The following is a 71453-nucleotide window of genomic DNA, read 5'->3' on the forward strand; positions in this document are numbered from 1 at the left end:
ATCTTATAAACAGTACATTTGCACAAGCCCACTGAATGAACAATGGGCTGTGAGGTCAGTTCTTTGGTCATTAATATGCAAATTGCCATGACCATTGATCAAAGACCATGAGTACAATTCAGAGAGAGTTGGGGAATGGCTGCAAACACCGCGTTTCCGTGGCCTTTAAACAACAAAACACGCTGCGCTAAAAATAAGTCGACCCCAAGGATCAGGTCCCCTACACAAACAGAGTAACAAAGTGTACGCTGTTAAGTGCCAGGAGGATTGCCATGATTTATACATCAGGGAAACCAAACAACCTCTGGCGAAGCTGATGGCACAACACAGAAGAGCTACCTCGTCAGGCCAGGACTCAGCAGTCTATTTACAGCTACAGGCCAGTGGACACTCTTTCAATGATGAGGATGTTCACATCCTGGACAGGAGGAACGCTGGTTTGAGCGCAGAGTCAAGGAGGCCATTTACGTGAAAAGGGAAAGACCATCTCTGAACCGAGGAGGGGGCCTAAGGGTACATCTTTCACCATCTTACAATGCTGTGGTTGCAGCCATTCCCCAACTCTCTGTGAACAGTGACCGTTGATCAGTGATCAATGATCTTTGATCAGTGTTGAAGACTAAAGAAATCAGTCATGGTTGAAAACACTACATCCAGATGATGGATGTATGGATGATTGATCATGCATCAAGACAGATCAGGCTGTAAAACTCTAAATTTCAGTGTCACATAACAGTCCTGATAGCTCTTATGCTGAATAGCGAGCTTTCTGCTCATGCTAATGTTGGTTAGCAAAAGCTCACATTTGAAACTGAACTGTACCGCGACCATCAAAGAGATTAGAGTGATACGCGTCACCACTTCAACACGTAGTGATCGAGTTTCTAACAACTACCTATTAAACACTGAAGTCAGCTGACCCAAACCTTCACCATGCCTCTCAGATGGGCCGAGGGCTTGAATGGACCAAACCAAAATATAACTACTATATTAAAATGAGAGTATTTAGAGCCACCTTTGGCTGTACATATGCCTTTATTTTTAGGGGCTCAAATGTAATTGGACACATTAATCTAATAAAAAGCAGCTCAGTCAGATTAATGTCCGGTGACTTAACTCTGTCACTCCACAACTTACGACTCCTGGGTTGTTTTTCTAGAATATTTTAGGCTTATTTGTTCTGTGAAGCAACGTCTATGCCGTTTACTACAGCATGCATTACAGAATTCCTCCTGATGCTGATGAAATGTTTAAACTCTCTGTATTTTCCTGCCTCGTGGTAAAGTGCTCTTCATTTCTGTATTTTATAATTTACTGTATTTTATAAACACAGAAAGGATCCCGTGATCATCCACCACAGTTCCATGGATAATCCAGGGTTTTATAAGTCACAGAGCTCACCACTGTTTCTTTCAAATTTTTATTCATTTACTTTTATTATTTTGTAGTTGTTTTGGCCTCCTGGGGCATTTTACAATTTCTTTCTTTCTGAAGTCTGCTGATGTCCTGTTTTGCTTGGACAAAGTTCAGAGAAAGTTCAGTTCTCAGATTAATTTGATGGGTCATTTACAGTTTTTAGGACAGTTAACCTGTAAATTTCTTAATCATTTCCCGTCTGGTTTCTGCTCTATTAAATTAAGACAAATTTGAATGTCTCTTTTTAAAATGTTCAGGTCTTCGGTTACCTTTGAGCCATAAGCTGCATTGTCCCATTCTGTGTACAAGACAGCTAAAGGGAATCCACGAGCGCGTGCGACACCTGCGCTAAAGCTGCAGGGTTAAGCTGCTCTGCGTACGTAACTGTTGAATAGCTGGAACTCCCTTAAGTCTTCCTCTAATCCCCGAGTGTCTTCAAATAACATTTTAATGAAGTGTGTGAGAAGGCCAGGAGGTTGGAAGCAGCTTTGTCAAAGACTCCAGAAACAGATTTTGTGTTCCTTTTTCTTTTTTATGAGTCACACATGAAGCATAACAAAATAACATTAAAATCACCAACAAAGAGACACGTTGCACTGCAAAAAATGCAAATCTGTGAGCAGACTTTACAGCTAATCTGTTGTTGTGCAGGTGGATTATAATGCTGCAGCAGATGGACAGTCTTTCAATCTCACGCCCTGGATCATCATATGTCACTCACACTGGACGCAATAGCCCCCCTGATACATTTCAGACAGATTTTACTTAAATAAAAAAAACAGAAAAAACAACAAAAATACTTTATATCAACATGCTATACCAACATGTCGTGTTTTTTGTACTTATCTAATATGTATCTCACTGAAGATCAGGCACACAGAGACAATAAGTGCTGATCTTCTCCTCTAAATCACTTCCTCTTTGGATTCCCTGCGTGAGGTTGTCAGCTTTTCTCATTTTGTGACAATAGTCTTAAGCCATGTGGTGTAATACTGACAAATCCTTTAACGTGTTACAGACAGTTTCATTACTGCTGCTCGCTTCACAGTCACTGAAGGTCTGCTGGTAATGACACGGGATATGAGATGTGCAGTTTGTACATGCTGCGTTCCTCGCAGCCATCTCCTTCTGTCAAAGTCATGTGTTATGCACACTCAGGCGTGTAGTCAAGGTCCATGTCACAATCAGAACTCCCCCGGGATTTCCTTGCTTGTTTCTGGGCAGTTGGGGAAACCCGGAGAGCCGTGACTCGGTGGGCTGTGAGAGTGTGGGAAGAATGACGGGATGTAGGGGATGGCGGCCAGCAGCAGCGGACTGGTCTGGGGGCTTTCGTCGCGAGATAGAGGAATGACCACATCGTCCTGGTCCCACACGTGGAAGGCATTGTGAGCGAACGGATGCGCCGAGGGGGGATGGCTGCCCATGCGTTGGGGATCATCCTCGTCTTTGTCTTCATCTCCAGATGGACCGAGCACACACTCTAAAGAAGGAAGACACGGCTTAGCAAAGGAGTATTCACAACAAACTGAAAGCTGTGAAAAAGCAGGAAAATTGACCAAAGGTGATGCATTAATGGCAAAAACTGACAGATAACTGAGGTTTTTGTTAAAAAGAAAGCTTGAATTCCTGAACAGTCTGGCTGAAAGTGATGTACAAGTGGTTCAGTTTAAGCCTTTGTAGTACTAAAGCTAAACTAAAGCTACCAAGCACTGACTGTCCCCATTTTATTGGCATGTTTATTAACATATAGAGCAAAAATAACCTCTGCTTTGAGTGCAGATGAACTCATTTGGATCACAGTGGTGTTAAAAGTACATGCATCAGTACTCAGTGTATCCTCACTGCTGCTGTATCCCTGTTATTGTACTCTCAGAGCTGTAATCCAAACAGATGAGTACCAAACAGAAGACCCAGGTGCCAGAACTGGCCACCAATTTTAGACTTGTAACTGTTTTTTCTCTGGTTGTACAGCTTTTACTACTGATGAAGTTCTCCCCTATTGCCATTCATTCTCCACCACAGTAATAAAGATGAATAATTAAAAACACAAAGTTCCTGTTTTTTCACAATCTACTGTTGAAATGTAGTATTTTACACTGGGCTCACAATTTTAAAAAAGACATTCTGTCAATTAACAAATAAAGTTCAGTTTTATAATTTCAGCACAGTCTGCACAATGAGCTAACAGAACCATTTCTGTAATTTTACATATTTGGTTCTTACAATTTAAGCCCAGAGCAGCATTTCTTTATCATGTGGATAAAAAGTGAGCTGTAAAATTGCACTTCTTTCATTAAAATATCTCAAGCATTAAATGCGTAGTTGAACTTCTTTACACTGACACAAATGGAAGTTTCACAGGTCAATTCAGATCAAAATGGGCTGCATACACGGCCCACGGTGTAAAAGGAGTTTGATTTGCCTGCTCTGGGTGACTGGCACGTACCTGTTATGTCAATGGCCAGATCCTTGATGAGGTGTCCAATGATGGCATAGGCAACTCCAACTACTACCAGAGCGGCCATGAGCAGATACAGCACCGCCTTTGGTAAAGGGATGAGCTCCTTCACCGGGGGTTTGTACTGCCGGTACAGAGGGTCGTCTACCGACGCTGAGTAAGGGTAAGCGTGTGCTTCGTGGGTGGAGTTGAAATCGGTGAAATTATAACCATTCATGGTTACAGGAACAGGTGATGACACGTGTGGGCTTTTTCCTCACTTCTTATAATCAGACCATACTCCACACACGAGGGTGATATTTCTTACACGAAGACATTACGCAAAAATTATAATAATAAAATCAATTTGCCGTTAATATGAAGGTTAAGAAAATAAAAGAAATATGAAGGGCAAAATGAGTCCTGATAAGTTTGCATCTCACTTCTTTACTTCATCCCTTGTTCTCAGACACCAAATCCATCCAGTCCTTCAGCGGTAAAGAGCGCTCCTGGCTTGGGGTTCTTATGTAAGGTGCGGTGGGTGCTGCTGCCTCCTGCTCTGTCCTTGGTGCTGAAATGAAACATGCGTCCCGCCGGCAGCTGTAAACTGTCAGGTCCGCCCACTTTAGCCCACTCACCCTCACCCTGCTGGAAACTGTCGGCTCACGGCAGGCTTAAGCAGCGCTACCGAGAAGTCCCCTGAAAGGAAACTAGTCCTTTCTACCGCGTAGAGATGCTATTTTTGCTCATGTACGCAGCTCGGGACGTCCCCGGAGGTGGCAATGTCAGTGTGTCTTTCAGTTAAACTGAATAAATTGCGGGTTTGTAGACGGGACACGGGGGTGAGCTGAACCTTATTAGCACCTTTGGGTGGACTTGAAGGTAACTGTGGGCAAAGACACTTCTTTGCAGCATATCCACTTTCACAGTCTCAAATGATCACACAAACACATTTTAAAAATGCGTTACAGCCCACTGCCATACTGCTGCAGCAGTCACAGTTACTGGTTATGGTCAAAATGTAAATATGCTATGTATTTTTTTTTTAAATATTAAAAAAAAAATGCTAATTATAAATATTAAAAAAATATATATATATATTTTCAAGTGTAAAATCCTGCAGACGTTAATAGGAGAAATGAGACTTTTGCATTCTTTTGCATTTCACAATAATGATGATCACTGTTTAAAAACAACAACAACCCAGACCTTCTTCTAAAATAAAATAAATGCATAATCATAGAGTCAGAGAGGTATTCTCCGAGCACATGAGAGTTTTTCTTGTGTCCAACATCTCGTCCAAACCCAGCTGGCTATTATTTTTGTCAGAGCAGCCAAGGATATAACAAAGATTCACCTTACACTCAGGTTGTGTCATCATTATAGTGATATATTTTATTTTTCCATGTAAAAGTCTGGTTGAAAATGGACTTAAACTCCATAGTAGTCAGTTTTGACAATTTCAGCTCCTCGTTCCAGGAGTAAGATCATACAAGGGGGCAGCATTATTTAAAAGCCTTTTTTTCTTCTTAATTTGATCCTGACTCTGGGGACAAACACTTGTAAAAATACTGTGAGATCAAATGTTTCGTCACCTGCAGAGAGAAGCACGATTACTTCCTTAAATACATTAATATTGATTTTTTCTTGCAACAGAGCACGGATCCATGGATTGATGCCTGTGTGCTACAGACCTGCGGCAAAAAACATGCACACCACATGCATGGACACACCTCCAAGATGCACACTTGAGCATTTATTATGCGTTAAAGTTACTCTGCATTAGACAACAATCTCAATCTCAATCTAAGTATGTCTAATTACTGCCAGCTATGCCGAAACTGGACATTTATGGGCACATTTAGTAGATCAGCACTACAAATTGTAAGCCAGGTGTTTCTGGTAACAGCCATTATTTTAGTCCTGGAAATTATTGATACATTCAAAGTACTGATCCCAGCCAATATTTCTGGAAACACATCACAACTTAATGGGGAAAAGCCATGTTTATCTACACTGATCCAGACTGGGTAAAGTGTTAGGAAGGAAAGGATGCCAGATCATTGGATGGAAATGAAAATGGTCATCTTACAGAGGGCTGCATTCAAACACACCCTGGAAATCAAAGTGAACAAATGATGTGGCAAGCTAGTGCATTTTGCAAAAATTTCATTGCAGCAACATTGAATGGTACTCTAGTTTGTATGGCCCCATGTGCTGATATGCATGCCTGACAACATCTGGGAATGTTCCTGATGTCACGGGGACTCTCTACCCAGACATTAACATCAGTGTCCTGATGGAGGTCATTTGTAGCTCTTGCAGTGCTCTTCCTGTTTGTCCTTGCACAAAGGAGCAGATAGCAATCCTACTGATGGGTTAAGGACCGCCTGGATGTCCTAGAGTAACTGTGTGTCTCCTGGAATCTCCTCCTTGCTCTTGAGGCTGTGCTGGGAGACTCAGGAAACCTTCTGGAAATGACATGTATTAATGTGCCATTAAAACACCCTCTGGCTATGGCCCAATCAGTAATCATAACTCTAATACCTCAGTTAACAGCATTTGATTGGCATTTAAATTTCTATCTTCAAGCGAGAATAGAAATAGAAATGCTTTACATTGAGAAAATCGTTCACCATAGATGTAGTGATGAGACAAGCAGGCATGTTATTAGTAAAGGTGTGTTTGGAGATATTGGGTGTTAACACCCTGATTTACCAAAGTTCACACTGCAAGTGCTCGATATTTCTGTGTCAGGGCTGTTAGAGTTCACCCGTCTCACCTAATATACCTAACATACAATGCAAAGTATGGTAGAGCCTGCTGCTATCACACGTAGGATTAAGAAGTCCAAAAAATGTGTAGCTTTTAAGTCTTTGAGTTAAATTAAAGATGGGCTTTAACCTGCCGTCCAAAAATTGTACTGCTCATACCGACAAACTAATCCGGTATTTGGATGTGGTCAGAGAATTGTCGTGTTTTTCCCTACTAAATGTGTAAAAACTCTGCCATTTGAGTCCCATCATGGCGATGACTCATTTTGACAGAGCTGCTAACTCTCTGGGGTTATAATCCAGATGATTATTTGAGATGAAAAGCCTCCTAATTATCAAGTATTAGACCGCCATGGCTGCTGCTAATGCCTGGATGAGGAAATATGAGCAGTCCTCTAATTTCCCATAACAAGAGAACCATCATGTCAGCCTCCATCATTCCTGACAGAAAGAACCCTGAAGACAGAGTCCATGCTGGGTACAATTAGTCACATATCCATACCCAAAAGGATGAAAGGCAATTGGATGAGGAAAAAAAGCAATTTCCTTATGTAAGCACCATGTAAAACATGCCTGGGCATCATGTAAGGCTGGGGATTTGTCAGCTCTTTAATTCCCTCCACTTCAAAGTGGCAGCGACAGACATGCGATGGAGCTGAAGAGGATGGAGGTCTTTGTCTGTACAGTGGCTTGCACAACCCAACATCCCTCATGGCCTTATGGATTAAAAAGAAAAAAGATTATCTGAAGCACCGACAACATTTTGTCCTGGATATGAAGTGAGGTAGACATGAAGAGACAAAACAGTACAGACAAAAGAGCGGATGCCTGTGCACAAGCAGGACACTGTTGTGTGCTGTTGATATGTCACAGCTGAAGCAAACGTAGTGTAAGGACTATTTATCATTTATTACTATCATTAAAGTGGAGTTAAATTTGTCTGAATCTGTTGAAAATTATTATATTTCTGGGCTGATGTGACCCCTTCAGCACATCACTGCTGTTTTTTTGTAGCTTTAACACATAATAATCTCCTGAACATTTCATATGATTGTTGGGTTATCTTTAGTGTAGGGCCTACCTTACAATATAAAGCGCCTCGAGGCGACTGTTGTTGTGCTTTGGATCTGTATAAATAAAACTGAATTGGATTGAATCTGCAGAAGACATAACTTATAGACATTACAGTCCTGTTTTATCTTTTGTCAAACACATTAAGAGTATATTAACACAGGGACAGTTACAGAGAAGATACTTAGATTGGGGGATTTAAATAGAAAACTGTTTTATAGTATTGCTATTTACTGTATCACAGCTGATTCTATTCTTGACCAACAGAAAAAAAAGACTCTTTAATGTTAGAATTCACAAAACATAGCTGTGTGTAGTGATTTTAACAGACTGTAGTGGTAGACAAAGGAAAAGCACCAAGCTGCTCAGTGGAAACTTATTGAAAAAACACAAAGCTGGGAATGGGAATAATAGAGGCTCAAGTTGGAGGCTCAGTATACAGTAGCAGATATTTCCCCGTCGCAGAGTTATGCAGGAGGGAAAAAAAATAATGGCATTCTTAGATTTTTGTGAGCAGTTTGAAGCCACATGACAGATTGGCAGCCTCTCCAGGGTGTGCTCTGCCTCTTGCTAAAAGCCCCCCAGCAATCCTGGCTGGATAAGTGGTTAGAAAAAAGAAATGATAGAAGCATTACGGGACTACAAGTGCATTTGAGTATGTAACCCTGTGATTAAAATGATGAATAAATAAACCTTGTACCTTGAAGGTCATTACATTTTAAAAGGGTTGCCAGTTTTACAGTGAATCCATAAAGTATTCACAGCACTTCACTTTTCCACATTTTCTCAGGTTACAGCCTCATTCCAAACTGGATTCAATTCATTTTTTACCTCAAAATTCAGCACACAGTACCCCAGGCCTGACTGAGGATTGGTGTAAAAATGGTTGTCTTTCTGGAAGGTTCTCATCTCTGCACAGAGCAACACTGGAGCTCAGTCAGCGTGACCATCAGGTTCTTGGTCACATGACGGACTAAAGTCCTTCTACCCCGATTGCTCAGATTGGCCGGGTGTCCAGCTCTAGGAAGAGTCCTGAGCTCTTCCATTTACAGATGATCGAGGCCACTGTGCTTATACCCTTATACTCCAGATCTGTGCCTCAGTATATAAAAACAAAAACATGTGACTCTCACTAAACAAATGCAAGTGAACTGCTGTGAATACTTTCTGGATGCACTGTAAGGAAAAGCTCAGGGTCATCTGATCAAGCTCCGACTTTACGAAAAATGAAGGCTTTAAGTCTAATCCCAAAACCCTTAAGAGAGGGTGTCTGTCTCCCGAATCCAAAGTGGGATTTGGTTCCACAGAAGAGGGGCCTGAAAGCTGAAGGCTCTGCCTCCCATTCTACTTTCATGAACCACATTAGGAAACAGTCTGAGAGCAAAGTGCTCTGTTATGGTAGAAATAGATCCAATTCATCAAGACTTTATATTTAAAGACAACAATTTTCAATTCAATTCTGGATTAACAGGGAGCAAATGAAAAGAAACTAATATGGGAGAAATATGGTCTCTCTTTCTAGTCCTTGTCTTGCTGCAGTGTTTTGGATTAACTCAGGCTTTTAAGGAACTTATAGAGTGACCTGAAAATGAAGTACACTAGTCCAGCCTTGAAGTGATGAATGCAATAATTAGTTTTTCAGCATCAGCAAACAGTCCTACATATTTGTTTAACATTGTTACGACTGATGCCATGAGGTGTTGTTTATCATGTAAATCTTGTTATCTGATTATAGTTTTCACCTGTTTATCTTAGTTAGGGAGGTAAATTATTGTAATTAGGTTTGCTTACTTTGATGAGGTAAGTTTGATGGATATTTCAGATAGTTTCCCTTTGTTTGTTGTTTTGGTATAAAGTCCATCTGCACGTTACATCCAGCTCCATTTTTAGGGCTAATTACAATAGCCTGTTTTATCTGAATTTAGAAGCAGAAAAAGATTTTTATGCCTTTAAGACATTTCTGCAGTTTAACCATTTGCTGTGTATCACCTGGCTTCACTGATAGATAAACCTGCATAGCAACGAAAATGTATTCTGTGCCTTCTAATAACACTGCCCAAGGGAAGAGTCTATAATGTAAATGTAAACCCAGACACTGACAGCCATTAACCCTGATAACTGCAGCAAGTCGCCATACAAAAACATGAAATCAAAAGCTGATTAAAACAACCTTTAAGCTTATAATAAACCCTTTCAGTTTTTTCACGTCGAGTTGATCCAGTGAGCTCGACTGTTATTTTACGTTGCATTTCTGCTCACTGAAAAATAGGATCAGGCCAGGAGTCCTGACATTTTTGAGTCACACAGGTGCAGAGATCTGCTCCACATGTGCTGTGTCATCTGAGAAAGATTAAACTACAACAAAGTGAGACGAGGATTATCAGTGAAATCCGCACCCAACCCGAATAGGGCAGCAACATTCATTTAGATGAGGAAAAGGCAAAGACAGCTTGGATTTGAGAGGTGGCATTAAGCTCCTCGTGGACAGAAGAAAGAATCCTAAAGTCAGCTTAAACTGAACAACTTTTATTTCCTGTCAGACACACAAATTATTTTCACACTTTATGAAGTCTTGTATGTAACTTGTACGTTGTCTCTTAATCATGTACAAATATAACAATGCCTCACTTTTTTCTACTTTTATTTAGATAAAAAGTCTTGAAGTTGTCACCAAACCGAAAATACAAGCAGGGCAAAAAGATGTAGCCGGTCTCATCCAACCTGAACGTCACTTCCTGTACAGACATTTGTTTTTTTAACGTTTATTTAAGCGCTGATCAACAACTCTGACCTCTCGCGAATCATGCAAAGTTATGATCCATTAGTGTTAGATCCTGTAAAGTGCTACAAGTAATCACAGTATACTGTGTCTGACACACCAATTCAACATTTCAAATGCATGACACTTCACAAGCAAAACAGGCATTTATGTTTTGTAGCTTCATAACGACAGTTTTATCTTTTTAACCCAACTATAACGCCAGTGAGTCTGGATCTTGAGCTTAGTTGGAATTATTCAAAATACGTGTTTTTTTCAGTAAAACAATCAATCAAGTCGCTTCCTGTTGTGAAAAAATGTTCTTTAGGGTGTAAAAATATCTCTTCTGAAGTATTTACGCTCTACAAACCTTGATTGACATGTTCAAAACATGACATGTTTTTCCCTAAATAACGCACTCACGTATGCTTTTTACAATCAATTACGTCCATAAGCGATCTGAAGCCTGCTCGTGACTTCTAACGGTTTTGATGCAATTTGCATTTCTGACAGCTGTCTTGTTGTTTTGGGAAAACAGAAGAACTATTTGCCCACAGTGAAGGACTGCAATCCAGTGATGGCTCTGCCCAGGATCAGGGCATGGATGTCATGGGTACCTGGAGGAGGAGATAACGCAGGGGTTACTCATGTGGAGGTGGGGGCACAGATGGCTGCTGTTGGGGATTAATGCGCTCCTACAAAACGACTCACTTAGTGATGAGGCAATTTAGTTAAAATTGACTTTTTTTTGTGCATAGTCTGCTCAATCAAAACCAAACCTCGTAGCGCACTTAAACACATATTCAGACTGTCAAACAAGCCCTCACCTTCATAGGTGTTGACAGCCTCCAGGTTCATGACATGGCGGATGATGTGGTACTCGTCGGCTATCCCGTTTCCTCCCAGCATGTCTCTGGCCTGCCTGGCGATGTCCAGGGCTTTACCGCAGCTGTTCCTTTTCAGCATGGATATCATCTCTGGAGACGCTCTGTTAAGGAAGCAACAGATTTGTTAAGCATTGTTTTTCAATGAAGTGTGAATGAAGTTGTGTTTGTATCTTTTTGCTGTACCCAATACCTTCACATGACTACACTACAGACACCCAAAATGAGACTGAACCTTAGGTAATCAAATATTTATCATTTCGATGACATTCAGGCTCTACTCTTTTAGCTTTCAGCCCTTTATTGACTCACGACACTTCTGAGACGCACTGAGGGATGTTTTTCCCCTCGTCACCCTGACAGAAAGAGACCACAGCGACTATTTAGTTTGAAGGATGGCAAGAGGTGCTAAGAGTCTGCTGCATCCCATCTAATGCCCTTTAGTTAGAGGATAGAGGTGCTTTTACTTCTTCTCATCAATAAGTCTGCCCAGCTGCAGACAGGACTGCAGGCCGATGGCGATTTCTGTCAGCATGTCAGCCATTTTTTTCTGCATCAGCTGATTTCTTGCCAATGGTACTCCAAATTGGATTCTGTTGTGGAATAAAAAAAACCAAAAACAATGTTATTAAGAATAATTACCAAACTACATTAAGATAAGTAAATTAAATAGAGTTTAAAAACATGGATTAAAAAAAAAAATGTCATTCTTCATCTGACCTGTCGAGCGTGTACTGACGAGCTGCATGGAAACAGAACTCTGCAGCACCCAGAGCACCCCATGCGATACCGTAACGGGCGTTATTCAAGCAGCCAAAGGGACCCTACAACAACAAACAGTAGTCATGAGTGACAGAAACTATTCAATTAATAAGTTAGTGATCGCATAAAACAAAGGGATGAAATAACATTTTCTAAACATGCTACTATACCCACCCCCAGGCCGGATACTTTAGGCAGCAGATTCTCCTCAGGAACCTCCACCTCGTCCATGAGGATCATCCCGGTGGCCGAGGCTCTCAAGGAGAACTTCCCTTCGATCTTTGGTGTCGAGAGGCCCTTCATGCCGCGCTCCAAAATAAAGCCGCGAACCTTCCCGTCGTCGCATTTGGCCCAGACTACGGCTACATCTGCCACTGGGGAGTTGGTGATCCTGAAAGAGAAAGCAAATGAAACAATATCAAGACACATGACAACTTTTGTTTGTTTTTTTTATAAAGCACACAGAACACCTATATTTTATAGTATCATACTGTAGCTTTGTGGATGGTTCTTACCATAAGAAATCAACCAGTTTTGACCAATTACAAAAAAATGTCACGATTTTTTTTTTTTTTTTTTTTTTGGGGGGGGGGGGGGTAAATTTATTGTGTTACAAGATGTAAATTGCACATAAAGCTTTACAGAATTAAATTTTATTTTAACTGCTAAACAAAGATAGGATAGGTATGGCCCTGAAAACAATAAAAACGACCCTAGTAAACTTTAGTATTATACACTACACTGTTACTGTTTTAGTGTGAAGAGCTCCCCCGTGTGTACATCTAATGACACAACACACTAAGTAGGAAAATTCTTAGAGGTTACAAGAAGTGAAAGAAGATCAAAAAACAAACCCACACACACACACACACACACACACACACACACACACACACACACACACACACACACACACACACACACACACACACACACACACACACGCGGTGAAAACCGATTGTACCAGAACAAACAAGTCAACTCTGTTTATACTTTGCAATTTACAGAGAAAACATTCAGAATATTATGAATACAATCAACATGTCATATATTTACACTTCTTAGAAAAACATGATAAGGCAAAGATGGACACATAGGCATTAATGGGGTGCATCTCTCAAAATAACTTCCAAACGCATTATTAATCCTTCAAGCCCCTCCTGTCAAAGAGCCAATCATCTGCTTTCTTGCAGCCAGGCCAGCAAACACATGCACGTGGTTGAGAATTTGCACTGCATTTGTTCGGTGTTCTTGTGGGATGAGTCAGAGCTATCGTGTGAGCCCTGGCTGAATAAAACTGAGTAATACTGTAAATTATGCACATGTCGAACAAGTAATGTCGGTTTTGGAAAAAAAATTTATACCTTATTTTGGGTCAAAGTTACCACCAAACAACTTTTCAGTAGTTTGTATACAATTCTACCAGGATTTCTATGCGGGAACCACAAAACTGCACACTTCCAGTAATTTAAATATGTGGCGTGGGCTTGTTAACCCAAAATAACTGGCAAACGTATTTTTAATATGGCTGCTGTGTGGTTAGATGTGTCCTAGAAGGACTGTGACACTGCTTACCATGTCTTGGAGCCAGTCAGAGTGTAGGTGCGACTGGACGGATTGTATTTGGCTCTGGTTTCCATGCCTCCGGGGTCACTCCCATGGTTAGGCTCGGTCAGCCCAAAGCAACCCAGGATCTCTCCACGAGCTGGGGCAGAGGGGATCACACAGTCAGTAAGACGTATACCTGAGAGCTCATGAGGTCTGCATTGGAGTTTCACAGTTAAACCGTCAATATCAGAATTATTGTTGATAAAGTATTTTTACTCTTTTCCCTTCTTACCCAACTTGGGGAGGTACTTTTGTTTCTGCTCTTCTGTTCCATAGGCATTAATGGGGTGCATCACCAGAGATGACTGCACGCTCATGGCTGAACGATAGCCGCTGTCCACTCTCTCCACTTCTCTGGCGATCAAACCATAGGCCACGTAGCTTGTCCCAGCACAGCCGTAACCTTAGCATTCAACACAGGAAGAAGAGCAGCAGTGACAGTGCATAAAATGAGGACATATCTGTGTAGATTCTCAGTCATCCAGGTCATAGAAGCTTAAAGAGCTTGGAAAGAAAGCAAAATACAGTAACTCTCTTTCCAAACACTTTTTAGACATACAAAAAATAATGTTAAGTATTATATAAAAAGAGGAAAAAAGTGTAAAAGGCTAAAACGTTTGTTATTGAGACTTCCCAAAAGCAAACATTGCACACAACTTCAGTGTGCACAGGTCCACAGTCCATGCTGTGTCATTAATGTACAAAAAAAGAAAAGGAAGAAAAGCCTGTTTTGCAACTGAAGTACGATGAGAGTTTACAGCTTTTCATTAAAACCAACATGTGACTGGACTGACCTTTAATAGTTGGACCCAGGACACCCATCTCTCCCATCTCTGACACGATTTCTCTGTGGAACACTTGACATAAAAATGACAAAACCAGACATGATGTGCAGTTATGTAGCCAACACGTGTGTAATACAACACTAAATGAGCAATCTAATTGCATATACATGTGGGCAAATAAAAAGCCCTCTCTCACCTTCGTTTCTGTTCGCCATCAGGATTCGAGGCATGAGTTTCTCTTGACAGTAGGTCCGGAAGGAATCTCTGATCATGATCTCCTCCTCAGTTAACTGACCCTCCAGGTCCAGGGCATCACGCCAGTCGAACTGGACCTTCGCTATCAGGCATTTAGAGAAGCAATTTAATACTTAAAGTCTAAAAAAATGGTTCTGGGTTAAAGGTACAATTTACAAATGTTATTCAGAATTTTTTCTTAAAGTGAACACGTACGTGCTTTAGGCTTCTGCTCTGTTTTCTCTGCATCTGTGAAGGAACAACAACAACAACAAAAACACGCAACAGAAAAACATTAATACTATGAACTAAGGATTTGTGACTATTTAATATATCCTAACATACGATAAAATATTGTTTTTTCCCTCTATAAAAAAAGCAAATGGAAATGCAAGTGTCATTTCGAGAACACTATCTGAACTGAAGGTATTTATTTCGGTATCTAGCGCAGCTTCAAATTTAAAACCATTGTATTTCTACCTGTGGCTGTCAACTTTAAATGACAAATCTGAACATAATGCTGATCATAACGACACTGATGGCAGGATGTGACTGTAGGTGAGGAAACCACGTATACCTCAGTGGCGGATTTCACAGTACTAACCGTGTGTGATAGGTGCTGCAGTTCCCTGTGCTCTGGAAGCTGTGATGAGAGCACATCTGTGAGGGTTGACTAAGAGACGACACACAGCGCTTCTCAATGCCATGACGAAAACGGGTCTAGAAAATAAGAAGACCATTAAGATCCACGATTCTTTATCACTTAGGCTAGTCAGGCTAACTAGTGCTACATTAGGTAACTTCTGTAGCTAAAAGCTAACAGCGCTAGTTCACTACTAACTTGGGAATTAATGTGCTAATTTCCAAATAGCTAAAATAAAAATGTATTCTGTGTTGAGAATAACTGTTAATACTCCAATGACAGCCGTAAGACCAAGTTTTACCTGCGTCAAGTGGAACAACTTATCCTCGACCTAGCTCTTCTTAGGTTCCCTGGATGACTTTTACATGACTGGACGTAAACACATTCAGCTACGTCATCACGCAAAGGCCGTGACAAGTGTGGCATAATGCCTTAACCATACGCCTCTGACTGAACAGTACTCCACTATTCCCACATAGAATCAATCATCTTTCTAATGAAGGTTACACACATAATATCCGAGATCAAAAAGGTAACACTACAACCGCTCGGCTTATTTGTGGCCATTTATTATCACTGAAAATGACCGACTTTAAATGACTCTTCGGCAGCTGTAGCGCACTCTGATTGGCTCATTAGCGGGGGAGTGGCAGTTTGTGCTCCCGTTTCCCAAAATAAAAGCGTGATCGCTACAAGGAAAGATCATGTCGACACCCTAATTCCAGAAAGTGGACTCCAGATCATAATTTCGTTTTTCGTTTTTTTTTTTTTTTTTTTTTTTTTTTTTTAATTTTATTTAGATTTTTTTTTACAAATGTATTTTACTATCAATTGAGGAATTTTAAAATAGCGCAGTTTAGTAATTGTCTGCTCCCTAATAACATTTCCTTTCCATTCGAATCAGTTTTACTTGAATGATGCCAAATCACAACAACAGTCACCCTTTATAAGGTAAAGAAACTACAAGCACTTGGTGACAGTGGGAAAGAAAAACTTTCTTTTAACAGAAAGAAACTTCCAGCATAAGCAGGCAGGGAGGAGCAGCCATCTGCCAAAATAGGTTGGAGGTAAGAGGACAACACAGTAGTGAGACTGCTGTGAGTATGATTAAGACACCTTCAGTTTATATGTCTCTTGATTTCAAATCACAAGATCTGTTACACCACATATTTACACTTAAATATTGTTTGTTTTATTTGATAGCATCTTAGTTTCTATCAGATTTTTTTAAATCAGTGTCAATGATGATGCATATTGTCAATGGATATGCATATTCTTTATTGTATTTCTTTTTTTTTTTAACTCTTCAAATAGCTGTTCAGCACTTAGTTTGAAAGCGTTTTATAAATAAAGTTATTATTATACAGTAATACTTAAGATATTTTTTTGAATCCATAGCATCTGTTACGTCCCTCTGCAGCCCCTAATCATCTCAATGTGTTCAGCTGGTGCTAATTGGCCACACCTAGGCAGGTGTGGATAAAAGCATACCTGAGGCAAGCTTCCAGGGAGCTCACTTGTCTTTGCCTTGGTGGCACTAGCCATTTTAAAGATAAAACCTCTTCTCACCTACACTCTGGTATTCGTCGGGTTTTTTTTATGTTGTGGCTTTTGAGCCGGGTAGTAACATAAGTGGGGGCTCGACCGGGAACGATGCTAAAAACAATAAAACCCTAACTTTACCTAGCTAGTCTTCAGTGGTGTACCAGGCTCGAGGTAACTTTAAACGCAAACTTGAGAGCAGGCAGCAGACCAGAGATATAGTCTCCTACCAAACTCTGAAACGTACCCCCACCCAGGATAACCACCAAACAGAATAAACTAAAACAACAAAGCAAAAAAAAAAAAAAAAAAAGTGCTTCGATGGAAGGGCAGCACAGCCACCCAGCTGAAACTCACTAAAGGGACGTTGCTCAATCACAGTGAACACCATCCTCTCACCCACTTTAAAAGTCAAACAAACTGATATTCAGTCTCCACAAAAATGTCCAAACAATCCCAGACGAGCCCCCACTTATGTTATAACCCAACTCAAAAGCCGCAACATAAAAAAAGATGAATACCAGAGTGTTAGTGAGAAGAGGTTTTTTCTTAAAATGGAATACCAGGTTGGTTAAAATGGCTGGTGCTACCAAGGCAAAGACAAGTGAGCTCCATGGAAGCTTGCCTCAGGTATGCTTTTATCCACACCTGACTAGGTGTGCCAATTAGCACCAGCTGAAAACATTGAGGAGATCAGGGGCTGCAGAGGGACATAACAGTCTCAAACAATAAAAAACCCGACTTATTAAAAAGAAGCAACATAGCCCAATTCAAAAATCTGTCTTAAAACAGCTCTTGTCATTTCTTGTCTCTTCCTATACCACAGTACATTTGATAATGTTATTGTTATTGTTTCATGATATCATGTAAGAGTATTCCCCTTCCACAACGCTTTTGCTTTCCATAGCTAAACTGTATTTCGCTCAAAATACTTGAGTGATTTCCTGAAGTAAATTTATTTGTGTCATGGATCTTCCTGCATTCTCTGGATCAAGGGGAGCTGTCGTGACTCATACACAGTGCAGACTCTGAATAGGTAATGTTAAGACTGTAAGTTGAATTATGAATGAATAAATTGCTTTTTATAATTAATGTTGTCTTGGATTTCATCGGCCAATGAATGTTATGCTATGTCATTGCTTTGCTGCATTCTGGGCCAATGAATATGATTTTTTTCGCTGTGAATTGGTAATAATATCCGAACAAATCATCAAGCCCTCGTTAAATATTGAGATGAACCGCATTTGCTGCATTGTTATAGACTGAACAAGCCCTGTATCACTAACGGTACCAGAAATTAACCCAGTCTCCGGGAACATGAACTCCCGCCTTGGGCATCTGATTGGTTGAATATCCTGTCCATCATGGCATCCCTGATTTTCATTGGTCAGCGCTCTCCTCTGAGGAACCCCCCCCTTTAAACGTTGGCAGAACGGTCAAGATTTTGGAGCGGACTTATACAAAGTGAGCAAGTTGAGGGAAGCGCAGCACACGGACGTCTGTCAGGGCTGGAAATGCGCTTTAGTGGTCGTACGTGAGCATCTCTGGTCCAGAAGAAACATTCCATAATCATGGAACTGGAAGAGAAATCAAAATACGGTAAATATTTAAAGCCTGAAACGGAGACGCTCACTTCATTTGTCCAAAGTCCTTATCGGCAGTTAATGTAAAACCAAGTTTTATTGCGTTTTTGGAGCGGCGAAAGTAGGTCTCACAATGGTCCCTGCAGCTTTGCTTAGTAAAGTACCTTTCCTCATTCTCGACTTTTAATTTTTTCAAGTTAGCACTTTCTCTGGCGAAGTGTCGAACCCGTGTATTGTCACAAACTAACGCAATGTAAGCTAGCTTTTACTTCTGAGTCAACGTTTTCGGTTACGGCACGGGAGCCCTGTTCTGCGTGTGTGTTGTGAAAACACAGGATGCCTGAAGTATGCTGCTATATATTGTCAGGGTGCACAATGCCCCAGTTTGTGTGGTGCTTGTCCAATTGCTGCCACATTCCTCAGACTGCTATGGCAGGCAGCTCAGCTAACCCAGCGTGCATATAGAGCACAGCGTATTAGAAAATTCCTCAAACAAGTGAAGAGGGTCTCATTTTGTCCACCGAGTGCATTCAGTCTGCTTTGGGAAGGCTATCTTTAGTTTCATTTCAAACGCAGACTGCAACTACAGTATCAGTGCTTCTCTGTTTTGGCTGTTGTAGTTCGTAATCAGGTAATGTGGGTGTAATTATGCCCCCACTTATCCCAAAATACTTGTTAAAAATGTGTTTTTATTCATGCACATAATAGTAATTGTAGTACAGCTTTCTGCTCAGTGAAATCAGTACAGGGGAAATGGTTTTCTATGAAACAAAGAGTGATTTAAGCTAACAAAAAACATCAAACAAACAAAAAGTTATGCAGCGAGGTGGTTTTTTTCTTCCATAAAGTCTGTTTTTGGATCAATAACATGTGCCTTTTGTACAAACTTCCAGTCTCTTCACATGCAGCTTGCAGTTTATACTGTTATCATCAACATGATCATAGGGAGGAATGAAAAGCGAGGCCAGATACTTCTGCTTGCAGTTCCTCCTGCTCTTCCCTGGACACTCCCTTTCCCACTTTGCTTGCCACATGATGGCTAATTGATTCAATTTACCTTCCACAGATTGCAATGAATATTGTGTATGTGTGTGTGCGTCTTTGTACAATGTCAGTTTGCTCAGTGTAGTTAGTTGTGAAAGTGAGTAAGAATGCCTACAGCCTCTCGAATTCTTTAATATCTTTCAGTGAATCTTCATACCAGCTAAAAGAAACAACTAAAAAAAGAAGAAAAGAACAATAACCTTAATGTTCCATGTGGCAGAAAATGTCAGAACACACTATAGGATCTCCACCAGTTTTATGCGTTGGAGTAATTTCAGGCTGTAATATATGAAGAAACCTCAATGACAGGACCTGAAACAACCATGCAGCCTCGCCCTGGTGCAAGTTAGGCGTAATTACAAGTCATATTTAGTAGTGTAGTTTGAAACCTGATCTCCATGCCCCCCTGATCTCTCCGTCATGTCATGTTAGACTATGCTGAAACTACATTCAGATTTTTTTTGGAAACATTTCATCCATTCACTTTCTTTTCATTTCACTTTGTGTGCTGCATTGATTAAAAAAAACAAAATAAAAATACATCTATTATTGCAGCCTTCTGTTTGCACTGAACGGTGCCTGATCATACCCTTGCAGACCAATCTGGGTTATGTGACTCTGCTAACAGGTTTGTGGTTTTGTCAGCTGCTTTGAACTGCGAGAGTGTGAGGCACTAAGAGTGAGTTACTGGGTAAAAACTGAGCTATGGTCTTGTATTTATTCTCCCTGGCAGTGTCTGTGTTTGTAGATCACGTCTTAATCTCACTCACAGTTCCTGTTATTATCATCACAGGACATTGTTCCAATTTGTGCCTGAGTGTTCATGTCATATAAACAAAATTTTAAACAGCTTCATAGAGACTTACTGTCGTCAGCTGGTGGTATTTATAATGATGATTTTCTAGGTAGGTGTTACAAGCTAAGTTGAAATTAAATGGGTGGGTTTCACTTTGCATCATATCTGTAGCAGAAATCTCTTCCTTGCATCTGACAGCAGAGAATAGCAGTTGATATGCTCATCAGATGTAGTTAAAGTTGTTGTGCAAGTGCTCATTTTTGATGAGCTTAAAGATTAGCTGCTCTCTGAAAATACTTCAATTTTCAAAAGAAACCCTCCTCTTGCAAAAGTGGAGTCCAAATCTTTGCAACCATTTCCCAAAGGATCCAACAGCTTGCTTGCATTTTTGCGTGTGGTCATTGTGTTGCTTTTTCTGTAATACCAGAAATAGATCTGAACTTGGACTGAAATAATCCACACCCTCTTTCTGTACTGACAGACATGTGGGACACAGACAGGAAGGGCTGTGACCTTTAGCTTCAGGATTTTAAGCTAGTGCAACCAGCGGCAGCCCTTGGTAACGTTTTATGCAGCTTGAGAGCAAGACAAGCTATTGTTAACATTTCATCTATTTTTACTTTATGCCAGCTGGAGCCTTTCCTAGCCACCATAGAGGAAGATCTAGGGTACACCCTGGTTGTCTGTCGCTGGGCTAACACAGAGAGAGACAGACAACCATATGCACTCACACCTAAAGGGAGTTTAGATTTACCAATGAATCTAACCAGAGAGAGTACCCAAAGAGAACCTACGTGGGGAGAAAGTGGCAACCCCAAACAACAACAAAGATGGGCAGTGTTTCCAATATTGAGATCAGCATATGTCTGCTGTAGGTTTTTACCCATTAAAAGGGAGTTTTTCCTTCCCACTGTTACTAAGTGCATTCTCATAGGGGGTTGCCTGGTTTTCTCTACATTATTGCAGGGTCGTTACCTTACAATATAAAGCACCTTAAGGTGAAGTGTTGTTTTAATTAGGTGCTATAATAAATAAAATTGAAAGCACTGAATTGTTTCTAAAGAATAAAAGTGTAAAATCTTATTTTAGGAAATGTCCTAAATGAATAGCCAGTATATCAGTCAGCTGATAAACAAAAATATAGCTCCACTTGTGTGTTTTGTGCTGCAAAGGGTCAGAATGTCCTTAGAAAACACTCTGAGAAGCTTTCATGTAACTCCAGGATGTGTGGGAAGGTATCAAGAAAATAAAACAGGGAAGCTCAGGAATGTTGGGACACACTAAAGAGTAAATGCTGCACCTGAATAAAAAAATACTGCTGAGAAGAAAACAATGGAGGACATGAGCTTTAGCTTCAGTCACAACAATAATGCAGATTGGACTGTAAACGTCTTTGTGAAGGTTCATTGAAAACCAACATGGCCTTTCATTAGTAGTAAGTTACAGCGCTTCTACATGTGGGAAATGTTATACTTTTTTTATGCTTCCAGTAAATGCTAGTGTGTCTTGCAGCACACTGGAGAGTATTTATCAGATTAAAACTTCAAATAAAAAATGTGCTCGCTTCATTTCCCTCACTGCATCGCCCCACGTGTTGTAGCAGCTGTCTGCAGATGGAGGTCATTTCTAATGAGTTACACATGACTGTTCGACCAGTTCCACCACACTTGATTCTAATACCTCAAATCAGTTTCCAAGGAAAAGAGCTGGATCGGTGTTGCCGTGCCAGTTATTGCAACGCGTTTTTGCTGTTTAGAGAAGTACAGGAAACCAAAGGCTCGCAGTGGTAATTCTCTTGTGCAGTAACATTAGCCAAAAAAAAGAAAAAACTGGATGGAAACTTTCATTACAGCTCCCCTTTTTTCTGGTTTCTCTGAGTGTCCGTGGAAAGCATTCATGGCATTTAGTATGTCTGTGGACTCTTTGTTAAAATGATGAGTTCGTTTAACACGCTCTGATTGCTTTCAGCTGTCGGAACAAACAGAAGTGGAGACCAAAATCATACAGGCAGGGAACAAAAAAAATCACTAGCTTGTAAGATTTATTGGGTTTCACTCTGCCCCCAGTGCAGTAGATCCGTGGGAAGGAAACATATACCATTTTAGTTTTTACTCAATACTGATGTGTTTAAGCTTGTGAGCTGTCACGTCGCTGCAGGTGACCATTTTACAGCCATAAATATCCCAAACACCTGAATTCAATTAGCGAGAGCATTTACGCAAACCACCCCCAGATGGAGAACTCCTCCTCTGTTTACTGCAAACACATGTTCCTGATCACATACACAAATGAACTTTAGTCTCCTCCTACTCTTTCACACACCCACACCTTCTTTTACTTCCAGCCTCTCTGTAGATGAGTTAAAGTTGCCTGCAACTTTACGCGGAAACAAGAGGGGGAAAGCAGGCTGACAGAAATCATGTTTGGAAGTGCTGGGGAGGTGCTGTAGGGGGAGCACAGGTCAGAAAGAGGCTACTTTTTTTTCCGGGATAAACAAAGAGGTGTTTGGGGATGGGAATGTGAAATAGGTTGGGTGGGGCATTGGTTGTTGTGCGGCTATTCAGGAACAGGTTGAACTGGTTTCCGACCAAACTACTTGGTTCTCCCCTTACTCAGTCATTTGTGGCAGCAGATAGGAAAGGTGGATGAAGTGAACCAGATAAAGAAGCTGTGAAAAGAAGGAGAAACATTTTTTTTGCCCAGGAAGGAATTTCAACATGCCTGAGGGTGGAGAATATTATGGAAAGAACGGTACTGACTTGTTTATCTTTACTTTTGCCTCAACTAGGCACTCTTTCAAAAAAAAAAAAAAAAAAAAATGAATCTAAGACACGCTGGTGATCACTGGGTAATCTTTAGATTGGCTGTTTACCTTTCTTGTATAGTGCTCACACCTGAAAGTGCAGCGGCAGCCTTGAGACTAGGGGTGTGTTTGTGAACGTTTGTGTGCCACTGCCGGCAGTGGATGTGTGTGCACACCGATACAGGTGTGTGAGGTCACGCAAGTCTCTTATCAGTGTTTTCTCCTGCACTATTGTTACAAGGTTGAATATAGATAACCACCAGAGGTGCAGATCTCTTTCTTGGACTCAATCTGTGTATTTATACTGAAGAACAGAACAAAGTTAAAAACTAAACTTGTTTGAAATATGTTAAAGTTAGATACCAGAACACATACGAAATACAACATCTACGCTCACTATAACAGGAAGTGGTGACTTCTTCAAAAGGCTGTAAATGCTTGTTGCAACATAACCCCACTGACCACATTCATAAGTCACATACTTCAGAGTCACCACAGCTGTTGTGTTTGTCTATACTTCAAGACTCCATATGCTACACATTATTAATAGTGTATGTCTGGGCACTGTTATGATGTAGGCCTGAAGCTGGTGGAGATGTCTTTTTGTGGCATAATTGTCACAGTAATGGCAACAGGAAACAGTCCCTCCCAACGCAAGCTAATAGCATTTAAGTTTTCGTTAAGCATGAGCCAAACTGCCCTCCTTCGGCAAACGTTGTTTTTATACCGCTGATTATTCACTGCACTGAAATGCTGACCTTTTTTTTTTTTTTTTTTTTTTAACTCTTTAGTCAAAGCAAAGCTATGATCAGGTCAGCAACAAACCAATGGGAGGTGAGAGTGTTGAAGTTGCCTCCTTCAGCACTGTTTCGCAGATAGTTCTTTGTAATCTCATAGAAAGGTGATATGCCTGGCTGTGAAAGACCAACTGCCTTTTGTTTGTGAGTGTAAGACAAGAAAGAGAGCTGAAAGAGAGCTGCCTGAAAGGATGTGTTAAAGCTCAAAAGCTGAGCCGCTACACCAAAAACCATAGACCGTATAAATGATGGGTATGAAACGTGAAGCTAGCGTGCTGCTACATTAAAACTGGTTGCAAAAGACATTTCCAGTTCTATAGAAGTGTCTGGGAAAAGAGCCCAGACCGCTGCAAACACTTTCCAATTGAGCTTTTGTAAATCTTTCTTATTTTAAGTGTAAGATAGGAGGATTTGCCAGGATATCCCCACTGAAGCACCAACCCTCACTGTCAGGTCTGTTCCTTGCTTGTTTACATCAGGCGTCAGGTTTGGGGTGCTTCTTGTGACAATTTAGCATTAAAAGTATAATTTGGATTAAAGAGTTTGTGGATTAACCATTAGAGAATTTGGACTGGGACTGGAACTGGAACGTGAAATTTGCTTAGATAGCAGACACACTACCGTCAGATAACCTGCAGCAAGCTCAAGTGTTTGCTTGAACCTGCAACTTCAGCTGAAAGAACAGAAAACATAGTCCTTATTATAAGAGACAGCATGTTGTAATCTAACCATATTTAGACAAAAGAAAAAAGTTTGCTCATTTTATGAACTGGGAAGATGTGTTTGTCTACTGATGAGCATGATAGCTTTGTTTTGACATAGAGCTGTATTAAAACAACAATACTAGCTCCGCTGGTGGCTTTACACATGGGATGTTTGCTCCTGCTGTATTATGAGTTTTATATGAGCTCCCGGTTAGTCAGCAGGGAGGAATTTGATGAGTTTCTGGGCGTGTCTAGCCTTCAGGGGAAGTCATCTGTGAGAAAAATGGGAGGAAGACTCTGGTGCACTGCTCCATGGCCTTGATCCAGCTCTGGTTTTAACATAAATTAATGAGCAGCTATTATAAAGATGTTTACTTAACCCTTTAAACCCCAGCGTATTGTATTTGATACATGTGTTTTGTGAGGGGTTTTTTTTTTTGTGTGACATCTATATCATCAGCGTGACTTTTTTTTACCCTCAAAAATGATGTAAATTACATGACATTTTAATGACTAAATTTCAAAATTTCAAAAATATGGCTTATGTATATGGCTTCAAGTGTGTTACAAATTAAAACTCATGTATGCAGATTAAAATTTGATATATTCTTATATTTTGTCTAAAGGTAAAAAAAACCCACTCCATTATTCAAGTCAAAATTCAAGATTTTTGGCAGTTATTTCATGGTTCGGGTTTTAAAGGGTTAAACCTCTCAGCGCTTTCAGTTGCCACAATGCTAAGAGCTCATTGATTGATCAATGCATTTCTCTCCTTTCATGCAGGTGAGCCCAGGAAGCATGACCCGAGCTTCAGGGGCCCAATCCAGAACAGGTGAGAGAGAGATATGGCTGTTACACTGTGCAGATGACTACAGAGGACTCCATTAACCATGTGAACTCTCTCCACTGTAGGGGCTGCACAGACATTGTTTGCTGCATTCTGTTCATTATTGCCATACTTGGTTACATTGCAGTGGGAATACTCGGTAAGGAGACAACACAGAAGCACAAATATCCAAACTGAAAGCAAGTTTCATAACCTTTATATCTCTCTTTTTTTTCTTCTTTTCTAACCCAGCCTGGTCCCAGGGTGACCCAAGAAAGGTGATCTACCCCACAGACAGCCGAGGCCAGTTCTGTGGGCAGGCTGGCACGCCACTCGAGTGAGTTGCTTTCTGAAGTATAGATAAAATGGTCTCTGCTGCACGATTTTTCTTAATTTGAGTGTGATCTTTAGGGTATTTTGAAAGTTTGAAAAGGGTGGAGTGCCCACTACGGGCCGGGGACGAGTTCCTGCCCCAAGTGGAGTATCTCGGGGTCTTGTTCACGAGTGATGGGAGAAGGGAGCCGGAGATCGATAGACAGTTTATTGAAATTGAAACAGTTGAAATAGTTTATTGAAATGTGTTAACATACATGGATGACAAAAGACAGAGTTTGTACAACTCAAAACAAGCTTGTTAGTCTTCGGTGTGTTGTCCCTAAAGATACATATATTAATTTATTTTTGTCTGTTTCTTTCATGTTCATTCCTTGAGTTAGGTGCCTTTTTTATGCCTTGATGGTTCATAGCCCAGTGTTAAGTGGCCAGAGAGTCTGGCTCCTTGGAAGCAGAAATGAAGGGTGGCTCAAAAGTTTTGGGTGGTGCTTTCGATTCCTCAGGCTTTTTTGTGTACCACCATCTAAAAAGATATACAAAATCAATTGTAAATATATACAAGTGGTTTGAAAGCTTAGCTAGCTAACTTAATTAGGCAACATTAATACAATCAATTATGACTAACAAGTTAACTCAAAGGTTTTCCTGGCATGTTTACATTAAGTTAGTTCCCAAAAAGTAGATTCTGTTCATCTGGACGTAGCGTTTTCAGTGGGAGAAACGTTTCGTCCCTCATCCAGGTGACTTCTGCAGTCCCAGCTGAAAAGAATCAATTTTTGGGAATTTCCTTACCTGGTACTATTATTCATTTGTATTATTATTAGTGTTATTATTATTATTATTATTATTATCATTATTATTATTATTATTATTATTTGTATACTTTTTTGGGTTGTTTCAATAGCCACACCATGTATTTTTGGAATGTGTAAAAGTAAACTGGAAAGTACCTAGCACATGTTAGCCAATTGAAAGGCAGGACTGCTGAATAAACCCTGCAAACACTGTTGTGACAGCATTGTGTTGTCCCTGGACAAAAATAGTTAATTAGAAATTTGTGTAAATTTCTGTGCACTTTCTTTGGTCTTGTTCCCAACAGGAAGAAGCCCTTTTTGTTCTACTTCAACATCATGAAGTGTGCCAGTCCCATGGTGCTGCTGGAGTTCCAGTGCCCAACCACACAGGTGCCAACTCCTCTGTTGATGAATCTTTATAATATTTATTTAAACAAAAAGATAAACACAATATACACTATGTGCTTTGTCGTGAAGGCTTAAAATTATGAGTGTAGAGTTGGGGCAGAGTTGGCTTTTTGCTTTTGTTTACAGATGAGGATAAAATTACTCTCCCAGCCCCCTATCAGCAAGTTTTCTTTAGAAAAAATACATTTGTGATTGGCCAAAATAACAGAATTATTTCAGAAAACAAAATGAACAGGGTCAGTGTTTTTAGGCCTGGAAAAACTGACCTTTTTATTGAGCCATAGTACAAACCACTACTGTGCTTTGTAATCCTCAATGCTTACAAAATCAACTGAAAACTGAGGGTTATTTTCCAATTTACGCACAATTTAAAAACTTCAACATGGGTTTGAACTGTTCTTTTGGAACATTTTATTGTCAAAAACAAAAGAAATCAGTTTAAGCTTAAAGAATTATTGACGCTAACAAAACAGGAGATGGATATACAAAGATCACAGCGGTTCCAGGTATCACGGGCTAGAGTGAGAAGTGTCATAAAGAAATTCAAAGAGCCACACAGTAGAAAACAAGCCTGCCAGTAGTACGAAATGAAAGCTTTCAAAGAAAGGACTCTCACCAGTGCACCCCCGAACAACGATAACTAGAACCCTGTACAGGAATGGATGGCAGGAAAAGCCTCACTTCTGTAGAAGAGACGGCTAAGAACAAGCGGAAGAAGGATTATTATTACATTATTTCTTTGACTGCTTTTGTGATGGGAATGTGGCCTGACTGTCCTGCTGTCCATGTTCATCTTTAGATGTGTGTGGAGAAGTGCCCTGATAAGTTCATGACATTAATCAAAGCATACGCTGTCAATAGTGACTTTGCCTACTATAAAAACTTCTGCGAAGAAGGAGTGACCAACACAATGGTGAGTTGTACTTGAAGTCTTCTGTACTATCTCGGGTATCGATATATTCGAATGCTTTCTACAGACCTTCACTTATGTTTTGGATATACTGTGTTTTTAGGGTGTTGCAGAAATCCTTAAGCAACGTCTCTGTCCTGCAATGCTGCTTCCCAGCAAACCCTGTAAGTAGAATCTCTAAATATGTGTAAATGATTCTTTTTCAAAGGAATTTTAGGGGAGTGGAATATTCATGAATCATGCAATGATACGATCATTGCATGATTCATGACCTTTGACCTTTACAAAAAGGCAAGCAGAGAGACCGTCAGATTTATACACACAAACAAACAAACCCATCTTACCCCATTTTTAACAACTGGACAACATAAATTGGATCTGATTCAATCATATAATTTGTGCTGCTTATCTGCACTGTACTTGAACTTCTTTATCTTTCTGCTCTCCTTCCTGGCTGAAGAATTATAAAATATTTTAGTACTATAGTTTAACAAATATCTAGTACAAATTATTTACTATTAGCTGAAAATGACACATTTTTTTTTTTTTTTTTTTTTTAAATAATTAATTTACAAAAAGAAGCCAAAAAAGCCCCACTATGAAAACATCTCACTACACATTGTTACATCCTGTGAGGCTGTTGGAGTACCTCTGCCTGGCGTTCTTTTCATTTCACCCGGATCCAACTGTTACTGGCCCCCCACCCTCATCGCCTAGCTTTTATGTGGGGACGTAACACACATAAAACTGTATTATTCTTTACACATGTAGGGAAACACATTTCATTTGTTTGTTTTTGTATTTTTGACAATGACACGTTTCTCTACTTTTCTTTCAGTCACCCGCAGGTGCTTCCCAGCTTTGGGCATGAAAGGAGGGGTGATAACTGTGGGAAACAGCTCCACATTTAATGATGGAAATGAAATTAGAAACGCCCAAGACCTTGTTGCTGGTGTACAGTGAGTATCAGAACTTTGTGACACAGCTAGTTTTCAACTACATTACTCTCTCTTGGTCTGTGTCAACCGGCCACTACAAATAAAGTGTGATGAGAAATTCCTGAAGCAGATAAACACACGGGGCTCTCTCCACAGGAATGCCACTGTGGTAATGGAAGCTCGTCAGGTGGTGATGAAAATCTTTGAGGATTTCACACATTGCTGGTACTGGATCCTCTTGTAAGTAATAAACTCTCCTTTTTCATCCTTGTCAGCTCTGTTTGTATTGCAAAGAGATTTTCCTTAAATTGACCGTACCTCCTCTTTGCAGGGGATTGGTTATAGCCATGATCATCAGCCTCGTCTTCCTCATCCTCCTCCGCTTCCTGGCAGGGATCATGGTCTGGATCATGATTGCCATGTTGGTAGCAGTGATAGGCTATGGTAAGGGACAAGGTGGAAAATATCATTGTGGTTCATAATGGCTTAGTAATCTGGTCCTACCCAGAAAGCAGGTCTAGACTAGCTGGTCAGTAAGTAAATCATGAGTGTCAGTATAACCGTGAGCATGCTCAGTGAATACACTAGTATTCAGCACAGCAGGAATATTAATGCAGGGTTGGTAACTTTTGACTGGGGATAAATTGTGAAAGTCCTTGTTGTCAGAAAACTGTAGTCAGTGTGGGAAAAAATGCAAACTGAAGGAATTTGCATGAAAGGAAGATGCAAAGTTTGAGTGAAGTGACCCACAGCTGTGATGTTAGATTTCTATTTGAATAAAAATGTGCCATTTGTTTAATTGAGTGTGAAGAAAAACACCCCGTCACTTCCTGTCATATCCTATCCTGATCCTTTCACACTAAAAGGAATGAGAGTATGAGACACCTTTGGGGGAAAAACATGTCTCATGCAAAAACAAACAGCTGGCAATGCTGAATTTTGCATGTGCTTACCAAGCGTATATTAAAAAAACACACATTCATTATTGTGGGGAAAAGGATTTTCTCCATCATTACCAAGTCATTGATCATTTCACAGATTACTTCAAAGTATCTCTAAACAGTGCTGTTCACACTTGGCAAGCTTAGCGCAGAGTTCAGTTTCAGTGTCTCAAAAAGTAATTAACTTTTATTTTAACTGCTTTAAGCTTTTTCTTTTTTAACTCCTACCATCCACGTAACCCTCAATCTCTGCTACCTTGCTACTCTCCAGTGTACTACTGAAGAATCACTGACAGACTGATTTTACAGTCAAAGAAAAAGCAATGCAAGTTTGTATTTTTATGGCTTTAACAGACGACCATAAGACCGTCAACTGAAAACAAATCTGTTCTAAAGGAGTGGAATTGAAAAATGAATGTGGAGTGTTAGCAAAACAACTAGTTAAACTTTGCAGACTTGTTGAACCAAGTAATTTCTCAGATTAATCTGAAAGTGCTGATGTTGTCTCCTCTCCATCAGCTCATCCACAACGGCATGTGGGGAAAAAACCGAAAAAACAGAAATTAATACTCATTTGAAAGAGAGGTGTTCTGCTGTTTCCAATGGGATACAAGGAAAGTGTGCTACCAGGGATAAAAGAAAATTGTGGCCACAAGATGGAAAGATTGATGAAAATAGGCTAGGCTAATGTGAAGATAAACATCACTGTAAAATGATCTGCGGCAAATATAGTAAGAATGTTCTTAAGAATGATCTAGTATCCTACTTGACCTTTGATTTTACTTATCCAACATTTATGTGCCTTAATTGGCTTTTTTTATTGACTGAAAAGAATACAGTTTTTTCAGGGTCAGCAGGGGGCAGAGAGAAAAGTCTGCTGAGGTAGATGTCAAAGTTATCATTGTAACCGATTCACAGTTGATCTGACTCTTGAAATGAAAGAGATCTCCTCGTCTGTTTGGAAGCAAACCCAAAAGGAAATAACAAGGCCCCTTTTTCCGCCTGATTTCCCCAAAAATTTATTTGCTTTTCTGTGTGCTTCCTGTTGCTGATTAGGTATCTTCCATTGCTACATGGAGTATGCAGCCCTGAAAGGAGAGGCCGGCGCTAATGTGACTATCAAGGATCTGGGCTTCCAGACAGATTTCACAGTCTACCTGCAAATTAGACAGACCTGGCTGGCCTTCAGTCAGTATACATCCTCAAAATCTCCATGGATTATCATCCACACTCAACATATGTTGATTAAAACTTGAGACACTCACATGATTTTTCTCTTATCTCCTTATATAGTTATTATTCTAGCCATTGTGGAGGTCATCATCATTTTGCTGCTCATCTTCCTTTGGAAGAGGATCCTCATTGCCATTGCTCTTATTAAAGAAGCCAGCAGGTCAGCCTTCATTTTAGAGCTGTAGCAAGTAGAAGAGAAACAGATCAATAAAACTTAGACGTTATATTGTTTGTTTTAGAGTGACTCACAGTAATGGATTTAAGTGCTGCATTAAGGGTGCAGATAAAGAACCTGATACATAACTGTGAAGGTAGATGTTTGCATTTGCTTTTACAACTGATGCTGTGATCCTGTTTTCAGAGCAATTGGACATATGTTGTGTTCCCTTTTCTACCCACTGTTTACATTCCTCCTCCTGGCTGTGGTCATTGCCTACTGGGGAGTAACTGCTGTGTATCCTTTCAAGCTATTGTTCGTGGTAGTGTTGTTATTTAGGGTTGATGAGGAAATGAAAAATGCAACTCTGAACTGTTTTTTTTTTTTTTTTTTAAATGTTCTTGAAGAATTTAAACTTTTAAACTGACTTAAAAAATTAATGTGTCTATGAATGAACTGAATGAACAGTTGAGGTAAAGATACCTTAGAGTATGTGCAGGGATGATGAACAGGGCTGGTAAATTCACATTAAAAGCTAAGGTTGAAGTTTGATCATGCATACTCTGCAGCTGTGTGATTGAAGTTCACTGCATTCATAAACAAATAAACCAATCAAAACAGAGGAACATGCATATTATTCTTTATTATTAGTAGTATTATTATACACTCATAATTGTCAGTTTTGTTATCAGTTAATGATGGTAAGCCTTAACAGAACTGATCAGTTTCTTGTCCACGTCCAATCAGCCTATCTACAAAATCTTCAATGAGACAAATTGTGACTACTCAAGACAAACGTGTGACCCGGCTGTAAGTTTTTCCCCTCTTTATTTGTGTGTTAAATTTTCATCTCACTTCACTTCCATGCATGCCGCTTGGATTTAACGTTTTGGATTTGAGAAATACATTTGCGGCGTCACTAAATTAACCGTGTCTTTGTTCAGAACTACTCGACGAGTCCCATGAAAGCCCAGTGTGCTGACTCGAAGTGCCTTTTTGCTTTCTACGGTGGAGAGACCCCTTACCACAAATACCTAATTGCCCTGCAGTTCTACAACGTCTTCCTCTTCTTTTGGTGTGCCAATTTTGTCTTGGGACTGGGACAGATGACCCTAGCTGGGGCGTTTGCTTCTTACTACTGGGCTGCCAAAAAGCCAGATGACATTCCTGCTTTCCCAGTGTTTTCTTCTCTTGGGAGATCTCTCAGGTTTGTATCTGTGTTGGGTGAAGACTTTTAGTAAAACTGTCTTCTGACATTTGCTTTGCCGGGTCCTGAAACATACTTCCTGTTTTCATTCTTTAATTGTTTTAGGTATCACACAGGGACTCTGGCATTTGGCTCCCTTATCCTCTCCATCATCCAGATCATCAGGGTTTTGCTGGAGTATCTGGACCACAAGCTAAAAGGTTTGCTACATTTTATGGAGTCATAAATGACTCCATAAAAGTGACCTATTTAAGTCTAACATCTGTTAAAGGTTGATTGCTCTCATTCACAGGAGCCCAAAATAAGTTTGCAAAGTTCCTGTTGTGCTGTCTGAAGTGCTGTTTCTGGTGTCTGGAGAAATTTGTCAAGTTCCTGAACAGAAATGCGTATATTATGGTACGTGTTTCAGTTATTATTTATTCAAGTCTCTGAGCTGGCGTGATTAAAAGCTTGGTACTTATAATGTTAAATGTTATCTTGATGTAATGACTGCATTTGGCCTCTAGTCGGCGATCTATGGGAAAAACTTTTGCACCTCTGCCAGAGACGCCTTCTTCCTCCTCATGAGGAATGTGATCAGGTGAGTGTAAAATCATCACCTCATCAGAAAGCATTTTGTTAAATGTTTAATCCTATAAAGCTGACTGGAGTAAATGCCTGTTTTTAAATCCCTGCAGGGTGGCTGTGCTGGATAAAGTGACAGATTTCATTTTATTTTTGGGCAAACTGCTCATTGTTGGGCTTCTGGGTGAGTCTGCTTTTTGTTTGTGTTTTTTTTTTTTTTTTTTTTTTTTTTTTTTTTTCTCTTCATGTTGACCATATCAGACTAAACCAGCATTTCCTGGAAAGATTGTGTCGACCCATCGCTGGATGACCGATTCAACTCACAGTCCAGAAATGTCTGCATAGCAGATGAAATCCTGCAAACTTACTGCAGGACCTGCTGGCTTCTTTAATAAGAGCAAACTTGCAAACTGTGGTGTTTTAGGATTTGTTTATTTTTTGGAAGTAGGATTTAATTGGAGCTTTAAATAGGACTGGATCGCTTCCACTGATTTTATAATGTACAACATTATTTATAGCTAATAGAAATTGTAATCATCAGCTCAGACTGTGTAGTGTACATGGGAATTGTATTTATATATTCTTTGGGGTTTCTCTCCACAGGGGTCTTTTCCTTCTTCTTCTTCTCTGGGAGAGTGAAAGCCTTTCAGAATACAGCTCCAACCCTGAACTACTACTGGGTACCCATCCTGGTAAGCAGGACTGAATTTCTATTTTTTTTCTTTTCTTGTCTTTAATTGTTTTGTTGAAGGATAATGTTTGTGTGGTTTTTGTCATCTCTATCAGACTATGGTGGTTTGCTCATACCTCATCGCCCATGCATTCTTCAGCGTGTACTCCATGTGCGTGGACACTCTGTTCCTGTGTTTCTGTAAGTGACACATTCTCAGTCAGTTGTGACATCTGTATGTAATTCAAATTATCCATGCAAATGTCCAAACAGGTTCTTACGTGAAAGGGAAAAAAAAAAAACTGTGGAGGAAGGGCGTAATGTTAGGAATGAGCGAAATGAAAACTTTTCTCACTTTGCTTCTGGTGTTGGGCTGTCACTAATTTTAAATTGCATGAAATACGGTGTGCTACATTTCAAAATAACAGCCTGCTCCTGTTAGCCTGAAAAATGTTGCTGCTTGGTGATGAAGTGATACTTTGGGTGCTTTTGCTTGCTTGCCATTTGACTTTCTTTCTCTTTTTGTGTCTCCTTTCCTATTTCTCACTTCCTAATTCGCCCCCTCTTATTTCCCTTCCCACTTGCCCTCTAACACCCTGGTGTATACATACATTTTTTTCACATTCACCCATTAACACAAAATAATCAAAAACACGATAAGGTGAAGACCTGGAGCGCAATGACGGCTCAGCTGCGAGGCCTTATTACATGTCGCCAAGTCTTCGTGAGATTCTGTGGAAGAACAAGGAGGAGGATCCATCTGAGCCCTCCGCTCAGCAGCAGCAGCAACACGATGAAGACACCCAGCTGAAACAGGAGGCTCAGGAGGAGGACACGGCTTAGAGAGGAGTTTGTGGGGGGGGAAAAACTCAGATTTTCCACTTAATTACAGGCAGAGCAAAATCCAGAAAGTCTTTTTATTTTGAACCCTTTCAAAGTATGAGCTGGGACTCTGTCATCTGCTCCCTTAACTTCTCTCAGATACTAGTACAGCTACAAAACACCACGCCTTAAAATGGCAGGGATTCAGCATTTTGCTTTAGTCCACTTTGTGCAGATGCAACCCCTGCAAGTTTCAAAATGAATGAAGGAAGTTTTTCAGTTCAGAGTGATTTCAGCATCCTCCTGAGGTAATAGGACGTTGAACGTTCCCTAAATGGATTATCTAGGCTTCGTTTAGTTTGCCTCTGGTGGTCTTTAAAAACTGTTACATCCGACACTAAGTAGCGTTTTATACAGCAGCGGATACCACATTGTCTTCAGTAGAATTTCACAAACTCACAGCAAATACTGTCGAATACTATTTGTTATATTTAGAAAACACATTTAAGAGTAAAGCACGTGGCTTCATTTTTTCAGTGGTTCTTTTACTCGCAAGGCATCACCACAGCGATCCAATCTGCATATTTGATCTTGTGGATTTTGACACTGGATGCCCTTCCTGATGTAACCCTGCTAGGAATTTGTCTCCTCCCCAACTGGTGATCTTTTGCTTGTTAGGCAAATATTTTAACCAAAAGTAAAGTAGACTGCCTAAAAGTAAGCCTAAAGCATGGATTGTTGCTAGGAAATAATGGTAATAATAAATCAAACAAACACACAAACAAACAAAATCACACTACTGTAGTACAGTATAGGACAAGAAAACTCTGGTTACAGCTGGTAACCAAACCCTGTAGAAGCTATAATCAGAGTTTTTTAAACAAACTACTTTCTTATGTAATAGGGTAGTTTAATAGAGTTGCATTTGTGTCTTAAACCTGCTTTTATCCTAGCGGCAAGTAGGGGGCGGCGACTCAAGTTATATGGAAGTCTGTGGGAAAACAAGCCTACTACTTACTATATTTATGACCTCAGTAAATGCAATCCTCAAACTGATGATGTCATCAGTGGCTAGTGTGATATCATGATGAGTACAGAAAAATGATTAAACTACTAATTATGGTCAAAGTTACTCTAACAGACTTGAAGAGATCCACCCTCACACTTCATATCTTGTTTAAAAAAACAAAAAACAAACAAACAAACAAACATTATATGATGGGAAGGGCCAAAAGTTGGGGTTCCAAAAACCAAAAGGTGATGTCATAGTGGCCATGCTCGTGTTTTATATACAGTTTGTGATTGTTTCTAAAATAATTCAAATAAATCAGCACAACAGACATTATTCGTCACTATGGAGGTGGGGCTTAGCGAAGGGTCAACTTAAGCGAACAGAAGGGCTTTACAGCAGGCAGGAGTTTGGTATGTGTTTAATTGTTGTATGAATTTTGTGATACGAGTGATTTCACCTCACACTCAGAGATTTATTGACACTCGCTTCATCCTGTTTAGCGTGCTGAAAGCTGGCAGATGTTTTATGGCTATTGAAAATGTGAAACTTCAGTGAACATCTGGGTAAATGGCTCCCTATGAGGTGACTTCATATTTCTAACTCGGCGTTGCCTCCATAAAACATGCTCGCACTGCCACTAGCTAATAGAAACTTGAAGCCAATCATGTGCCTAATTGACAGCATTATTAATGTTTTGCACATTAGTGTTTACAGTTGATGCAAACAGAATCTTTTTTTTTAATACACTCAGTGAAGCACTTTAATCTATGTTCACTCTAAGCCATAACACATTTGTCTCTGTTTAATGAATGCTGGTGAGTCTTTTAATCGTGCAATTTTTGTTTTGGTTTTTTTAAACTGTAAATTAGCATAGCTTTGCCTTTTTAAAATATTTTTTAATGACTGTGTGTTTTGCAGTGCAGTTGGTTTAATAAACACAATTTAACCAGTGATATCTGTTTAATAAAAAAAAAACGGATGCTTTTTTTTTTTTTTTTTTTTTTTTTTTTGTTTGTTTTTGCAGAACTAAAAGGTTTTCATTCAGATTTCCTACCTGTCAATATACATTGCAAAATCTGATGCTCATTTAAACTTATGCCAAGTCCTCAAAAGCATGGTTTAATGTCCTTTTCTTTGACCTCTTTCCAGTGGAGGATTTGGAGAGGAATGACGGCAGCCCGGAGAGGCCCTACATGATGTCCGAGAACCTCCTCAAAATCCTGAAAAAGAAGAACAAGACTGACCCAGCTCAGTAGACCACTCCGTGTAGTAGCGTACGCCTTAGCGGGGTGAGATCGTGGGCTAAAGACAACTGGGGTTTTGTTGAGTTTGAAGTTGGATAACAAGTTCATGTCATCGATTATAAGCTGTGTCTGCTGAATTTGGTTATTACTAAATGCTTCATAAGCTCTTCTGAACCTCAGTTTGGACACAGACCTAAAAATGTCCACATTCCCACATCTTGTTTCTTGCTGAAAGCATCATGAAGTCTGGCAGGTTTTGTGGATGTTAAAAACGTAGAGACTGCACGTTTATCAACTGAAAAAGAAAAATGAACAAACATGTTAGTGGTATGTAGAATTCTTGTTTTTGTTTTTTTTGTCATGTTTTACTGTTAATATTTGAGTAGTACGGGAAGGTACATATAAAGGGTCATCTGCAACAGTTTTGGAATATGATCTGTTTTTATTCTTGTGTTTTTTTCTTTTTTTTTTTTTTTTTTATTTTTTTTTTTATAAATATCTATAAATATGTATAACTTGTGTCATATTTGAATTAACAGTTAACCATGTAGGCACCAAAGCCATTACCCCAGCAGTCAGGTATACATAGTGCTTTTATACCACTTTGCCTAAAGCATCTGGTGCTGCGGTGTTCCTGTCATCAGCAGCCATATGGAAATATAACCAAAAGCAAAAAAACCTTGTATCTTGATAGATGTGCTGGTTCGGATGAGGGGATTTTTTTTTTTTTTTTTTTTTTTAAATGTCAGTTTTGTGAAGCTGAACTGTTTTCAAATAAAGCATAGTTTTCTATAAAAATCCATGTGACTCTTTATGTATTCATATACCGAAGGCTTTAAGGTGCTCCCAGTATTTCAGCATTGGTGTCATTCTGATAGACCTGATGTGACTCGAGTCTTTCAGGTACTGGGGATAAGCTCAGGTTAGTTTCTTTTCTAAGCTTAAATGGTCACACTTTCTGTTCCCTGCTGTTCCCCCCCCCCCCCCCTCAAAAAAATTCTATATATTGATTTTGAATAAATCCTTACAAAACTAACATATAAATGTCACATCTGTCCTTTTAGCTTTAAACTTAGAAACCATAGTTACAGTTTGTAGAAATCCATAAAATCCTAACTGCTGTTCTACGTTTGACCATGAGAGGGTGTGCATATCCTCACTACAGGTCATTCAGCGTGGCACAGTAAAATCACCTGTAGTGTGTAAATGCTGGCTTTACGTAAGTGTCTAATGACTAATGCGGGAAAGTCTGTCAGGGTTTGATAAAAATCAACTTTCTAGGAGTCATATCAACAACTCTGCAGTAGTGGAATGTAGCTGAATACTTTTAAAATACTCCGTTACGGTTCAGAGACAGGACCTTCAGTCAGAGAGCTGCCAGTAGACACACTTCTGGAAATGTTTTAATGCAGTGTTTTCGAACAGGTAACAGGATGCCCTTGACTTTGAATGAATGCACTGCTAAAAAAAATTAAAGGAACACTTTGAAAACACATCTGATCGTTATGGGGAAAAAAATCATGTTGCGTATCTATATTAATAATTTTGGGGGGAAATTTGTAGGAAGGAATAGGATGCCACAATGTTTGATGAAAATGACAGTTATCAAATTATAGAGGGCTGAATTCAAAGATAAAGGAGGGAACAAAATGACATGGCAGGCTCGTCCTTTTTGCTGAAATTTCACTGAAGCTCAAGAATGGTTCTCAGCAGTGTGTATGGTTCCCACGTGCTTGGGCTCCTCCCAGATCTGGACCAGGGCAACACTGAGCTTCCAAGCAGTTTGACGTGCAACCGAAACATGATGTCGCAGAGTTCTTCTGTTGGATTTAGGTCAGGTGATTGTGGGGTCCAGTCAATGGAGTCAGTTTCTTTATCCTCCCAGGAACTGCCTGCATACTTTTGTCACATGAGACTTGGCATTGTCACACACCACGAGGAATCCAGGACCCACTGGACCAGTTGAGGGTCTGACACTGGGTCCAGATATTTCATCCCAATATTTAATAGCAGTCAGGGTGTCGTTACCTACCCTGCAGAGGTTTGTGTGTCCCTCCATGGATATGATTCACTGTCAGTGACCTATCACCAAACCGGCCATGCTGAACAATTTTACAAGCCACATAATGTTCTCCAAGGCTTCTCCAAACCCTTTCATGGCTGTCACATGTGCTCAGGGTGAACTTGGTCTCATCTATGAAAAACAAAGGGTGCTATTGGTGGACCTCAATAATTCTTGTATTCTATGGCAAATGCCAGTTGGACTCCATAATGCCGGGCAGTGAGCACAGGGCACACTACAGGACATCAAGCCCTCAGGCCACCCTCATTAAGTCTATTTCTGATTGTTCGGTCAGAGACATTCACACTAGTGTCCTACTGGAGGTCATTTTGACTTGATGCTGTACTTGAACCTGTATTTTTTTAAGCATTGTACTTTCTTGTTTTAAAGAATTCAAAGACTTCTCAAGCTGTGTTTATGGTGCATGCACTTTGTCACGTTGACTCTGAGCCACCGCCTCAGTGTCGCTTCCCTCCATTTTCAGTACAGCTCCTCTGTGACACTAAGTAAATGTTTGAATAATGCCAATACTGAGTGAACTCCAAGTGTCACACCTTTCCTTCAAACCTGTCATCCACTGCAGCGCTACATGCTAGAGTTTCCACATGGACGATGAGTCATTCAAGGAAAGACATATCATACATGGTCGGAGAGACCACATGCAAAGAGGATTGAGATGCAAAATTCAGTGATATGAAGCCATGACACTATAAACACCCGTGACACATGCTACGACACAGAACCGGAATACCATCTGCTACCTTCAAATCCGTGCATCATTCTGTTTCTGAGTCAGCATGCACAGAGGGCAGGTTTGTGGTATTTCTTGGCCAAGACCTCGCTTATGTTACATTACCCATGACCGACTGATTTGATCTGCTCGTGGTTTGCGTAGATGCAGCACGCTGATTCAGTAACCCACCTGACTTGCGGCATAATACATCATGCGTTCACATGAATACTTCCAGGGAACCTGGGTGAACAATGTTTAAGACCTCTGATCCCACAAGATGCTGTTTTCATAGCGGTTTCACGTCAGAGGTCCTGAAGTGGTCAACAAAGCTTGTTTTTTTCCTTCCAGAGAACACCTGAACAGCCCGAGAGTCATTTACAAGAGTGGTGGAGTCCTTAAGACTGACTGGTGTGCACTCACCGTCTCTGTGTGAGCCCTTCTAACCCTGAACAATGTAACACAGCTTTTTGGTAATCCCTCAGTCGTTTCTAGTTCAAGCGCTTTTTCCCCCTATTAAAAAAAGGCTGAGTAAAGATAATGAGGGCCGTTAGGAACTGTGCTGTGACAGGACTTCCTTGTTTTGTGTGTGGGATGCAAGCTAATATATTGCAGGGTATGTAATTTACCATTGTAAAGTTATAAATGCAAACTGTGTAGAACCACTTTACTGAATCAGTTAGCTCTTATAGAGTAACACCTTTGTAAAGGTAAGCTCAGTATTTCACTGTTATAGCTGTTCTCCTAAATGCACAAGTTCACCATTTGTGGCTATAAAAGATTGAGACTAAATCCAAATTGGTGAACATGCTGTCGATAAACAACACACGTCCATTCCAGCTCCTGTCATGAGGTGATGCTTAGGGTGACATTCAAAAGGTATTCGTCTCAGGTGCTATGCAGATAAGAAACAGTCTGTCTGCATTCCGTACTGCTGCTGCACCTTTTGTGCGCAAGTCAACCTCTGAAGTCTTTGAATTCCTAAATCCAGTCTTCTACCTGTAAATGTGTTTCTTTATGATGGGATGAGGGACCCACTGGCCAGCTTTTCTTTATCCATTACTGCTTCGCAATATCATAAATCAATCAGGTATCTGGAGTCGAGAAGCAAATGCTGCTCTTTTAGCCCAATCATTAATCAAGACCGTACCGTACCCCGTATTCCAGATCAAAGCTTTTCCAGGAGAAACCCAGCTGCCAATCTCAGCAACATTGGTTGTTCTCTTTCTCAAGCATCACCACAATTCACTAGTTCCTAGTAAGACATCCAAATTGTTACTAAATGCAGTTGTTAGGAACCGTAACCCAATGACACTGAATGAGTGTAAATACAAAGCTTCCATTTCAGAAGCTAATAGAGGAAATCTCAAGTTTAAATTGTGATACAGTCTGCCAGACATACTTCAGCATGCAAGAAGATATGCATAGGTCTGAAGAAGTCTACGGGGGGCTGTTTTGTGAAGCGATGAGCTTGAACTGGATATATTTGGACCTGTGCATCACCACTTAGTGAGGACAAGTCATGTATGACATCACCCCAACAGTCTGCATGGAAGTGGGTAGACCCAGTTGAGAAAGGATTTTATTTTCCAAGAATGGGTTAGCTTGACTGCATCACATCATTTTTATTTATTCTAACAGCAGAAAGAGATAATTGCAACACAGAAAAAATGTATTCATACTAAATTGTTATATCTCAAATTAATTGCAGCACTGTAGTGGCTTCTAATAATGTAAGCTAACAAATGTTTAGCACTTATACTTTTAGATCTGTCTAAAAAGTTTAAAAAAGCAATTATTCTATTTTCTTCTTTTTTGACTAAATTTTTTTAATGTTATTTATTTATTCATTACATTTTTATCTTGCATTAATGTGAAATGCGGCTATATACCATTGAGAGATGGTCACTAGTTGTCTTTTGTGAAGTTTTTTTTATTAATGTGTGCTCTTTTTTTTTTCATATTTTAATTCGTCATCAGATATTTTTGGTGTCCCAAATTACAATTTAGTCCTTCGCTTCAATGGTAAGAAACACCAGTGGACATTTTAGGTTATTGTCTAATATTTTTAAGAGGTATTCTGGCTGAAAGCTGCTTCACATTTCAATGGGCAAAAAAACCAACCAACCAAACAAGCATCAACCTTCAATTTCAAAGCCAACATTATCTGTACAAACTTTGGAGCATAACATATTTTCAGCAGCTCGGAGTTGGCTTATAATGATTCGAGATGAAATGACCATTTTTCTCAAACACACTGATTATTTGATGAAACAAGAACAGTTTCTAACCTAAATAGAATAATATGAGATGAAAGAGATGACAAAGAGAAACTGATGCTTCTTTCCTGTCTATATGTAATCGTTTTTGTAGGCTAATACTGTTTTAAACAATTTAGACAAAAATGTGTAAATAAAAAATAGTGTATTTTCATTTTTAAATGTTGTTTTAAATCATTTTACATTAAATGTGTCCATTTAGTAAGGTGCCAAGGATAGACAAACAGCAGGGCTCCAATTCTGTGACATCCTGCTCCTTTTATATGTCATCCAGGGTCCAGTCTTGTATTCTATATAGCAAAGCCTATATTAGCATGAATATAATCCAGGGAAACAATTGACATAAATTTAAATTCACATCCCAAAAAGTAACTTTCTTATGTCAAAATCACTTTTCTGTGAATGAATTCTGCACATTAGCATGCAGAGTTTCTCAAAACAAAGTTTCTGCTTTGAGGAACTGAGCATGTTACAACTGGCCCGTGTTAGTAGTGCCTCTGGCCTCCCAACAGAACATGACGCCAGCACCATCAACAGTGACTAGAATTTGGTGGATGACGTCTAAGGGTGTCGTAAGTGTTAAAGCAGTGACGTAGCTTTAGGGAATCTCTGGCTGGAAAATGGAAACGTGATTTGCTCTGAGACAAAGTAGAATCAGGAAGTCTCTCTTATCAATTGTTTCACTGCTTTTGTTACCACAAAACACTTCAATACGACTTGTATGAGATAGCACCCATGAATAGTTGTGACCCAAAACATCTGGCAACGCTTGATCACGCATTTGTGGCTGAGTGTTTCAGGGAGTCCCTGAAGGAGACTAAACAAAGACAACGTGATGCTTTTGTTGAACAATAAAAGAAGGACGTGACTGAGCAAAATGCCAAGTACAGAAAAGAAGCACCAGCTTTTCACAGAACAGTTGGCTCTACGAAACGCTGGAGCCAGTGGACTGACGGAACACGAGCACACATACGCACTTATTTCCTCATAGTTCATAGGTTAGAGAACAAAAATAACATGGGGATTAAGCATACATATATTTCCATACAGATCATCAACAATAAAGTTGAATATAGCTTAAAAATAAATAAAATACATACTTAATTACATATAACTTGCTTTCTTTTTAGCAACAACATATCAGTGGAATCAGTGACAGACAGAAATCTGCAGATGTCCTGATCTTATGACCATATCAGGTGATCCTGATAACATTCTCCTACTTTGAATTTCACACATTTTTCCATACTTGTGTTTTCTGTGTAACCCTTTGGAACAGTCAGTAACCAACAAGCGCTTTGCTTATATGCTTTATGTTCACAGCGGAAAATGATGTGACATGTGCTGAGTTTGACATTAGAAGACTGTGTTTACATTCACCTGCTAAAGGAGAGGCTATGGACTCTGTTCCTGAATGGCCTGCTTTGGAATCTCACAATTAGCTTGAACGCCCGTCATGGTCTAATGTTGAACTTACAGAGATGTGTAGTTACTGGAGATTACTGAGGAAGACTTTCAGGCAGATGATGTAGGGGACAGCTTCTGAATATGATCGTGCTTAGTAACACCCCACTATAAAAATATCCATGCTTACATGATCAAGTTGGAGACTCTGGGCACAAATGTTTGATCGGACCTATCCAACTTTTCTTCTTTCCTCAATAACAAGACCTATACACACATAATAGCTCTGAATCATTACGGAGAGCAACTTTTCCCCCTTTCATAACTTGAGCTTTGGTATTCTACAAAATAATAATTCTATTATGAAGAAATAAAAACATATACCCATGTTTTTGGTTATGAAAGCACCAAAACCTAAAATTTGCTACCTGGGTGTACTGCCAAGTGACATGATCCAGTGTGCACAATGCCTATGTGATAATCCAGCCTAGGTATTAGCAACAAAAGCATCAGTTTAAACACTCATTACCCAGAATGCACATTTTCTTTTTGGGTGATTAATACTGTAGCATTTTAAACAGGCTTCTAGTGCATATACACTATAATGTGTCATTTGAAACTATTACAATTGGGTCACTACAAGTCTTTAATCCTCTGAAAAGTTAATTCTTTTGTTAGTTTGGATGTAAGTTTGGGGTTTTGCTTTGCTCAAATGTATTATTCCTCTGCAGTGTTCTAGCAGATACCTGAATGTTTTGTGACAATTCCTCCCAACTTTTACTAATGCTCCAATTCGAGCTGATGATAAACCGTCCCAAAGGCACCACCGCGCTTCCATGTGGGTATTTTTGGTGATGCACAGTCCTGTTTTTGTGGCAAACATATCTTTTGGAATTATGGGCAAAAAATTCAACACTGGTCTCATAAGAAAGATTTACCCACATGCTCTTTTGAGACTAGATGTTTGTTTTCCCAAAGGTTTTAAATGCATTTCTTTTGCTTTGTCTTTCCTCGTTACCACATTGCTCACACGAAGACTGCATACATTGTTATTACATGTAGTACATGACCAGTCCACACCTGGAATTCCTGCAGCTCCTGACCAGACTTTTCATCAATTTTGGAGGGACATCCAGTTATATTTCCCCCCTTGTCGATTACTGTGCTTACTGTATTCCACGGTATAGATAAGGCCTTGGAAATTATTTTGAAACCCTTTCCATTTCAGCAATGAGATCCCTGAAAAGTTTTTTAGGCTCTTGCTCGACCGTAGGAACCAGCAAGTCAAGGAAGGCCTTCAAGAGCAGTTGAACTTGACACAGTTTCATTAAAAGTCACTTGAACTGATGGCAGGTGTGCACTTATTTCGATCCATAAAAGATTTTAGTTTGCTTTGCAGTTGAATTGTACATGTTACTGGTTGCAGTATGTGTGGAAAACGTCCTGAAACCATTTTGGCTATATTTATTTATTTACATGTAAAAACCAGATAGACTCACTTTAGCAGTCCATGCTCTCTAAAACGGATAACTGTGGCAAGCTGGTAGCATAGCTAGTTAGCTACAGCTTCTCGTCAACTTGCGTTTTGCAAAAAAATAGTCCCACAGAATTAGTGTGTTTTTCTTAACCCCAAATAAACAAAAATGTGTTTATAGCCATAAACACTGTATCTATGTTTCATTTAACTCTTAACAAACACATGCAAGCAGGCACCTGTCCTTAAAGGGGAAAAGTAAGGCGGAGTCCGATGCGCCCCCTCCGCTCACAGACACACCTCAGCACTCACTCGGCTCCAGGAGTCGCCTCCTGTTTATAAAGCCGAGGAGGTTCGGTTAGTCAGGGAGACTGTCGACGAGGAGAGTCCGCAGAGGGTGTTAGAGGACTACTGCGGGTTAAGATGCCGTCCGCGTTGGTTTAAATATATGGAAACCACCCTACGCGTTTGTATATCGGCATAAAATGTAACGAAGACGGTCCGCTGAAAGTCGGGATTTACCGCTAATTGTAAAAGGCGTGCGAATGTAGTTCGAGACGAAATTATTGGAGGAAAAAAACACACACACAAAAAGCATAGGAATAAGTTATCACATGAAGATGAAGCCCTGACCCTACTCTTCGGGAAGGCTGGAAGTTCATTTTAGGTTCAGGACCTGTTGAGATGAAACTCAGCGCTCCTTGAGCGACCAGGCGAAATGGGAAAATGGGAGATAACAATGGTAAGTCATCAGACATGTGCTGGAGGTGGCTGTGGGCTGTCACAGGCTCGTCTGTGAAGCTGCACGAACTCTGCTTCCTCCTCCCAGGCGTTACATTTGAATAGCATTGCTTTTAAAAACGTTTAAAGACCTCCAGAATGTGTTTTAAAGGTGTTCCCATCTATCATAATAATCCCACTCCTGTCAAGTAAAGGGGCTATGGTGGTAAAAGCTGATTTTGTACTATTTGAACGCTGTCACGGTGCCAGCTGCAGTGCTTGCTTGGGGAAAAAAGTGCAACTTGAATAGCAGTCGTCATTTTCATGCCTACACATGCTTCTGTGACTCAAACGTATCGTTAGGCCTACAGAATTTCAAGTGTGACAACATGTTTGCTTCCCTGGTTATGTCTCGTTGGGTCCTCTGGATGAGCTCCATCATTGAACCCCAAAGCAGCTTGTTAACCTCCGTGATCGGCTGCACTTAGAGTCAGATAATAAATATATGCTTTCTCACTGTGAGATGGATTTGGCAGTGCTTAGTACCGCCAGCACACTGGGGACACTGTGAGTGGAAAACAGTTTTCCATTTGTGCTGCTCTGATTCCAGTTAGTATGAAGGACAATGGGGCTGGAGTGTTACTGGTTAGCAGACATGGAGGCTGAACGTTTGCCACTGCAAAATGGCTTTTTAAAAATGATTGACTAAAAAGCATGCAAGACCTCCCACCAGTTTAAATGAGATGTCCGGAGCCTTTTAACAGTCTGTTTACTTTTATCAGCTTTGTGTCTGTGCAAAGCCCACCTCATATATCATATATGGACTGAGCTTATGGGACACTGTTTTCAGTACTGAGCTTTCAGTCTTGTTCAGCTGTGTACATTAGTAACAGATTTCGTGTGACCCAGATTGCTTGGCACTGGCTATGAGCATCTAGAGGTGCAGTACAGAGTTAATGTGTAAAGTTTTCTCAGAATGTGAAAGCAACATGTCTTTGGTTTCAACATCAAGAAACTTTATTTATTTGAGCTTATATGTCCTAAATTCAGGATATCTCAGCCTCAGCTGAAGCAATTTTGATTATTTACTTACGAGATGACAAGATTATATATATATATATATATAAATAATATTTTTTTTTTTTTTAAAAAACAAAAACCATTTCCCTTTCTTAAGTGCACTGAGTTTCAGACTGGGTCAGGTGTCTTGTTTGAACTTTATGTAATGATAAACCAGTATGTTTCACTAAAAACATGACACCTGCTCTTGGCACTAACCAACTATAGTCCTCCAGTGCACCATTTTATTATTTTCTTGATTGCTCACTGTGATGGCAACTTTGTGCTCAGTGAGAATTTTGCTTTGATGTAATATTTGATGTGATAACTTATGATCTAAAAGGTCTATTTGTCCAAAAACATTTGTGTGTACCTACAAAATTCTAGGAAATTCTAGCTTTCTGCGTTGTGAAAATGAGTACTAAGTATTTTCTCAAGCTAGCACAGCTTGTTTGCGCACTGATAGTAGACTTGGTTATGACTATAAACAAATATTATGTAGTTGCTGTGGTTCATGTGGGATCAGTGTGGCTTTTTGTGGTGCTCGTTTTTCTGCAGGATCATCTGTGTGTTTGGCTGTGAGGGCTTGCTATTTTTACCTTTTCGTGTGTCAACCTCTGACACTAATGTTGTGACCTGAAACATTCTTCGGTATATACAGTGTGTGTGTGTCTGTGCATGTTTTCAGCTCTGATGATCGCTGCTTTTGTTCCCAGAACCCAGTGCAGGAGTGGGGCGAAGAGACGGAAGACGGCGCCGTTTACGGGGTCACCCTGCGTCGAGAGCCCGTCCCGTCCTCCGCAAACGCTACTGAGGGGAGCCCATGCTCTGGTTTCGTGCAGTACCGAACCTGCAAGGTCCGACGACTGAAGGCCGCCACCCTGGAGCTGCTTGTAAATCATCTCCTCGACTTTGGCTGCCAGGAACAGGACTACAGCAGGATCTTCCTCTCCACGTACAGAACCTTCACCAGCCCCACGAAGCTCATAGAGCTACTCTTTCAGAGGTACCGATGCTTGTTGTGCATGCAAAGTTGGCTGTTGTGTTGCTTGAGTATCTTTTCTTCTGTTGTTTCCACCTGATGAAGCAGTGGCCTTCAGCCAGCTTTGATGTAATAATCAGTAGCTTGCAGGTGCTCATTATCCAGAGGCTTACAACAACAGCTATTATGCACAGAAAGGTTTTAGACTGTGGTTAGCAGCAGGTTTAAGTATTTCTAATATGCAAACAAAACAATAACAAATGAATTTTTGTTTATGTTTTTTATATCCAGAGACAGTGTTTTGTCAGATCTGGATAATGGCAAATGTTACCGGAGGTAGGTAAAGTGTATATGAAGCGTGTCTCTATTATGTTTCTGCTGTGTCTCCTTGGCTTAATGTGTCATTTAAAAATGTAACGGTGTTTCTCCTGCCTTCTCCAGCCCTCTGTTGGCCTTTGTCCAGACGTGGTTGGATGAGTACAGCGAGGACGTCAGGGACCCTCCCCTACACCCGGCGCTTCGGTTGCTCTTGGATCACCTGAGGATCAGCTCTGCGGTGCATGACAGCATGCGCAGCCAGCCCAACTTTTGCTCACTCGCCGGGCAAGCTGAGGAGCTGCTCAGGACATTCCAGAAAGAAGGTGATCCTTCGCTGCGTAGCATGACCCAGCAATTATGGCCACGCGCAACAAGTTGTTTCATAACTTTACTTCGAGGCCTGATTGCGCTTTTATGATTATTGCTGATGCTGGCTCTTTCAGAAGTGGCATCAAGTGGCAGTTCTGCTTCTGCAGATCTTGAGCAAGATGATCTGGGGTCTGGTGATGAAGATTCAGGCAGTGAAAACTCTCAGGATCAAGGTGGCATCATGGATTTTTCTGCTGCAGCCATTGCTGAACAGCTCACTCAAGTGGACTCTGTATGTTAGAGGAGAACTTTACACCATTTCCCCCCATGTTGTGTTATAATGATCAGAGCCTGATTTGGTTTTCTTGATGTTCCAGGCTCTCTTTGCCAAAGTGGTCCCATACCAGTGTCTGGGCTGTGTATGGTCCCAGCGAGACAAGAAGGAAAACATGTCGCCCACCATCCGAGCCACCATTGCACAGTTCAATGCAGTCACCAACCAGGTCATCGGGTCGCTGCTCTGCCAGGCTACAGATGGCAGTCCCACTTCCTCCCCTCTAGCTCCCACCTCGCCAGCGCAAAGGGCTCGCATCATAGAGAAGTGGATCAAAGTAGCGCAGGTCAGTTGAAATGCTGTGGTTGTGTTGCATCTTTTAGGCGTCTGGATGCTAATATTGGTTCTAAGTCACAACACAAGAAGTACTAATGGGTTATTTTTAAATGATGTGCATCCACTGAGTACAAGTTTATTCTACAGGAGTGTCGTCGCTTGAAGAACTTCTCTTCTCTCAAGGCGATCCTGTCGGCACTGCAGTCCAATGCCGTTTACAGGCTGAGGAAGACCTGGGCGGCTGTCAGCAGGTATGGTTGGATAACTGCCGGTTCAAAGGCCACTTTTGCTTTTGCTGTTTGTGTAGTTTGCTACATAATCATCATTTAACGAGCGGTTTGAACCTTCATTAAGGTCAATTTATGGAGCGAGTCAGCAAATGCTGGGCTGTGACCCATATTATAGGTCGGTCATGAAACGCTGCAGTAAGCAAATTCTAAGTTCGAAGATGAGTGAGACACAACTTTTTGTGGTTTTCCTTTAATGGTGTAAACAGGCAGTAATATGTCAAGTTTTAACTCCTGCCATCCTGTATAATTGTTAATAATTAAAATATCTGATGGCTGTGGCTCTTTATCATTGTCTTTGCAGAGATAACGTGGCTGCGTTTGATAACCTCTGTGCGACCTTCCCTGATGAGAATTGTGTTCTGACCAACAGAGAGTTCCTGATGGAGGTGAGACTGAAACTTCTTACATATGCTTTAGTGTTTGCACTTGTACTCGTCCATTTAGACTTGTGCCATGTTGAAAGCTTACTTCAGGGTAAATGACCTATAATACAATACATTGAGGGGGGAATACCAATGATCCCTTATAACCAACACCTGGCGTCAGCGGGCAGGAAGAACTCCCTTTTCACAGGAAAAGGCCTCTGGTAGAACCAGGCTCTGGGAGGAGCAGCCATCTGCTCTGAGCAGTTTGGAGAGAGGGGACAGGGAAGGAAGTAGAACATAAATTTTACCTGCTGCTTGATGAGAAGTTTACATGTTTGAGTGGTGCATCATTTGACACCAGGTGTGTAAATTTCCTTAGAGCAAGGTTTGATTCTGATACTATTCTGAAACCTTGATACTCACAAGGCATTACTGGGAAACGTGCTAATGAACAGGCAAAATAAACCTGCAGGTGCTCAGAGCTATGCAGAGATAGTGGTAAACATTTGATTGGAATTTCTGTTTCCTGGTTCATTATCATTGTTTTTAATGTTGTAAAGTCTAAACATTTAAATTCTTCACCTATAAATTTCCACAGTGAATGCATAGGGTTGATTCTTGAACTCTGTGCAGATCTAAGGTTAATGTTTACCAGTGCAGAGAAGTCAGCCCGAGCAGCTGTGCATAATTTTCTCTCAGCAGTCAATTGAGATGATTTGAGGTTAATTGAAATCACTGAGATTAGTTTTCTCTTGAATTGTTTAGATTGTAAATTTACATTAATGCCAAAATTACAACAGAATCTGAAGTTTTAAAAGCTACAAAGATTGTTTCACATGCTTAAAGTTTGGAGAATATTAGTTTGGAGGTGATTGTTTTCCTGTTTCATGTTTGTTTGTTTTTGTTTTTTCACTCTTAAGAGAGTTTAATTTTTGAGTTCATATGTACAGAAATGTTTACCGGTGTTTCGATGGCAAACTAGAACACAATGTTTTCCATTTCTCTTCTTTTAAGTTTTGTCTCCTTGCGGCAACTGTGTCAGCCGTATCTTGTGTCTGGCTACTGTAGAAGTGTTCAATAGAGAAATGGATTAGATCACCAAAACTTTCTGTACATAGCAACCGCAGCTTCACAATAACATGCTTTATTCAGTGAAAAATGACCTCCCCCTCCACTTTTCAGTGTTTTATTCAGCCAGTGTTTTTTATTGATGTAAAAACAGTCACTCCCTCTTATAGGGAGCTTGAGTCTGTTTTGAGAGTCGTGAAGCTTGCAAGCCTCTCTTCCTTTGAAAGCTAACTGTTAAACAGGATATCTGAGTTAATGTGTAATAAAGTCTAATATTGCACCAAAGAAACAAGTAGAGGCTGTACTGTTTCATAAGCTGGCACACGGGCCGGCATCTTTTACATGCTGCTTTACATACATATACTGAACACTAAGAGCACACAGACGGGAGGGGAAATGATCCAAATAACACTGAACTGAATATAGCTTTGTTTGACTCTGTGACAGGATGGAGGTCCCACGCCTGATAACGTTTCTCCAAGGATATTGAAACGGTGTCCACTCTCCAGACAGATGGTAAGCCATTCTTCAGGGTGGGGTGGGGGGGGGGGGGTGACAGGGTTCTGACAACATGGGACGCAACCAGTGTCATTTATGGCTGAATTTGACGTAAGCAGATACTACAACGTCATCCTAGGACTCTCTTTTCATGTGATGCAGGATTTGTTTTCAGCTTTTGAAAAGGGATTCATGCAAAAAAAACCCTGTCCTACATTTCAGCAAGGCACAAGAGAGCTGATTTCCCTGAGTGTGGGTGGAGTATCTATCTATCATGGCACAAGCCCCAAACTATGTTTAGCTCCACTCAGTGCTGAGCAAGTTTCAAATGGCCTCAGATCACCAGGATTATAGGACAGTAATAATAGACTTGGCTGGGGTCTTGTATGAGTCATATGCACATTCTCCTGGGTTGTAATAAGACCTCACAGTGCTGCTAACAGGTCCTGTCTTGTCTGAATGTTGCAAATTTTAACCCATTAGCCACAATAAAGCAGTAAAAGACCAGCTATATTGGCACAAGAAAATATAACTGTTTCACTATTAGCTGCGTGCTTACGTGTCGTCTGCCTGCAGAGTACATCAAGTGGAGCGGTTCCATACCTCGGCACGTATCTGACCGTCCTCACCATGCTGGACACTGCTCTGCCAGACACTGTGGAGGTACTTTTGTCTAACACGTCCTCTGGATATTATTTCATAGACTTAAGGGTTCAAAGTGTTCACAATGTGTTGGATACACTCAGTATGTATGCAACACTATATACTTTGAAACCTGATTAAATGATGTATGCGCTGCCATCAGATGCTCTTCATGGGAGATTATAAACATATAAACTTCAGCCTCAGGAAAACTCTATTTTGCCCATTTATATACAGATAAATAAACTTGGTTCTAGTAGTAACTGAGAGACTTTTTGGCTCATTCAGCCATTTCGGTTTCCCAGTTACTGTGTTTTGGTGTTATCATCTTGGCCTGGGAAACTACTTTTATCATGGAGAGCTCCGTTTTCAGTGCATAAATCACCCCTGATAACTAAACTGGAAAAACATAAGGGTGTATCATTTAATTTAGTGCTGCTATTGTGTCACTTCGCAATTACAATATAATAAATGAAATACTAACAGTGTACTGTTTTTACAGGGTGGACTTATAAACTTTGAGAAGAGGAGGAGAGTAAGTGTTTCTTATTGTCACTCCTTGTTTTTGTTTGGCTTTGTTTTTGACTGCTGGGAGGGGGGAGAGGGGGAAGGCAAAGTTGTGCATATAAGACCGTCAGCTCTTTGTTAACTGAGTTTGAACATTTACATTCCTACACCTTAGTAAGTGTCAGGCTGAAAGCTTTTTTTTTTTTTTTTTTTTTTTCTTTAAGATTTGCACAGACTGTGATTAAAACACAAAAGCTGTGTAACCATAAAGAATCTCGTTGTTGTGTCACTATGCGGAAGCAACTGTCAGCCTGGTTTATCTGTTTATTCATCAACATGCCTCTCCTTGCCTACAGGAATTTGATGTTCTGTCACAGATCCGTCTGCTGCAGGCTTCCTGTTCCCAATACAGTCTCGGACACCAGCCCCGCATTGCTGCCTGGCTGCAGAGACACAAGCTGCTCACTGATCAGGAGAGGTGAGCTGAAACACCCTGATTTTAACATGGACATGAAAGGAAGGCCATCAGAGAAGACATAATATACATAATACTGTCATGTGATTGTTAAATCTCCATTTGGATGAATAAAGCTGCTTTCCTTTGATATTACTCCACTCAAAGGATCATTTGATAATGTTTCCACTGACTTTTTGGTGGTAGAAGAACAAATCCTTTTGTATTCATAAGCTAATTATTGGATTGGATTATTGGAATGAACCCGAGGTGTTATGAGGGTTTTTTTTTATTTTTATTTTTTAAAAAAATAAATAAACACGCTTATTCTTGTAGCTGATGTGAAATGGCAGGGGTGTTTCTAGCCACACTCTAAGAGTACTCTCCATGAGATATATATATATATATATATCTCTCAATCATGTGTTTGTTAAATATAAATAATCAGTGTAGCCAAACCTGCTGCCCTTCATTGCTTATGTGTGTCTGACATTTAAAATATGCATGATGGCTTTGTCTCATTGTGTCATGTTGTAAATTGGTAACTCACCCTAGACATGATGCAGCTGTGTCAAATGTCCTATTTACCTGAGATTGCTTCAGTCAAAGATGTCTGACTTTGTAAAATGCCTCGACTCCCCCCTCTTGTATCTTCCTCACCTTCTGTGCACCAAACTCTGGCGCTGACTAACATGCGGAGGAGAGGATGTGCAAACTGAGAATTGAGAATGGCACCTTTCAGAAAGTCTGAAAGTCTGCATGTGCTTTTTTTCGAGTTCTTTTTCTGACTTTAATTTTTTGAGTTTGGAATGAAGTGATATGTCAGTAAGATGTCAGGTACCCTGGTGCTCAGTAACATCTTCTTATTACAGCTACGAGCTGTCGAGACACCTGGAGCCTCCTGTGGACTTGTGTTCGCCACCTCCATGGAGCCAGCGCACACTCTCGATGAAACTCTCCTTGTGAGTCTCATGCTATAGTCCAGTTTGCATATTCAAACATGCACATTATACTAAGCACAAAGAGCTGCACGCAAAACTTAGAGTAAAGCCACTGTTGGTTCACATTACATGTTTTACCTCACTATAAGAACAATGAGATGTTTAGATTACAACTTGTGGTATGCAGTAAAATGGAAGTGAATCGTGTGATGTGTAGACTCTGGTATTAAACTACATTGTTCAAGTAACTGAATGGTGCGGGTGTGGCATTTCTAATGAAAGCTCATTCTGTCTTCAGTCTCAAGATGGCGAGTGACGGCACTAAGAAACCGCCTGCTGACCAGATCAGTCTTTCATCTTCTGGATCCAGTGGGTCTGAGATGGAAGATCTGTCCTCCCCAAACCCAAACTGTTCCATCAAGCTGCAGGTAAACGACCGTGTTTAGCTGCGTGCATCATTGCAATCGTTTCCCCGAATGTTTTGTGTCCATCCTTTGTCATTGGCTGCATTAACAGTGGAGCCTTTGTTGAAAGCTTTGTCATGCTGTGCCTTCAGACTGGGTCTCTCGGTTTTAGAATAAGTCACTGTTTACACTGTACAAACAATTACCCTTTTTAAAGCAGTCAGACAAACCTCTGAAACATGGGAAGTGTTTTTGTTATAAAGTGATTCTATGAATTGATTAGCTTTCAGAAGTAAAATGCACTGAATGTCTTTTTAAAAACTGAAAAAGTTACATAATCTCTACTTCACAAAAGGGTAATCGAAACTAGCGTGAGCTCTCCACAAGTGGAGTTTGTATCGAGGAGGTGCTTAGCTGAGCTGGAGTAGTGTTTAATGGGCTACAGTCCTCTGCTTCACCATGGTTCAATAGCCTAGCTTTCCCCTGCAGACCAGACACTTGTGAAAGGCTTCAAATACTCTGACACAATAATACTCAGCAGTCTTCTTTCTCTCATTTCTGTCCCCCATCTTCTGTCCTCTGCAGTCCTTTCACAGCTCTTACAACAACGTATCAGAGTCCTTCTCTTTGTCCTCGTCCTCCTCTTCCTCATCCTTTCCCAGCATCTCAGCTGCTTCGTCTGCAGACTCCCCTGACTGCCAAGCAGACCTCAGCTCTGCAGCCTCACCCTGTGGGGGGGCACGGCCGAAGCCTCAAGCGGCCCACCACAAGCGCTCGGTGTCTATGACCTCACTGCCCGTGTACAACCGTCAGGTGGATGACTCTTGCATCATCAGGGTGAGCGTGGATCTGGGCCACAACAACGGCAACATGTACAAAAGTATCCTGGTGAGTTCATCCTCGCGTTGTGATGTATGATGTTCAGTAACTGGAGAATTTGACAGTTTGTTTATTTTCTTGCTTGTTTTTTTTAAGATCTCTAATTACACTTAGTCATCTGTAAACAAAAAGTAAATGATATTTACTGTTCTACACATCATACAGGACATACTGGTGGAATATTTTGTAACCATGCAGCTGTCCTCTGAATAAATCCTGGACTCCACCTGAGTGTCACTTCTCAGGATCTCATGCGTAGCACCCAACGATTTCTATCAGAAGTTATCCCTTTATAACAAAAACACTCCTTCAGCCTCCTCATCAATTTGAATCGCCTTGCTGTTTTCAGTGCAAGGCAACGCATGCATAAAACCTGAACTTGCACTGTATTATTTTAGTTAGTAGGCCTGTGTCGCTTTCCCTCATTGGGTCTGCTGATATTTTACCCTCCCTTGGTAGAATGAAGTGAGCTGGCTGGGTCTTTGTATACAAATTATACAAATTTATAGATCAACTTTGAACTGCAGCAGCACAATAATTTGCCCCACTTAGCAAATCTGCCCCTTTATTCAAATCTTCATTCAGTTCGACCATAACGACTATCAGAACATATGATTGGCCTTTTGCGTTTACTTCACCTGTTACTGCTTTTCTATCTTGGGGTGTAGTTAGTGTGAATACCTACGATTCAAATAATTTGCCTTATATCGTTCATATCTGCAAAAGTAGAGGTAACCTTTAGAAGTGAAACCAGCTTCAGTTATATCCTTAAAACAAGTGCTACAGCGAGTAGTTCATTCTCAGTGGATGTGATCAGGAGAACTGATCCTTCTCATCATTTGTCACAAAGTCAGACTTTTATGGTAACAGTAAATTCAGATTTGAGGGCAGAGAAACTTTGTTCCAACTGCTGAAAATAAGCTTTTCTGTGAAGGTCACAGTTGTGAGTGGGACAGGGCTACACCTTAAGGCTCAGAATGCTTCTATTGCTATTGCAGTGCTCTTTGAATGTGTAATATGAGCCAAAGAGGTAATGCTCCTTAAACGCAGTGGCCCATGAACTTCCGTCTTCACTATTTTGTGTGTGTGTGTGTGTGTTTATGTGTAACAGCACTCGTTATTCTTTGTTTTTCATAGCTGACCAGCCAGGACAAAACTGCACAGGTGATCCAGAGGGCATTGGAGAAACATCACCTTGAGCACATGACCTGGCAGGACTTCACCCTGACACAGGTCATCTCTCAGAGCAAAGGTCAGAAGAGAACTCCTTTATAAAAAAAATTGCTTAACTGGTGACAGGAAGGAAAATGCTCTTCTGACAGTGATTTTGTTGTTGTTGTTTCTCTTCATCTTTCCAGAGTTTCTCATACCAGACAAGGCAAACGTCTTCTATGCTATGTCTACAACAGCCAACTTTGACTTTGTTCTGCGCCACAAGCACAAAAGCCAGAAGAAACCACTGAGAGCAACCGCTAGTCTCGGACGATTCACAAAGTAGAAACTTTAACGTGCAAATTCTCTGACTGCAAAATGAACTGAGCTCTGCTGTGCTTCTGCATAATGGCCTTTATTTTTAGAGGCTTCTTGAGGAAGATGCGTGCTCTGTTTCAGTCCTCTTTGGCTGCTGAAAGGGCTTAAAATAGGACTAGAAGACTCCCCACATAGGACGTGTGAGAAGGGGAGAGAAAGACCCATTTCTTTGCCTCCAAAAATGTCACTTCCAATAAATCTCTTGACCCAAAGATGCAGAGAATAATGCCTTCCTCTCTTGAGCAACACGTGCTGGCTTCAGTGGCCTATCTATATGTGAACACTGAGCATTGACTGGCTATTCCCCTGCACAACTGGGTGCTGTTAATAACTGGCACCTTAAAAAGGGAATCGAGGTCAGTTGCTGCGTAAAGGCGGTGAAGTCCTGGGGCCCCGCAGCAGGCTGTCAGCTCTGACATGGCTCAGTGCACTGAAGTGTTGGCACGCCAGTGCCGTGTGAGAAGTGGGCGGGGCCGTTATCATCAGGGATCAGTTCGTACCCTGGGAATTTCAGAAATTGCTCCTCCGGTGTTGCTGTGATACTCGCTGTGTGCAACTGGCAGCTCCGACTGGAAGGATTACATTCTTAAGATTGGGTAACAGAGGCAGCAGATATTTTTGATGGACTGGAGGGGATGTACATGTGGAAACTGCTGCTGAGTGCTGGGGGGGTTAACTGTGATTGTATGAATTGATTAGCGTTCAGTGTTAGCGCTTTGGCTAAGTGAAGTTGGCTTGCTAAACTTCTTTTTTTTGATCTATTTATTTTTACAGTGTCTCCTTTGTGATTCACTCTGACTGCACTTTCATGTAACATATTTTTGACTGTTGGGTCGTCTCAGCCCAAAATACTTTGCATTTCGAAAGAAAATGCTTGTACATAATCTAATTTCCTCATTTTTGATGAATACGGAGAATATTTTAACTGTAATTGTTTCTGTTTTTTGTTTGTTTTTGTTTGTTTTTAAATACTTGAACAAATTGTTTCTTTCGTTTGAAGACTGCATTTGCCCCGTGCATAAATGGCCTGTTGTTGTTGTTTTTTTTTTTTTTTTTTTTTTTTTTTTTTTTCCCCTCCTCCCTCAAGCCTAACGAGGAGTTCATGTACCGTATATCTAATCATTTCAATTATGTCAGTTGCTGCAAAACTTGTGATAGTGCATGACGACCATATAGTTAAAGATCCAGAGAGTATTTGCAAAGATTAGTTGCACTATGAGTTGACACGCATGGTATGTGTCAAGTTTAAGAACTTCTGTCATCTCACTGATCTATTCTCTTGATCCTCTACATTATATTCTGAAAACTACAGTTTTTCTTCTTCAACTTTAACCCCCCCCCCCTTTTTTTTTTTAATGGCTAAGAGCTACAGTTAAAAAAACAAGGGACTCTGCTTTTTAAAACCAGAATTCAATATGCAATACAGAGCTGTATCTCAAGCTTCATATTAAACATTTTTGTCAGTTATATTTTTCTCAGTGTCTTCTTCTACCAAATGTGGTGTAGCCAGAGGATGCAAATCTCCTGTTCCACCACATTCAATTGTAGTTACATAGCACCAAATCACAACAAAAGTCACCTTAGTGGTCAAAAGTGGTTAATATTGTAAGGTAAAACCTCCTAAAATAATCTAGATAAAACCCAACAATCAGACAACCCCATATGAGTGAGCACTTTAGCAACAATGGGAAGGAAAAACTCCCTTTCAACAGGAAGAAACCTCTGGGAGAGCCAGGCTCAGGGAGAGGGAGATGAGACAAAAGACATGCTGTGGAAGAGAGCAAGAGATTATTAACTCCCCAACATCCCAAAGGTGCTGTAATGGATTGAGATCTGGTGACCGTGGAGTCCATTTGAGTACAGTCAACTCACTGTCATGTTGAAGAAACCAGTTTGAGATGATCTGAGCTTTTGTGACACTGTGTGTTATCCTGCTGGAAGCAGCTGTCAGAAAATGGGTGCACTGCAGCCATAAAGGGATGGACATGGTCAGCAACTATGGTAAGCTGTGGTGTTGACAGGTTGGACTGAGTGTGCCAAGAGTTCAGCCTGAACTGATGATACAAAATTTAATGTTCAGGCCAAATTTCACAGCAGAAATCCAGACTTTCTTTTTCTGTTGCTCAATTTTTGATGAGCCTGAATTAAAGCTTCTGTTTCTGACAGGAGTGGCACCCAGTGTGGTCTTCTGTTGCTGCAGCCCATCTGTTTCAAGGTTCCACATGTTACATATTCAGTGATGCTCGTCTGATACCTTGATTAAAACTGGTCATTTGAGTTACTATTACTTTCCTATCAGCTTGAAGCAGTCTGGTGTTTCTGTCCTGAAATCAAAAAAAGCATTTTCATCCAGAGAACTGCCGCTAGCTGGATATCTCATATTTTTTTGGACGATTTTCTGCAAGCCCTAGAGGTTGTTGTGTGGGAAAATCTCAGCAGACAAGCAGTTTGTGAAATACTCTGTCCAATACATCTGGGACCAACAACCATGCCACAGTCAAAGTAACTTTCTTAATGCTGTGTTTGAACTTCAGCAGGCTGTTGTGACCATGTCTACATAATTAAATGCTCTGAGCTGCTGTCGGATTAGATATTTGTGTTAACAGTAAGTTTGACAGGTGCACCCGAAAAAGTGGCTAGTGAGCTTTAAATCAAATTAATATAACCTAAAGGTGTTCCAGTAAGGTTTATTTATTTTTTGCTAATGAAACAAGAACTAATTAAAACAAGACATAGACTAATTGACGTCTTTCTAAAATCAAAAATGCATCTTTTCCACTATTTTCATCTTTTTTATTAGATCGACTCATCAGTTCCTCCAAGACTTACCTTTTAAATTATTTTCAGAATCTAAAAAGCAAGTATGACCTGTAACACTGAAAACTGCAAATAGACCACGCATTAAAAGATAATTAATCATACTTACGTACTTTATTTAGTTTGAACTGGTTTCCGCAATGTTTGACGTCACTGACCCCTGCAGGCGCTCGTGCGTGGTACATCAATGTCGTTACTGCTCGCGCCTGTTTCTTTCAAAGGTTCAAACACACAAGTTAAAATAAGTTACTGCGATTTTTTCCCCCACCCACACAAATATGGCTGCAACAAAGTGTATCTATCTCTTCCCAGCTTCAGTGGAGAAGAGTGAAGCTGCTCACCAATGGTAAGACAAAGTGTTAACTAGCTAACAGTAACATCTTTTGTAAACGTACAAAACCAAAATAGTTACACAGTAACTATGGTATAGCTTTCACCACTAGATGGCGCCAGAGCACTATCTGCTCAGCAAAGGGCGAGTTAATTTACGAGCAAACTGCACTGACGTGGAATAGCCACTCGGCTGTAGCACTGGCTCACTACACTGAATATCAGGACAGTTGGTTTATTATACACTTTACATCCATCCATCCATCCATCCATCTTCATCCGCTTTATCCGAGGCCGGGTCGCGGGGGCAGCAGCCTAAGCAAAGAGGCCCAGACCTCCCTCTCCCCAGCTACCTCCTCCAGCTTATCCGGGGGAACACCAAGGCCTTCCCAGGCCAGCCGAGACACATAATCTCTCTAGCGTGTCCTGGGTCTGCCCTGGGGCCTCCTCCCGGTAGGACATACACTTTACAGTAAAAAAAAAAAAGAAGATACTATAGAGGTGTTTGGGGTATAGATATTTTGATAGATGATAGCATGAAGGCAACACTACGATCTGTTAAAGCATAAAAATAAGAGCCTCACATATTCTTGTGGAGGCCCTGTTTTTTAAAAATTAAATATAAATAAATAATACAAATATATCTAAGGGCTCAGCCCAGGAGCTGCTTGGTGGTTTACCTGATCACAGGATAAGCACCGGATGGTGGACCATCTACCCAAACAAAGAACTTGGCAGCAATAGATGCACACTCAGCAAAGGGATGTGGGTTCTGGAGTCATTAGATGAGACCTGCCTCACACTGTGTGTATGTGTGTAAGAGGTTGGTGCACAGGTCAGCAGTTCTGGAGGAGAAACAGGACACTTTCTCATGTATTATGCATGCCTGTGATGTCCGGCAGTGAGCTCAGCTGGGTGCGTGAGCTGCATGTAGCCACGGAAATAGTGCATCATCCGTGGCCTTCGCTCTGACTGATCAAGAACAATTCTCATCTGACTTTGGAGCGGTGCTGTGCAGAGGCCACACGAGACGTTCTATGAGGATGGACTAGACACAGAGTCGTTGTCAATAAAACCGATGATCTTCACCTCTCTTGACCATGGAGTGTTTGAGGAAGTTAGAGGGTTTCAGTTCATGTTCACGCACACTCTTAAACTGAGGTGTGTATCCTGTTTTTGGCCCGCTGTGGATACATGTTATGAACATCCGCATGGTCAGAAAACGATGAGACTAATTTCTTTTGCCATTGCTTATAAATCTGCAGGCTTGTGGACTTATGTTTTAACTTTTGCACCCACATCTGTGATTCACTCCATATACATTCCATAGAAGCAACTTCTTTTTATCCAGTGAAAGCCATTAGATAAAATCATGTCATGGTAAGACACACACACACACACACACACACACACACACACACACACACACACACACACACACACACACACACACACAAAATCAACCAGCAAATAAAACTTAGCAGGTTCTGTTGCGGTCAGGTAACTGATCTTTCATCCAGTGACCCCTGTAACTTCTGCATTTCTTTGCACAAGGTGTAATGATATCACATCCTGTGTAGTGGGTAAGGGGGAAGTGCAGCAAGTGCTTGCTTACGGTGGCCAAGCTTGTGATTCTAATTTTTCTTCTCTTACATCAAGATGAAGTGCAGCATGTGAAAGACGACTTGTCCTTATCTTTATGAAATTCACTGCTGTTTTGTTTGTACTCGTAGGGAACATGTGAGGCTGTGAAAAGCTGACTACTACCATTGGGCAGGTTCCTCACCCACTTTAGAGGGGATGCATTTTCTTTTTTTAACTGCTCAAAAGCTGAGATAAAGTGCGATGATGCTGCATGGGTTGTTGAGGTCAGCGTGCTACAATTGTGGTTTTTAGCACCTCTGCGGATGTCACACATGTGCTGTAGAAGCTGTAACAAAGCCAGCTCGAAGCCTCGTTTGCATGTGTGGGCCCTGCACGCTGTTGATAAACACAACCTTGTTCCTTATTCTCAGAGGAAGTGGGAGGCGGGGTGGGGGGTGGGGGGGGGGGGGGGGTCGAGAATAGTCCACATACTGACCCTCGTGTGCAATTAACACGTGTGCATTAGAAAATAATCACACAGACACCGTGTATACAAACAGCGTATCAATGTGAGTGACAGTGAGTGTGATAATTTGCACCCGAGCACTGTTGGGCACGCTTGGCAGGGTGCAGATTGGTTACGGCATACGTGCACATGGCTCATGCATATGCATAAAGGGCTAAACATGACGCCCTACTTTGATGGCGACTCTGCACGTTTAAATTCATATACAGATGTTTTGACGCCCACGAGAGTTATTCACGGTTTTCCATTCTCACCTCTGGAATGAACGTAGGATGCTGATCAGAATTTTTAACCGCTTCCTCGCCACGGCTGATGATGCCACAGTGCAGCTTCTTTGTCTCATGCTGGGAGCTTGTGAAGCGGGGTTAGTTATAAAGTTCTCTTTTGAGAAACTTTTAATGAAGCTGTGCTACTATGGAGCGATACTGTTGCATCTCTCTTCGCGCTGCTCTGAAGGGTGTAAAAATGTCTTTGTCTTTAAACTAAGTAAGACGATATGTGAGATTCAGGCTTGCCTGATGTTTGTGGGTTACCTCTACTTCTGCAAGTGATCAAGAATCACCATCTTCAGCGGTTTTCAACTGATTGGTCTCGAAGATCTTGGTGGATGTAAGCCAAATTTTAATGGATCTCTAACGTGACCTCACTCTACACCCCTACAGTGTTTTATCAGTATTCATTCAAAACTTTTCAAGCAGTTTTCAGAATGATGACACCCATGCATGCAAATGCTACAAAAACATAACCTCGTTGGCTGAGGTAAGAAAAATGTTTTAGGCGCTTTTTAATCAGCTAAATGTAGCTGGAGTCGGAGACTGGTCCAAAGCCTTTCCAAAACTTGGTTGTTGAACACTTAAGGTGGATTTATGCTTTAGTGGGAGATTTATGCTTTAGCTATGGTCTACCCATATACATCTACACCTGATGTGCACTTCCCTAGAAATGTAGCTACATGTCAGGTCAACGCATGATTGTGATTGGCTGTACCGATGTCCTGTGCTGTTGGTTCCTCCTGTGCATTCCTGGATACTTTTTCACTGCAGTTTTTGAATTTGTCAGTGAGAGAATGACAATCATCCCCTCAGTATAAGCAACAATCGTCAGTATAAGCAGTAGTGTCAGATCTTCAGCTTCCAATGTGTGAGTAACCTCATCTCAAGCACACAGCTCTGGCTGTGCGCACATAAACCCCACACGGCTTCGAAGCTGCATGTTTGTTTCTTCATTCAAGTTCAGAAGTGGCAGCGGTGGAACTGATTTTAAATAAATGTCATCTGACCTTGTTTTCAGTCAGACTCAATAACACAGCTGAGGTACTCCAACACTCTTTTCTTTGTGGCATGCTTTCAGATTCCAGGAAGCTTTGAGCATGAGCAAACATCCTGCTGAAGCACAGCTGACCTATCAAAGTCCAAAGGTTTGTAAAATGAATAAATTTATCATTGACGTGAACAGATGACACGTGTGCATTTAAGTAGGTTATATCTCCAAAAGAAAACAACCCCCTGAAAAACTAGTGTGATATCACACTGACTGTGACGCTTGGACTCGGGGAAACACAAAAGAGGACAGAAGAGTAAATGATGCCTGTGTTGACTCAGCAGTGATGAAATTAAATGAGAAAAGAGGGGGTGTAATTATTTGAAAGTAATACAGAACGCCTTAGAGTCTCACTGCATTTATTCTGGTATATGTTGAGCCATCACCTGCTGCTCCTAAGATGCATCTTCCTTATTCCTATCATTGCATCTTCATTAAGTCTGAGGCCTGGCGTGGCAGGGTGGGCCTATTGTGTTTACTGTAAGTTCCTGGTTTGAGTGCATTTCTAAGAGTTATTTATTTGTCTCGTCTATTTTTAGGCGGGCGTGCTTCTGATGGATTTATCCGTGTCTACGTGTGCATCTGTGTGTATGTGAATGGAGATGTGTGAAGAGCAGCCTTCTGTAGTGTGAGTCATGCAGTGACGCGAGCAGCTCCAGTCACTCACACGCCTGGCTCGAGCACATGGCTCTCAGACAACACACTCCCTGCCTTCACGTGCTGTCCTGTCCCCCCCACCCTTCTCCACTCCACTCCCACTCTCTCTTCGAGCCGGGTTTTTTTTCCTTCTTCTGAAGAACCCACCCTTTCCCTCAGCTCTGCCTGTTGCTTCACAGACAATGGCAGCCATTCTCCCATTCCCACTCCCTGATTTAAGCGCACGCTGATAACCTAGTTTCTCCTGATCAACAACAAGCTTTACGTGTGTTAGTTTAACGGGAATAGGAAGTCTGTTTTGTGGCTGGAGCTTTTTTTATTCTCCACGTTTTGTTGCAACTCATGGCAGAGTCCTGCTCGGGCTGAATATTAACGGCTCAGGCACTTGCTGCTATTAATAAAGATTTGTCAGTGCAGGAGTTGCCTCAGAGCCGAGAAAAGGCTTTGCCACGAATCCCAGTGGATTTTTCGGAAGCAGGAGGGGGCTTCTTAGAAGAGCAAGAGGAGTAAAAGAGGAGGTCAAATACAATTTAGGTGGGGGCGGCTTCCACCCTGCTCACATACAATACTTTGGAAGCTATTTTGCTGGTGTAAAAAATACACACTCATGAAAAAAGGGTTCTGTGTATACACCCAAATGCTAAACAGTTCTCAGGCTCTATCACTGCTATTCTAGGATTTACCCTATTTGCTCAGCGCTCAGGCAGAAGGTCACTCTGCAGCCAAGTGTTTGAGCTGAAATGTTAATTGTCATCACCGACATCACAAGTGGAGCCCAAATCCTCGACCCACACTCTCTGAGGGGGATTTCAGCTGAACTTTCCCACAAGTAGAAGCCTTATGGAGACGCTGCCTCTGTGTGAACGAGTGTGTGTTTAACCCTGTTAGCCCATCTCCCTGCGCTCCGCAGCGCCAGACATGTCAGCTATACCTGGGATCACGTAGATCTGGACTACAAAGAGGAGACTACTTTCGCACTTTGATTTTCATCCAGTCTGGTCATTACACTTCCAGTAAAACCTGCCAGAATCTAAACTGCTGGCACATTGTGTTTTTTTGGTGGCCAGCTTGTGTGCTTATTGTACTGTATTGTACTGTAAACAGCAGGACAGCAAACACAAACAACAGCTGATGGTTTTCAATCCCCTCTGTCCTATTTGCTGCCACGTCCACCTGCTAACCTAACTAGCTTTTCCCATGCCCTCGGTTTATATATATGTATGTGTGTGTGTGGGGTGTGTGTGTGTGTGCTTTACATAACTGCCTGCCCTGGCCCCAATAAAGGTGTTACTGTAACACGTTGAGTCCTGGCTGCATGTGAGCAACCACTCACATGGGGCCTGCTGTTTGCCCTCCCCCCCCTCCAGGTGTTTGGATTAGAGGAGGAAGGATTGAGTGGCTGGGAGGAGCAGGGAGGCCCTTACTGTAAACTGACTCCTTTGCTGTCACTGTGTGCACTTACAGCTCACTTCTGCCTGCTTTACTTCCTCCTTTCCCCTTCAGCGTATCTGCCTCAGGGATCTCACTTTTTGTGTGTTTTTTTTCGCTACTGCGCTCGCTTTCTATTCCATCTGCTTCTGTAATCACAGCTGTTGCTTTTACTTCCAGCGAGGCCTCAAGCGTTCTCCTAACCTTTTCTTGGCAGTCGGCGAGAGGCAGTGCGACTAAATGCAATGCTGCATAAAAGTCTTTAGAAGCAGGCAACAGTGCTTCAGCAGTTTATACCAAACATGTGGTAAACACAAGCTCAGTTCAGCCCCAAATACTTAAAATTATGTAACAGCAATTGAAGTGATTTTATTGTCAAGACATCAAAGTGGCATGATCAGAGTTTATAATGTGAAAAAATGCAACTGTAAGGCATGCATATGTTTTTGTTACTGGCTTTATGGTGGTCATGGATTTATCAGTGTATATATAAAAGCGTGCCATCGCTCACTATTTTAGCATTTTGCTTCTCCGTCTTAGTTTTCGGATTCAGAAGTGACCTTATTTGGACTGGAAGGTACAGATACAGATGTAACAAGGTTGAATAGCACAGACAATATCATTTGTTGCATAACTTCATTAAAATTGCTCAGGAGTGCACCAACAGCACAAAGAGAGTGGAGGGATTTCATTGATTTATAATAGCAAAGGTGAAACACAGCAGGTGGCTACAGTCACCTATATCTTTATCCACCTGCCATTCAAAGCGACTACACCATTAAAGCAAAAGCTCCAAAAATGTTTCTTCACTCTCAATTAACGTGAAACAATAATTTTTAGTAAAAAGGTTTCTTTAGGCAATATAATTGCGCAGGTGACTTGATGATGGTGGAGCAATGTAATCATGCATGGACTGATTTGCACATTTAGAACACAGAAGAAGTCCAAACATGAAGGAACTAGTTGCCAAAAAAAATACAAAGTCGCCAAATTGGGATTTCTTTGGCTTTAAACCAGATGAAAGAGATAAACCTGATTATTTAACCAAAGGGGTGTGCCGCTTGTGCAGACGTATAGTGCCAGCAAAGGACTCAAACACAACTAACTTGCATGAGCATTTACGTGTCCACCACCTGTTATGAGTTTGAGTAAATGAATCACGCACTCTAAGGAGGGTGCATTTGCTCGCAGCTGGAAGAGGGTGCCATTAAAACAGCCCCATTGATTTTTTTCGTTGACTGCTTCTCTTAGCTTCAACGAACATTATTAGCAAACTTACTCATTGGAAAATAAATAAATCCCTCTTGTAAAAACGATCGGTGAACAGCTCAGTCTGTCGTCGATGGTCGATAAATTTCTCCAATCGTCCAACCGTAGTATACAGTGATGCACTGAAAACCTCGTTATGATTACTTTGGTCGTGAGCAGTTTTCTGGGGTCTCTTCTTGCATTGAAGATGCCAAATTGTCTGCAAACAGTTGCCAACCACTTGCTGAGCTGTAGTGAAACTATAAAAAGTGCATCTGGAGATTGTTTACTTTCAAAAGCAGAACTTGTTGTTTTAATGGTAAAGCACACCTTTTACTTTGAAGGTGAAGTTCCTCTGCTGCTTGGTGGTTTGCTGGTGAGTCTTTGCAGATAAATTGGCAAATGCATGCCAACTAACCGCTCTAGGCCTCAGAGGTTGGAACGCATGGGAACATTTAAGCAAGAAGTCTTGATCTTACAATTCTAGGAAAAGTTGGTGAATAAAAATAATGCAACTGATGCACGTCAAACTCTAGCACTGGCAGAAGCCACATGCTCACAGAAGAAACAAGGTTCTTTTGTTATGTGACTGCTTGTATTCTGGCACTAACACGCACTCTTCGGAGATTTATTCCTTCAAATAGAAACTGTAGATGCTTTTGGAACTTGATTGTTTTAAAGTTTTCGAACTCCAGGCAATGTACTAGAAACTGTTACCATCAAAACAAATTATGAATGTAAAGTACGCAGGCTCAAAGTCTTCTTAACTGGAAAATCTTATTCACCCGAAAAATGAGAGTGACTAACAGGATGCCAGTCATAGTTTACTTTCAGTTGCAGAAGAGAAAGATCAAAAGAAAGACAAGGTAAACGGGTCTTTTATCAACAAAACAGTGAAATTCACCAAATTCTCACTGTTATCACAGTTTATTGTGATAACAGAATACGAGGTGTGCTTTTAAAGTGTATACAATCCATATATTCATTCATGTACTTATTTATTGTCTTACTAACAGTGAATGACAGCTTGTATGTTGCAGACTCTTTGCATTGCCACAAACCTTACAGTTGCACTTCCACTCTACACAGCAGACAGTGTCTGCTAACACGCAGGGGCATGTTTAGAGGCTAAAGAGACAAATATTTTTAGAAGTGACGGAGATAAAAGTAATTGCTGTACTGTATCTGATGGATTTATAAATAGGCACACCAAGAAATTGAATGTCAGCTCTGTGTTTCTGTGAGAAGAAAAAAGACAACCCTTTCTGTGTTCATGAAGTTGTACTTTGTTTTGTTACAAAAGTAATAAAACACTTTAAACCAGAGAACTTCCTCATTACATACAGATTAAAAAACTTTTAGCCTCTTGCTGGCTTTACCAGAGATGCTGCAATTGGACACTTCCTGTATATGTTTCAGTCAGCAGTCAAAACACTCCTGGAGGGTTGTTTATGAGGTTATTGCACCAGGAAGCCACCCTCCCCCCCCCCCCCACCTTCTCCACCTTCTTTTTGTTGTTTTCTCCCGGTTCGTACTTTGACACACTACACAGCAAACAGGATGTGTTGCTTTGTGTCAGCCGCCTGTTTGCTCTAACTCAGCATCGATTGCCACAGGTGTAACTTCACCAGCCTGACTCGGTGCACTGCTGACCGCACGTTCCCTCATGTGGATGTTTGCGTGCACAGCTTACAGGTTATCTGTGTGGCTTAACTTGGCCGAACCGGGGGACAGGTACACAAACCCCTGCTGCTCTTCTCATGGTCACTCGAGCCAAGATGGCTGTAGACAGATGGATGGGCCTGTTGACACTAATCCACTATGTGAGGTAATGGAGTTAGCTCGTGTTTGTGAACTCCTTCCCTGCCACTCCTGACTTACTGACTGACCTACTTAACCAGGAACTCACGTGGCACCAAAGCAAGCGCGCACGCATTTGGTCTTTCTTTTCCCAGAAGCTATAGAGGACCATAATATATGTCTGTGGGTGTTTGCACTGTTCACACTGGTACTTCTGCTGTGAGCAGGGAGATAAGACTTTGATTTGATCATTAATAAAGTCTAGGTGTATGTACATATGTTTGTGTGTGTTTGTGTGCTTTTTCCTTGCAGTTGTGTGTACGTGTATATGTGGGTGGATGGGTGGGTGAGTTCGTGCAGTGATTCACTTCTTCAGAATTAACTAAACTCAGGGAGCAGGACTAAAATGTTGCTGTGACTATGCAGGTGTTAGTTGAAAGCCATGATATGGGGTTTTCATAAAACACTGAAATACTTAAATGCTATCAATGTGTTCCTGCACTAAAATGAGGATAATGGACTTATCATTATCCTGATGTAACTTTAACCCTGTTATTCCCTCGGTATCATATTTGGAACATGAGTTTCTGAGACCCCTATCACATCAACATGATCAATACTTGCCATAATTTCAAAATATTATGGAGAAAACTCATTTTTTTGTCTTAAATGATCATTGTTGTTAACAAAAAGTTGCCAAAAACACCCAATGTATCAAATGTGATACAAAAAATATATGATAAATATATGATAAAAATATATCATACACAACATGATATAGGACATTTTTTGTGGAATTTGTTATAAGGGTTAATAAACGTCTCGGTGCCAAAAAATCAGAATTTTCTGGCTATTTTTTGATGGGTTGGGTCTTACAGGGTTAACTTCAAACACCATGGCCCCCACAGCACTACAGATCCACCAGGTCTCCTTCGCTGCAGCAAGGTCAAGAGTTTCTTGCTTTAATCAAGTCATCAGACTGCAACTCGTTAGCAGCAGCATTAAAATGAAACAGAAAGTTGAAGTCTTTTGTTTGGAAACAAAGATTGCATCAGAGAGCACGGCGAGGCCAGTCTCACTTGTGCCAGTTAGACTCATGCGCCGGGTGTGAATGTGTACGTGCTGTTGTGCACTTGGCTGCATGCCGCTAACTGTATGAACTACTTAAAGGAACAGTTTGACCTAGAGGGAGGGGCACATGCTCTGCATGTATTGCTTTGGCTGGCATAGCACGGGCAGGTTACTGTGCTGTGAATGGCAGTTAGGGCAGATTTGACATATAATAAATCATTTTATACATAATTTTATACATAGTGTCTGACTCTCCCCCAGTTCAAGACAAGCTAAAGGTAAAAGAAAAGTAATCATTAAGAAGGATTTTGATTATGTCATGTGGCATTATATGTATGCGTGTAGGTCTCTTGCACAGTCCCGTCTTGGAGAATATGAACGCAAGGACGAGACAGAATAAAATGTTTAATGAATGTACATGTGAGTGCTAACCCCGCGGTGCTTTTGACAAGCAGTTTCACAATGTGGTGTGTCATGGTTGGCCCGGTCACATTCAGCAGATGTTCTGAGGACAGGTTCAGACTCTGACCACAGTCAGCCGATCTCCAGTGTCAGCACGAGTTACCCTCCGGGGAGCTACTCCAGATGTGGCCTGTCTTACCACATTTTTCTCTGACCACACTGTGTGGGTTTACTACTTGCATTTACACACACATTGGCCACGTTATTAGGTACACCTGTTGCTCCTTGTTAATGCAAATATTTAATGAGCCAGTCACAGGGCAGCAGCTCAAACATTTGAGTGCATATATTTGGTAAAGTTCAAACTGAGGATCAGGGAAGAAATGGGATTTAAGTGACTTTCAGCCTGGCATGGTTGCTGGTGCCAGATGAGTATTTCAGAAGCGGCTGATGCACAAGGATTTTCTCACACAACCATCTCTAGAGTTTATAGGGAGTAGAAAAAGAGAAAATACAAGGAAGGAAACAGTAACTTAAATAACCACTCGTTAAAACAAAGCAAACACCGGTGGTCTGATGAATCATGGTTTCTGCTGAAACATTTGGATGGTAAGGTCACAATTTGGCATAAACAGCATGAAAGAATGGATCAATCCTGCCTTGTATCAACAGTTCAGGCTGCTGGTGGTGTAATGGTGTGGGGGTTACTTATCTGCCACGCTTTCGGCCCCTTTGTACCAAATAAGCATCATTTAAACACCACAGGCTACCCGAGTATTGTTGCTGACCATGCCAACAGTGTGTACACATCTTCTGATGGCTGTTTCCAGTAGGATAACAGACCATGTTGCAAAGCTCAGATTATCACAAACTGGTTTCTTCAACATGACAATCAGGTCTCTGTACTGTACTGTACTGGTCTCCACAGTCACCAGATCTCAATCCATTAGAGCACCTTTGGGATGTGGTGGAACAGGAGATTAGCATCCTATGGCTACGCCAAGTTTGGTAGAAGAAAACACTGAGAGAAATATAGGTGACAAAAGTATTTAATATGAACCTTTAGATACAGCGCTGTAAAGCACACTAAATCCTGGATTTAAAAAGAAGCTTCCTTTGTTTTGCACTTTTCTAGTTTTTAGTAATCAAAACGAAAAAAAAGGAAAAAGGACAAAACTGCATAGTTTTTAGGATATAACGTAGAGGATCAGGAGCAGAAGGGAATCAGATATGCTCTCATTTCCTTCCCAAGTTCAAAAACATAACACATACCAAGTGTGTCACCTCATAGTGCGGCTAATCTTTGCAAATACTTTCTGGGGCTTTAACTGTACAAATGATTATTATCAACTAGCTCAAGCTTTGCATCGACTAACGTCACTGCAATGATTAGATCTGCGGTACACAAGCTCCTTTAAACTTCACAAAACAAGCCTTTTATGCCCCAGGTACACCCAGGATTCACACAAGGCAAACGATTTGTTCAAGTATTAAAGCAAAATACAATTAACCTTTAAAATACCACAGCCTACCTGAGTATTGTTGCTGACCATGTCACAAAGCTCAGATCATCTTAAGCTTTGTTTCTTAAACGTGAAAGCCAGTTCACTGCACTCAAATGACCTCCACAGTTACCACATCTCATCATTACAATAGAGCAACTTTGGGATGCGGTGGAACTGGATGCAGCTAACAAATCTGCAGGTACTGTGTGATGCTGTCATGTCAACACAGACCAAAATCTCTGAGGAATGTTTTCAGCACCTTGTTGAATTTATGCTGTAAAGAATGAAGGAAGTTGAGAAGGCAAACACACTTCCAACCCAGTTCTGACAAGGGGTAATTAATAAAGTGGCCAGTGAGTGTACATCTGTACTTATCCAGACAGGATCTCTATATGAAATTGCTTTTTAATGCCGAGTGTAAATAGTGTTGTAATGATACATCACCGACCCACTCAACGCTTCCATCAAACTGCCTTCTAGGGGTTTTATTGCATCACTTTATTATTTTGTATCCATGCACCGAGGTCATAGAGTTGTTAC

At 40.9% G+C, this 71453-nt stretch overlaps 3 protein-coding genes across 7 annotated transcripts; 2 read left to right on the forward strand and 1 right to left on the reverse strand.

The window, feature by feature from the left end:
* Window positions 1-10203: 10203 nt before the first annotated feature.
* On the reverse strand, window positions 10204-15840 carry gcdhb (glutaryl-CoA dehydrogenase b). The gene is made up of 12 exons (XM_040045888.1): window positions 15674-15840; window positions 15334-15449; window positions 14946-14978; window positions 14692-14832; window positions 14505-14567; window positions 13943-14113; window positions 13678-13807; window positions 12277-12493; window positions 12061-12164; window positions 11808-11933; window positions 11284-11444; window positions 10204-11073 (listed from the first exon to the last, which is right to left on the reverse strand). The coding sequence occupies exons 2-12, from the start codon at window positions 15434-15436 to the stop codon at window positions 11000-11002; spliced, it is 1323 nt and encodes a 440-aa protein (XP_039901822.1). The 5' UTR covers window positions 15437-15449; window positions 15674-15840; the 3' UTR covers window positions 10204-10999.
* Window positions 15841-18364: 2524 nt separating this feature from the next.
* Window positions 18365-37500, forward strand: LOC120742530 (choline transporter-like protein 2). Of its 5 annotated transcripts, none has more exons than XM_040045882.1 (23): window positions 22477-23088; window positions 23932-23974; window positions 25425-25473; window positions 25554-25627; window positions 25720-25804; window positions 26900-26984; window positions 27802-27915; window positions 28016-28076; window positions 28751-28871; window positions 29007-29090; window positions 29182-29294; window positions 30848-30979; window positions 31085-31184; window positions 31386-31478; window positions 31907-31991; window positions 32126-32388; window positions 32494-32588; window positions 32681-32784; window positions 32895-32968; window positions 33066-33136; window positions 33556-33644; window positions 33739-33823; window positions 34284-35622. In XM_040045882.1, the coding sequence occupies exons 1-23, from the start codon at window positions 23077-23079 to the stop codon at window positions 34463-34465; spliced, it is 2214 nt and encodes a 737-aa protein (XP_039901816.1). In that variant the 5' UTR covers window positions 22477-23076; the 3' UTR covers window positions 34466-35622. The 5 variants fall into 5 exon arrangements, with proteins under 5 accessions (XP_039901818.1, XP_039901821.1, XP_039901816.1 ...); XM_040045885.1 differs by lacking the exon at window positions 34284-35622 and adding an exon at window positions 36606-37500 and having other exon boundaries at window positions 22491-23088; XM_040045884.1 differs by lacking the exons at window positions 22477-23088; window positions 23932-23974 and adding an exon at window positions 18365-18513.
* Window positions 37501-44956: 7456 nt separating this feature from the next.
* LOC120742442 (ral guanine nucleotide dissociation stimulator-like 1) lies at window positions 44957-57692 on the forward strand. The gene is made up of 17 exons (XM_040045745.1): window positions 44957-45391; window positions 47145-47434; window positions 47702-47746; window positions 47852-48051; window positions 48172-48329; window positions 48415-48657; window positions 48795-48898; window positions 49239-49323; window positions 50818-50886; window positions 51445-51531; window positions 52013-52045; window positions 52374-52495; window positions 53344-53433; window positions 53711-53840; window positions 54402-54704; window positions 55833-55947; window positions 56054-57692. Exons 1-17 carry the CDS (start codon window positions 45368-45370, stop codon window positions 56191-56193), a joined length of 2238 nt encoding a protein of 745 aa, XP_039901679.1. The 5' UTR covers window positions 44957-45367; the 3' UTR covers window positions 56194-57692.
* The last annotated feature ends 13761 nt before the right edge of the window (window positions 57693-71453 follow it).

This window comes from Simochromis diagramma, unplaced genomic scaffold (assembly GCF_900408965.1).
Source record: "Simochromis diagramma unplaced genomic scaffold, fSimDia1.1 OVJJ01000150.1, whole genome shotgun sequence".
NCBI lineage: Eukaryota > Metazoa > Chordata > Actinopteri > Cichliformes > Cichlidae > Simochromis > Simochromis diagramma.

Excerpts from the sequence above, each read along its gene's own strand:
- gcdhb (XM_040045888.1), bottom strand. The coding sequence starts at position 15,436 with ATGGCATTGAGAAGCGCTGTGTGTCGTCTCTTAGTCAACCCTCACAGA. Across the intron at positions 14,114-14,504 it reads CCTGGGTCCAACTATTAAAG|GTTACGGCTGTGCTGGGACA; the intron begins GTCAGTCCAGTC and ends TTGAATGCTAAG. Across the intron at positions 12,494-13,677 it reads CTGACTGGCTCCAAGACATG|GATCACCAACTCCCCAGTGG; the intron begins GTAAGCAGTGTC and ends TTTCTCTTTCAG.
- LOC120742530 (XM_040045882.1), top strand. Across the intron at positions 26,985-27,801 it reads TCCAGTGCCCAACCACACAG|ATGTGTGTGGAGAAGTGCCC; the intron begins GTGCCAACTCCT and ends GTTCATCTTTAG. Across the intron at positions 31,479-31,906 it reads TACTGGGGAGTAACTGCTGT|TTTCTTGTCCACGTCCAATC; the intron begins GTATCCTTTCAA and ends AGAACTGATCAG.
- LOC120742442 (XM_040045745.1), top strand. The coding sequence starts at position 45,368 with ATGGGAAAATGGGAGATAACAATG. Across the intron at positions 48,658-48,794 it reads AGTGGATCAAAGTAGCGCAG|GAGTGTCGTCGCTTGAAGAA; the intron begins GTCAGTTGAAAT and ends TTTATTCTACAG. Across the intron at positions 50,887-51,444 it reads GTCCACTCTCCAGACAGATG|AGTACATCAAGTGGAGCGGT; the intron begins GTAAGCCATTCT and ends GTCTGCCTGCAG.